General features: G+C 41.5%; 1 protein-coding gene across 3 annotated transcripts; it reads right to left on the reverse strand.

Moving 5' to 3' along the window:
• Window positions 1-20494: 20494 nt before the first annotated feature.
• On the reverse strand, window positions 20495-49767 carry LOC307121667 (NACHT, LRR and PYD domains-containing protein 3-like). 3 transcript variants are annotated; one of them, XM_079809350.1, is made up of 12 exons: window positions 49693-49738; window positions 45852-46053; window positions 41736-41900; window positions 39724-40514; window positions 36475-36639; window positions 31126-32970; window positions 30249-30422; window positions 29073-29246; window positions 24478-24651; window positions 22458-22631; window positions 22322-22368; window positions 20495-21997 (listed from the first exon to the last, which is right to left on the reverse strand). In XM_079809350.1, exons 4-12 carry the CDS (start codon window positions 39750-39752, stop codon window positions 21474-21476), a joined length of 3306 nt encoding a protein of 1101 aa, XP_079665476.1. In that variant the 5' UTR covers window positions 39753-40514; window positions 41736-41900; window positions 45852-46053; window positions 49693-49738; the 3' UTR covers window positions 20495-21473. The 3 variants fall into 3 exon arrangements, with proteins under 3 accessions (XP_079665476.1, XP_079665474.1, XP_079665475.1); XM_079809348.1 differs by lacking the exon at window positions 39724-40514 and having other exon boundaries at window positions 49693-49767; XM_079809349.1 differs by lacking the exons at window positions 39724-40514; window positions 49693-49738 and adding an exon at window positions 42440-42536.
• Between the last annotated feature and the right edge of the window lie 22322 nt (window positions 49768-72089).

Raw genomic sequence — 72089 nt, forward strand, 5'->3', positions numbered from 1 at the left:
CAACCAATGGCATCTATGTTTATGGGAGTCCCGTGGGCCCAGAAGTATGGTGGGTCTGGCTCAGAGTTAAGTTTATCGGACTGGAGAGCGCAAGTTGAATACTTGGCCGGACTGCAAGGGCTCCGCGAAGCCCAGAAGATACAATTCGTATTGAATTCGCTTGAGGGGGAGGCGAAGAGGGAAGTCCGAGCAGCGCCTGAAGCCGTCCGAGCCACCACACAGGCCATATTTGAATTCTTGTCCGGGCAGTATGGTGATTCCACTCCAGTGGCAGTGCTACGAACACAGTTCTTTAACTGTAAGCAGGGACCTGGACAGACCCTACGAGCATTCGCTCTGCGATTACGAGAACAGTTCTCTAGACTGAAGAGTCGAGAGCATCATGGACTGGGTGAGGAAGAGACACTACTCAGAGATCAGTTCCTCTTGGGGTTACGAGAAGGTCCAATACGACAGAGTCTGAGACTGCAGCTTCGAAGGGATGCCGCCTTGACATTCGAAGATTTACGTAAGGAGGCCCTAGCCCTGGAACAGGATCACCACCAGACCGTAGAGACACCGGTGTGTTTGGCTGCAAGTGGAACGAGTGCCTCAACACAGCCCGAACCGACAGACTGGAAGCAAGCCCTACGTGCAGAGCTGATGAAAGACGTCCGAGAAGAGATGGCTGAATTCTCAAAATCCATTCTTGGGGAACTCCGCCGTGGGCGGCCAGAGCCCTTGCCTTTACCTCGGGAACGGTCGTATTCTGACGGAGGGAGGGGTCCGGGAAGACGCACCAGCCGCCCGTCCAGTTCCAGGTTCCAGTGGGATGAACAGGGGCGCCCGATCTGTAACACCTGCAGAGAGTCAGGACATTATAGCCGCCAATGCGGCTCCCGACTAAACTCGCAGGGGGGTTTTTAGAACGACCGGCCACTGTGGGTCAAGTGGTCGGGACCCCCCGGATGGACCCGCTCGTCAATCCAGCTCCACGAGATGGCCTGGTGGGACGTTGCCCCCTCGTGGAGATCAAAATCAATGGTGTTACTGTTCGGTGCCTGGTAGACACAGGATCCCAGGTTACCATGCTTGCTGAGAGTCTGTCCAAAGACCTGTTCGATGCTCACCACTTACCTGAAGCTGAAGTCCCCTGGCTCACCCTGCGAGGAGCAAATGGCCTGAACATCCCCTACATCGGATATCAGGTTACCAACTTCGAGATCCATGGCACCACGATCCCACAAAAGGGAGTCGTGATTGTGCGAGACTCCTGTCTGGGGGAACATCGAGCCCTGTTGGGGATGAATGTGATCATGGACTGTTGGGAAGAGCTGTTTCGGGCTGGTCCTCTCCGCTACACCTCCGCAGCCAAGAAGAACGAGTGGGAGCGTGTTGTGACCGACTGTCGGCGAGTGCAGGTCGCAAGCTCCCAACGAGATCGGGAAGACGTTGGTCGGGTAGCCTGTCGCTATGCTGTCTCTGTCCCTGCCCGGAGCGAGGCTGTGGTCTGGGTTCGGCTTCCAGAGCGGGCCTATGGCCCCGAAGATTGCATCCTTGTTGAGCCCCACTGGGAGTGCCAGACTATTGAAGTCGCTCGGGGGTTAACAGTAGCCCTTCGGGGCCGAATTGCAGTCAAAGTGAGGAACACGAATACTTACCCTGTTCATCTCTACCGGCACCAACGACTGACCCGTATCACGCCAGTAAGTCCCCATCAGGTGAGGGAGGAGCAGGAGGTCCGCTTCTGCCAGGTGAGCGCAACAGTGGTCGAAGTCGGTTTGGCAAGGGAAGAGTCTTGTCCTGCTCCCGCTACACGAGGCATGCCGATCCACCTACTGAGCGAGTCCCTGCAGGGGGAGGGCCTACTAGAGGAACAAACCCGCCGACTTCAGAGTCTACTGACCAAGTGGCAACAAGTCTTTTCCACCCATGATGAGGACTATGGGTGCACCAGTATAGTCAAACACGCTATACCTACCGGAGACGCTCCACCCAGTCGAGAGCGGTACCGTCCGGTACCCCCGACTTTATATACAGAAGTCCGTGCCTTACTAAAAGGAATGTTGGGACGTGGAGTCATTCGAGAGAGCAGCAGTCCATGGGCCGCCCCAATTGTCCTAGTCCGTAAGAAGACGGGCTCTTGGAGATTTTGCGTAGACTATCGCAAACTGAACTTGGTGACGAAGAAGGATGCCTTCCCCCTGCCCCGGATCGAGGATTCCCTTACGGGGCTGACCAACGCCAGCTGGTATTCCACCTTGGACTTGGCGAGTGGCTACTGGCAGGTGAGAGTGGAGGAACAAGACCGCGAGAAGACTGCCTTTACCACCCCCTTCGGCCTGTTTGAATGGGATCGCATGCCCTTCGGCCTCTGCAACGCCCCTGCGACCTTCCAGAGGCTTATGCAGCGATGCCTGGGAGGGCAGCTGATGGACTCCACCCTGGTCTATTTGGACGATGTGATCGTCTATTCCCCCGACTTCGATTCCCACTTGTCACATCTGGAGCAAGTCTTCCGGGCGATGGAGCGGTACGGGCTGAAGCTCCAGCCAGGGAAATGCCAGCTCCTCAAAAGGGAAGTTCAGTTCCTAGGGCACCGAGTGAGTGCTGCAGGGGTGGCCGTCGATCCAGAGAAGGTGTCCGCGGTGCAGGGTTGGGTTCCCCCGAAAACCGTGGGGCAGGTGCGATCCTTTCTGGGATTCGTCGGCTACTACAGGCGCTTCATAAAAGACTTCGCAAAAATTGCAAAACCCCTGAATCAGCTGTTGGCCGGGGCTGGAGTGTCACGGAGCCGGAGTTCCCCCACCATCACCTGGAGTCCGGAGTGCGAGACCGCCTTCCACCGACTTAAGCAGGAGTTGGTACAGGCCCCCATTCTGGCTTATGCCGATTTCACCCAGCCTTTCATCCTCTACACCGACGCTAGCAACAGCGGATTGGGAGCCGTATTAGCCCAACGACAAGATGGAGCGGAAAGGGTCATTGCTTACGCCAGCCGGAGCCTCCACCCTGCTGAACGGAACGATGCTAATTACAGCTCTTTCAAAATCGAGCTGTTGGCCCTGAAGTGGGCTTTATGTGAGAAGTTTAAGGATTACCTGTGGGGAGCCGAATTACTGGTGGTAACCGATAACAGTCCACTGGTGCATCTCCAAACCGCGAAGCTAGGGGCGGTGGAGCAGCGGTGGGTGGCCCAGCTTGCCAACTTCAACTATCGGCTACAATATCGGCCAGGCCGAGAGCACATAAATGCCGATGTCCTGTCCCGATTACCACCAGCTAGAAAAGGGGGAACTCCAGGGCCAGAACCAGAAGAAGGGCTGATGGTGGGAGTAGTGGAAGCACCTGGAACACGAGCGGAGGGAGTACCAGTAAGTTGGGGATGGGACCCCCGTCGATGGAGGGAACGGCAAGAACAGGATGCAGGGTTGGCTACCCTACGTACCTACCTGGAGCGGAACAAACTCCCTGGGGTGGAAGAACGACGGGAACATCCGGGGAGAGTAAGGAAGCTTCTGGGGCAGTGGAAAAGATTGAAGTTCAGAGATGGTGTGATCTGCAGGTCCGTTCTGGACTCCAGGACCCACGAGCTGGTATCCCAAGTGGTGGTGCCCGAAGCCCAAATCCAGCCGTTGCTCCAGGCCTATCATGACCAGCTAGGACATCAGGGCCAAGAACGGACGGTGTCACTACTGCGCCGGCACTTCTTTTGGAGTGGGATGGAAGAGTCGGTGGGGAGGTATGTACAAGGATGCCCCCGTTGTACGCTGTTCAAGTCCCGGCGAGACGTGAGGGCCCCCATGGTCCCAGTGAGACCTAGAGCCCCGTTGCATATGGTGGCTATGGATTTTCTGACCTTAAGTCGCCCTACCGATCGCTACCAGAACATCTTGGTAGTCACCGATTTATTCACCAAATATGCCTGGGCCATACCAACCTTAGACCAGACCGCCACCACCACTGCCAGTGCTCTATGGAGACACGTCTTTCAGCCCTTTGGATGCCCTGAGACGCTCCATTCCGACCAAGGGCCGAACTTTGAGTCCCGTGTCGTCCAGGAGCTATGTAATCTGTACGGATGCCGGAAGACCCGCACCACGCCTTATCACCCACAGGGGAACGGGGGGTGTGAACGTTTTAATCAGACGCTCCTGAGTCTGTTAGGGACATTGGATGCGGACCACCAAGGGTACTGGACGGACAGTCTACCAGCCCTGGTACAGGCCTACAATAACAGCATCCACAGCACAACGGGGTATGCCCCTACTTACCTGATGTTTGGGAGACATGTACGTCTGCCCACGGATCTGCTGTTGGGGACGGCTCCAGCTGAGGCCCCCGCCACTACTACCGAATGGGTACACCGACACCACCGCCAACTCCACTCTGCCTACGACAAGGTATCCAAACATCTCGATGTAGCAGCCAAGAAAAACAAGCGCTTGTACGACCGCACTGCCCGAGAGGCCCCTTTGTTGCCCGGAGAACGGGTGCTGGTCCGGGATAACCGGCGCCAAGGGAAGGGGAAACTTAGCGACCGGTGGGAGACCACCCCCTACGTAGTGGAGCAACAGCAGAGGCCTGACCAGCCCGTGTACACCATCCGTCCCGAGGGTAAGCCCGGCCCTGTGCGAGTCCTGCACCGAAACTTGCTGCACCCCTGTCCCAATTACCCGAGACAAGAGCCAGAGGCCCCTGTGGCCCCTGCGCCACCTTGGGTGGGCTGGGCTATGATCCGTAGAGCCCCCACTCCGGAGCCAAGAGAGGAAGAACCCGCTGCCCCTGCTCGACGCTCCCAGCGGGAGACCCGAGGAGTGCCCCCTGCAAGATACGGAGATTAGGAGTCTGGGCCCCGTTCTCTGGACTAGAACAGATCCGGTGGGGGAGGGTGTCACCGGGTGAAAACCTGGTAAATCCAAAAAGATTCCTCATTGGTTCTAAATCTGGCTCCTTTGAGTGTTGGCCATAACGAGCGCCAGCTGAAGCAAATCAGCTGTGCTTCATTGAAGCATGTGCTCAGGAAAAGGAGCATAAAAAGGCAGTGTTTGCGCAGTGTGGGAGGACGGGTAGGCAGCAGTGTGTGTTCTGACAGCGGCGGTGAAAGAGGAAGGCTGAAGGTTTAATGCCGGATCGGAGTTCTACTAACGAAGCGTAGTAACTGGAACAGCTGGGAGGATCGTTGCTGTGTTCACGCTGATCTTCTGAAAACGTTATTCCTTGAGTCATCCACCCTACAGAGAGAAGAGAAACGAGTCGATTAATCACTGTGGAGATGAAGTGAGTTTGCAGTGTCTGAAAGAGTGAAGTGCACACGTGTGAAGATTTATAAGAGTGATTTATGCACAAGTGTGGTGAGATCAAACGACTGCGTTTCTCTCTGAAACTTTGATGGATGAATATTGACTTATGACTGTGAAGATCCCTTCAAATTGATCTGTCTCAAGCTGTGTCCAGGTTCCCACTTGAGTGTACGGTGTGGAGGGAAAGAGCTCAACGCACCCCGAGGACCACACTCCACGAGCACTGTCTGTCCCTCAGAAGAGGTGAGGAAGCTGCTGTCATTCGATCGGCTGTTCTATGAACACATCCACAAGCCGAGTCTGAGCACCGTCACTGTCTGTCCCTCAGAAGAGGTGAGGAAGCTGCTGTCATTTGATCGGCTGTTCTATGAACACATCCACAAGCCGAGTCTGAGCACCGTCACTGTCTGTCCCTCAGAAGAGGTGAGGAAGCCGCTGTCATTCGATCGGCTGTTCTATGAACACGTCCACAAGCCGAGTCTGAGCACCGCCACTGTCTGTCCCTCAGAAGAGGTGAGGAAGCTGCTGTCATTTGATCGGCTGTTCTATGAACACATCCACAAGCCGAGTCTGAGCACCGTCACTGTCTGTCCCTCAGAAGAGGTGAGGAAGCCGCTGTCATTCGATCGGCTGTTCTATGAACACGTCCACAAGCCGAGTCTGAGCACCGCCACTGTCTGTCCCTCAGAAGAGGTGAGGAAGCTGCTGTCATTCGATCGGCTGTCCTAAGAACACTTTCGCGGGCCAAATACTTACCTGCTCTGTCCGTGGGGAAAGTTGAAGGCGAGAAGAAGCCTCTGTCCGTCCTACAAGCACCTTCTGACGGGTCAAAGAAATTACTGTCCCACCCACGAGTCAGTAGAGAAGAGGAATATCCCCCAGTTCCTCTTCCCAAATCGGATTCCAGCCACGAACATTCTCAGCACTGTTTTTATTGTTTTAAATTAATAAACAAAACTTACCTTTGAAAGTCATTCTGTTGTCCGCTTCTTGGTATCCTCAGGTGTCTGCTCCTCCGGAGTGTGGTAATCGTCCCTCGGCCCTAACATCGGTTACATTAGTTCTTATTGATAATTCCCACTGAGCAAATGTGTACGTTGAAAAGACGTCCACTGAGGAGCCAGAATGACAGTTTTTATGACGTCTGTTTTTGACGTGTTCTGCATGTCCGATATAGACGTTCATGGAATTTCAAGGTTAAAAACTAGTTTGAATGTGCTCATTGTGGACATATTTCCATTTGTAATTGCAAAGCAACTCACAGACAGTGTGTGTTTGTCCAGAAATCATGAAAATAAAAGAAACTTAGCTCACACCTTTGGACACTTTAGACAACTTAGCATCTGTAATTCACACATCTTTGGATCGTGAGAGAATCGTGGGATTCAATCCAGGATCTTCTTGCTGTGAGGAGACAGTGTTTCCCACTGAGACACTGGTGCTGCCCTTAATCACAGACATAAGACACACTTTGACTATTTCTGTCAGACGTCTACAGAAGCTCTTACTGAGAATTAACAGAGCTTTAGATGTTGATATTTATGGTGAATTTGAAGTCACCATTGTGGTGGGAATCGTTTGCTTTAGTTGGGCTCTTGGTCCCTGTACTTGAGTTAGCTTTTCTTTGGATGTTATAACTGTGTGTGTGAAACACAATACTTATGGCTGAGAAAGCAAAGATAATGTGACTTCAGGTGTTGTCAACTCCTTGTTGATGACTAAATTATCAGAAGTCTAGAATCTGATGTTGTGCTTTGGAGTAGGGATGGGAAGCTCGACACCCTGTGTCGATACACATCTCGAGTTTTCGACACACCAGTGCTTCGAAACAGTGTTCCGGAGCATTGCTTTGAAATGAGGCTGTCACGTGACCTGTGGAACTGAAGCTTCGTTACCTCACTGACACGTCACGACGGGCTCAAATGCAAAATGCATCGATTGTGCTGTTCCATACTGCTATTAATTTAATGCGATATTATAATTAATGTTTTTTAACTTTGTGTATATTGTTGTTAATAATACTTGTATTAAAAGTATCTTAATTAAATTGTCTGAATGTAAATTAAAACACCATGCAAGCTCAACCACTGTTCCCAGAAAAATGAATAAAAGTCCTTCCTCAACCACAAACTTGTTTCTTGCTTGTAAAGACTGTCCTCAGTTTTCAACAGCTCACATTGAGTTTAATTTCAATATGGAGAATGCACGCAAGAGACCACGTTCTCAAGTGTGGGAACACTTCAGTCTTGACACTCCTAATAAAGTATCATGCATGATATGTGACCAAACTTTATCTTATTCTAATAATACATCCTCAATGCTTCGGCATCTACGCTCCAAACATCCAAATGGTCTGGCCAACGAGACTCCTACAACAGAGCACCAGTCTGCACCAACAGAAAAAGGTAAAATTAATACTAATAGTGAAATAATTTTTTTTTGGTATAAAAATATATATATATATTTAAAGTGCAAGAAAAGTCACAAGTCACTCTTTTGGAGTTCAAGTTTTCATATTTTATTCCATTTCTTCATGTGGTGGAATATAACACTTTAACAAAGATAAAAACACTTTATAACAAATAATAACAAATCACTAATAGCATAGGCAAAGTTTCGAAGCCATTTGCTAGAATAACCAATTTAGCATATTAATTTGTGGTTGACTTCTTCATATGCTAAATTTGTTTTATATACAGTATATATGGTATACATAGTTGGATTTCAGGCCAACTTCAAACAAACACTTTTGAATTTAAATCTACACTATATTGTAACCATCTGAACTCCAAGGGATGAACACATTTTGTACTGCCAATGCTTATTTAGAAACATTTTAATAAATGCACATTATTTGTAACTTGGTTAAACACTGCATGGCCTTAATTTGCATAACTTACTTTGTAACTTTTAATTATACTGCCAGTATGAATGAATGGTAATTGTACTGGGTATTATTAGGAAAGAAGAAGGAGCTTGATGAGGCCCTTGTCTACATGGTTGTGAAGGACTTGCAGCCTTTCTCCATCGTGGAAGACGAGGGATTTAGATCATTTGTAAAGAAGTTGGACCCCACCTATGTTCTGCCAAGCCGTAAAACTGTTAAGATGATGGTCAGAGAGAAATACAAAGAGGAGAAGCAAAAGGCTAGGGAACCTCTGCAGAACATCCCATCTGTCTGCCTTACAGCTGATATGTGGACCTCCCTCACCATGGAGTCCTATCTGGGGGTCACATGCCACTACACTGACAGCAACACAGAACTTGGCTCAGTGATGCTGGGAGTATCAAAGTTCCCAAAAGCACATACAGCTGACAACATCAAAGAAGCTTTGTCAAATCTAATATCTGATTGGGGGCTCACTGGTTCAGTTGCGGCCATAGTGACAGACAATGCGGCCAACATGGTATCAGGAATTCAGAAGCTGGGACTACGGCATCTCCCTTGCTTTGCGCATACCATCAATCTCATTGTTAAGAGGGCAATTGAAGAACATGAGGTGTTTGCAGACATCCGTACAAGAGCCAGGAGAGTGGTGTCTTTTTTCAGGAGCAGCACTAAGGCCACTGAAAACCTAATCCTTGCCCAAGAAAGGATGGGCAGGCAACCCCTGAAGCTTATCCAGGAAGTGGACACCAGGTGGAACAGCACACATGATATGCTGCAAAGATTCATTGACCTCAGAGAGCCTGTTGGTGCTGCTTTGGCTAGTTTGTCAAGTGACATCATGCCACTTTCAAGTGCTGATTTTGACATAATTTCTGAAAGCCTTGAAGTACTGGCACCCTTCAAGTATGCCACTACAGAGCTCTCTAGTGAGAAAAGTGTGTCAGCTTCAAAGATCATCCCAATCATTAGGATGATTCAGCATAAGGTGGCAGAAAAAACAGCCCATGCAAGAAATGCATCTGCTTCATCCTTAGGAATGGCTCTTCAGCAGTACATCAACAAGCGGTGCAGTAATGTTGAATCCATCCGTGTGCTTGCATTGGCCACATTGCTAGACCCCAGATTTAAGACCCTTGGGTTTGGCAACCTGGATAATGCCCGTGAAGCTGAACGGCTGTTGACAGGTGAATGTGCTTCAATGATTCGGCAAACCAGTGAGCATGCTTCACAAGCAGAGGCATCATCATCTCAGGCAGCTCAGAATCCACCATCCTCAGATGACCTGTGGGAGCTCTTGGATCGCCGGGTCAGTGAGACACAACAGCATCATAGCTTTAATGCTGATGCCACCATAGAGGTCAAGAGATACATCAATGATGCATACCTCCCTCGAAGTGAGGACCCTCTCAAATACTGGCAGGCCCATAAAGTGTACCCCCATCTGTATGCTTTGGCCAGTAAATATCTAGCTATTACAGCCACATCTGTTCCATGTGAACGGATATTTTCTAAAGCTGGGGATGTGATTAGTACAAAAAGGAGCCGCTTAAGCTCCAGCACAGCGGAACAAATAATATTCTTGAATAAAAATATGTAATTGCATTTGTAATTGTGTATTTGTGTTTTTTTTTTAACAATGTGCATGTTTGTGTTGTTTTGTAAGGAACACACAAATAACGGTGCAATGAAAAATCACATAGGCCTAATTTATTGGTGTATTAAACCATCAATTTAGTTTGATGTCAGTAAAAAATGAAAAACAGAAAGTCTTTATTGTCATTCTATTGTGCAAAATACAATAAAAATGATTGAATATACAAATAAGCCTTCCCAATAAACCAAACATCTGAATGAATGACACAGTTGGTGTAGGAATTTTTATTGACCACCAGATGGCAGAGTAGAGCGCTGTGTCAAAAGCTTCGAAGCACCAAAACAGTTTGTCGTAAAAGCCTCACTGCTTCAGAAGCTTCGTTCGGCACATCCCTACTTTGGAGTTTTAGGTTCTTGTTCGGCAAATAATAATTTGTTTATATACTATAACCTTGTGAATCTGCTGTATTGACACCAATAGCAATAAACAAATCACTCATCCTGAAAGATGATAAAACAGCAGGTGCACATTGTTTTGAGAAAATATGTCACATAGTCACACGCAGACATCAAGATTTTGCATATGATTCACAACAACGGTGACAATCAAGCATGAGTTTTGTACTTTGAAGCTATCCATCATGCATTGCAGCATGAAGTTTTTTTTGTTTTGATTGTCACCGTTGTTGTGAATCATATGCAAAATCTTGATGTCTGCGTGTGACTATGTGAAATATTTTCTCAAAACAATGTGCACATGCGGTTTTATCATCTTTCAGGATAAGTGATTATTTTATTGCTATTAGTCCCGATACAGTGGATTCACAAGGTTATAGTATATAAACAAATTATTCTTTGCCAAACAAGAACACAAAACTCAAAAGCATAAAATCAGATTCTAGACTTCTGATGATTTAGTCATCAACAAGGAGCTGACAACACCTAATGTCACTTTATCTTTGCTTTCTCAGCCATAACTATTGTGTTTCACACACACAGTTACAGCAGCCAAAGAAAAGCTAACTTAAGTACAGGGACCAAGAGCCCAACTAAAGCAAACGCTTCCCACCACAATGGTGACTTCAAATGAAACATAAATATCAACATCTAAAGCTTTGTTAATTCTCAGTAAGAGCTTCTGTAGACGTCTGACAGAAATAGTCAAAGTGTGTCTTATGTCTGTGATTAAGGGCAGCACCAGTGTCTCAGTTGGAAACACTGTCTCCTCACAGCAAGAAGATCCTGGATTGAATCCCACGATTCTCTCACGATCCAAAGATGTGTGAATTACAGATTATACGTTTTCTAAAGTGTCTAAAGGTGTGAGCTAAGTTTCTTTTATTTTCATGATTTCTGGACAAACACACACTCTCTGTGAGTTGCTTTGCAATTACAAATGGAAAATATGTCCACAATTTGAACTAGTTTTTAACCCTGAGGTTCCATGAACGTCTATATCGGACGTGCAGAACACGTCAAAAACAGACGTCATAAAAACTTTCATTCTGGCTCCTCAGTGGACGTCTTTTCAAAGTACACATTTGCTCAGTGGGAATTATCAATAAAAACTTAAGATAACAGAAAGTCAATCTAATAGGTAAAAAGGGAAGCTGATAATGCTTTTGTGAAGTTGTGTCTGAAGTCTGTTGTGTTTCTCTGTCCTTCAGTGATTCTGCTTGTTATCATCAGGAGTCTTCAGTAATATTCAGTCATTACTCTATTAATCACTTAATTATCTCATTAACTCCAACTCTGATTCAGTTACATTTAACAGCCTTTAGTGTGCACACTGAGCAGTGTTCAGTTCATCTGGGCTAGCCCATGTGGGGCCTACATGGAAACTGAGGACAAAACTGGCTGGGCCCCAGTTAGACAGCCCAGGTGACGCCCATATGGGCCCCACATGACTGTGCTGGCTGGGAATGTTATTGTGCTATGAAGTATTCATACCATCAAGGAATATATGGGAAAATTATACGGACCGTGCCGTTTATTCAAACAAGGGGCTTCATTTATAAGCATACAGCTGTTCATTCAAAGAAAGGGCTTAATTTATAAAACACAGCGGTTTACTCAAAGAAAGAGCTTTATTGTTAAACACACAACTATGTACAGCGCAGCAGTAATGTCTTGTAATGTAATGTAAAGTTCGTCGAGCTCCAGGCTGCGAGAGGGCGGCGGCCGCACAATCCATCCAGACACACCGTCAATAAAGCCGTCTTCCTCGTCAAACATGAGTTCAATGGTCGCGGACTTCCAAATGTCCACCTCATCCAGCACACTCTCGCTTCCAGCAACTGTAATACAATCCATAAAGACAATAAGTAACCTGAAAAATACTCACATTGACAAAAAACGGATCTAATATAATAAATCTTACCCTTTTTCTTCTTGATCGACTCCGAGCTAAACTTCGCAGTTTCCGCCTGCGATGTAAGTTCAGGTTGTTTGTATCTGAAGCTCCGGCGTGTCGATTCATAATACGTCTTACAGGCAGCTGGAAAACAATTACATGAGACTGGTATTAATAAAAACAGTCACGGTAAAATTAAACAAGGAATGAGAAAAACAGAAGTTATACTTAAGTTACAAACAATGTCGTCTTGATCAGCGGTTAAATCTGGACTCGCGGAAATCGCTCCAAGCAGATAAGAGCTCACGGCTTCGTTATGAGGCGAGGATAGTCTGTGTAAACAAAATGTGCAGTTTTAAGCTCGGATCTATTAACGCATCCATTTCCTTATACAGCTGAATAAAAGCATATTCTTTAAATCGTAACGTTACATTACCCATGCTGTGGTTCATAGCGCCTGCAGTTTGCCTCAGAGTTGTGAAGACGAAGACAGCCTCCTGAAAATGAGTCCAAAAAGTTTGTCGCGTCCATGCAGAGATTGAGTTGAAGACGGTGTCCTGTCATTGTTGATCGCGAAAAAGGAAAGCAGCAAAAAACATAGGAAATGTAAAAAAACAAAAAAGCTCGTCTTCTACGCGTCATGGCCATGACCTCGACCTCGCACGTCATTGGACTAGGGCTCTAATATGGAACGCGCCCGGGGACAAATCTCTTTATACGAAACGCGTGACTTAAGACCGTTTCAACACGCCCTGTTTTCCGCGTCAACGCAGCAATTTTTTACGTGTTTCTTTTGTATGTGTAGACACGCACATTCTGGTCGTGTAACAGGCATACACACACAGTCGACGCACAGTTTTAACATGTTAAGAAGACACATTTGAACGTGTTTCTTAACGCGCACATTCTGTACATGTCAAAGTGTAATTTTTTTTTTTAAAGCAGACTTACCTTTAGATGTAGCCTAGGCTATGTATATTAATATAAGATATTAATTAATTGCTTAACTGACTACTGTGCTAGAGTAAAGTAGCCTAATGTTGCAATGTATATTAAGTAAATGCTTAATATTATACAATTATTATAATTTATCTATATGGGTTATTGTTGGTTTTTTAAAGTTAGGCTATATATAATTTCTAAAAGTATAGGCTAATTTACACAGCACATATTTATAACTGAAAACACACACACACACAACTTTATTCACTTTCACATAATAATGTTTTTGTAATTTGGTGTTTAGTTTGTTGTATAGTTTGTTTATACTGTTCTGCCTCTGTTTTGTTTCCAGGAACATCTGATGAGTGCTATAATAAAATGACTTCATTATATTTAAAATATGTTTTGATATTCATTTTATTTATATTATTAATATTTTATTTACCCATAAACGTGTCTTTAGGAAGCCATAAGTTATAGAGACAAGAATGACTTTTGCCATTTAAATGCCACATTAATTTACTGAGGACCCATACAGCCAATGATCATGTGTGAAAACACTTATACATAAATTGATCACTTAGAAATCAAAACTAAGGTTTGAGAAATAAAGAATATGCATACAACAAAATATATTTTTTCATAGCAGCTTCAGTAACAAGTTCAAAACAAATTCTACTGTAAACCGGCTCTAACAAGCCAATATAATGTCAATATTCAGCTCAAGTGACTTCAGTGTTGATTCAGTTCAGTTGATTTCAGTTCAACTGTAAATTCTTCAGTTGTGCATATTTGTGTGAAGTTAAATATATGCAAAAACAAAATTTTTGGAAGAGTTAAAATAGTTTTGCACAAAGTGTTGCTTTTGCAAGAGATGTCTGATGTTTTGTGTGTTTTGTGTGTAGAGTTACAAGAAATGGAGCAATATTTTCAGAAATTGTGTGTAAGCAATTAGACAAAACTGTAAATGAATCCAGTTTATTTTAGTTCAGGACTCATAGTCCAGGTGTTAGTAATCTGTGCTTAATCTTTGTTCCAGGCAACAATTTTTTAACTCACGATTAACTAGATTAAGGCCTACTCTTGGCATAATTTAAACCCTGTCCAGGAAACCACCTCTTGAAAATCTGCATTGATAATTCATAAAATGTGGTGTGAGCTCAATTTAAATGACAATTACAGAAAAACACAATTTGACTTAACTATAAACACACAAACTTGTACTTTTCACATTTATGATTAATAGCCATTTAAAAAATCATTCACAGTGCAGGGTGGAAAAATTTATTTTGGTATGTAAACTGTATGCTTTACTTGATTTATTTGTGTGCTTTGGTTCATTGTCTTGCTGTCTTCACTGCTGTCCTGTATTATTATTATTTTTTTTACATAACATTGGTTATTGCTAATGACATATAGAGTAATTAATCTACACTGTGAGCCCGGACAAGTTGAATCTACTTAAAAAATTCGAGCAAACTGGTTGCCCTAAAAATTTAGTAATGTGAACTAAAACGAGTACATTTAACTTAAATTTAAGTTAACATTTTAACTTAAACTTTAAACTTGTTTTAGTCAAAAAAATTCAGAACCTAGATAAAACTCCCCCTGCTGCTACTCTGATTTGTATTTGTGTAGCTCACAGCATCTTAATTTACATGATAAAGCCTCCCCTAGAATTAAGGGGAGGGGGGACAACTGCCAAGCAAGGCCCACGTCAATTTACGACAATTTACGGCAGTTTTCGGTGTTGCCTGCAAATTGCTGTGCACAGTCGTAAACCTGAAGTTTCACGGCAATCTACAGTGTCACATACTGACGAAAATCCCACTTTTCATGCAGTGAAAGCACATCAGAGCTGCTGAATTGAGTTCATCCCCTGCTGTCACCCAGTCCTGTGAGCACGAAATACAGAGTTAATGCTGACATCCTCGTCTGTTCCCTGTCTGTGTTGAAGCACATCAGAACTGCTGAATTGAGTCTCCCTCCTCATGAAGTCCAGTCCTGTGAGTACGAAATACAGAGTTAATGTTGACATCCTCGTCTGTTCCCCGTCTGTGCTAAAGCACATCAGAGCTGCTGAATTGAGTTCATCCCCTGCTGTCACCCAGTCCTGTGAGTACGAAATACAGAGTTAATGCTGACATCCTCGTCTGTTCCCTGTCTGTGTTGAAGCACCTCAGAACTGCTGAACTGAGTCTCCCTCCTCATGAAGTCCAGTCCTGTGGATGGGAAGAACAGAGCCGACGTGTGTTGGAGAGACACAGGAAGAAACTGCTTGATTTTAAGAGACATTCCTTTAATAAATAAGTTTCAATTGTGCATCCTGTTGTCCGGCCTCTTCTGTCCCGCGGGGTAGCTCCTCAGGGTGGTGTGGTGGTTCGGGGTGTCGGTGGTCTGGCTCTGCGCCATCAGCCCACCCCGGCCTGTGACATAATGGCATAGGTGTTTGCTTCTGGGAACATCCACGGGTTGCCATTCAGGTCCTGATGAATAAATGTAATTGTAGGATTCTCTACGAATCCAAACGGAGGTATGGCAGATGCCCCAGAAGCAAACACAAGAACATCTACGGTGATTTCACTTTTTTCTCCGCCTTCTACCTCCACTGCTGCATCTCCATCTGTAACATACAAACCAAAGAAACAATCCTAAAAATCAGATTGATTCTAATCATTAACACCTACAGTTGCAACCTGACATTTGACACGCTTACACACATTTTTTATTTCACATCATTTGTGATGTTGTAATGTTATGTTGTATATTATTAGCCTTGAAATCCAGACGCATCCTAGCAGCAGAAAATATAATTTGCAGTCAAGGTCGTCTATCAACTCTCCGTTGGCTTGCGAGCTGGAAAAAACTAACCATAGAGTCGGTGGACGGGCTTAACATAATGACGACAGAGTTTCGGCGGTTCCACGTGCTACTTGAAAACAAAGAAGCTGGTGAAAAGCGGCCTTTCTAATTGGTTTGGGTGTGACTCTGGAAGACTTGGAGTTAAGCTTTTCTTTGAGGAAAGAACAAAGAACGGCACTGAAGTCCTTCTTAAGAAAGGAAGATGTGTTCTGAGTTTTGCCGACCGGATACTGCGAAAGTTCTATCAACCAGCTCCGCTTCACCTTCTTTGTTGCTCTGGTTGGTTGTTGCACTATACTATTGCAGGGGGAATTTGAAAGACAAGCTTTTATCCTTCCCCTCGGATTGAGCCCTGCCAATGGTGTGTTCTCAGACCCAACATCTTGATGTGGGTCTGGTTTGTCAGGCTAGTATATTATGACTATATCAATTGTGTTGTGTAAACAATTGTGCAGTGAACATTACTACAAATGACCACCATGGGCCCTATTTTAACGATCTGAAACGCAAGTGTCAAAGCGCGAAGCGCAAGTAACTTTGTGGGCGGGTCTCGGCGCTGTTGCTATTTTCCCGGCGGGATAAATGGCTCTTGCGCCCGGCGCAAATCTAAAATGGGTTGGTCTGAAGTAGCTTCATTATTCATAGGTGTGGTTTGGGCGTAACGTGAATAAACCAATCAGAGCGTCATCCAACATTCCCTGTAAAAGCAGGTGCGCAAGTTCCATTATGGATTGCTATTATTATGGCGTATTTACCAGGCGCACGCCAGGAGCGGTTCACAGCCGAGGAGACTGATGTGCTTGTAAGAGCAGTGAAAGACAGAGAAGTTGTGTTGTGAAACCCACCCAAAATAGCGTCGGTTAAACAGGCGTGGGAGGAAATAGCCACAATTGTTTCATCAGCTGGCATCCCCAGGACGTCGCACCAGTGCCGCAAGCGCTACAATGACATCAGAAGACGGGGAAAGTCCAAGCTTGCCAGCATCAATCAGGCACGCCGTGTAACGGGAGGTGGATCTGCCTCTACTCAGGACCTGACGCCAGCAGAGGACATCGCTGCGTCCACCCTCACCGATTTTTTTTCCTGGTTCTTGACGGACAAACCAATTTGTTAGATGTCCTTATATACATATATGTCTTGCCAGAAGTTGCCACTATTGGGCAAACAGGTCTCCTTAATTATTAGACTACAATTAGCCTGAATAATTTGTAAGCTAGATTTATGCCTATTTTTTCACATCTTCGTGGCACACCACAATGATTTCCTTCATCTCATGTGTTAATATTTTTTAGTGTAACAATTTATGATTTGCAAAAATAACTGTTGCATCTGTGTAGATTACATGAGCAAATTGTATGTGCGTTGTGCACGCTATACATTATGGTCAAGCATGCGCCCTTAAAATAGCATAATGAACAACGCGCAACGCGCCACTGACTTTAGACTAGGTTTTTTCTGGTCAGTGGCGCAATTGTTTAATGGAACAGCAAAATAGCACCAGGAATTGTTTGCGCCGGAACACGCCTCCTTTTTTGCGCTGAACCGCCCAGGTAGCGCAAATTCATTCACTAGTTTCGCGACGTGCTTCTGTGGAGGGAAAAGCGCGCTTTGCGCGGGTGCAAAATAGGAATGACACATGCGTCGGTGTACAAAGTCAATTGCGCTGGGTGCAAGATAGGGCCCAGAATATTTGTTTTCGATTTGATTTACTTGATATAAAACCTGACATTTTTACGTTTCTTTAGACATATGTCTCATGTTTGTGTGATAAGTTTTCACTAAGCTACAGGTCATTTTCTGAAGAGAATCAGATCAGACATATTTTACAGAGAGGCTGCAGATCGTGCATCATGTTTGTTTTCTTTATTTTGCAAAAAGCACAAAAAGTACATGACTGTACACAAAAAAGAAAATGGAAACATAACAGATCATAATGATGATTTATTTGAGTCTTTTTGACACTGAAAAAAAGCGAGTTGATCGCGCCGGCACGACCGCCCACTCGAGGGGGTTAAGACACACATTATACTGTCTAAACTTTATTTTAACTGGTTGCCTTGAAGACTTTTTTCTGTGTGTGTATGATGATAGTTTTTCTCGAATGAAACGGTACAATGCTCGTGAAATGTAGGGCCCTATGATTTCCGCCATGCAGAAAATGCGGACGGAATAGCGGAATCCAGTCATAAAAATAGAATTGACTGTTTAACGAGGAATGTCACGGAATTTGTCAAATTTTGGATGAATAAATTCAATGCAAGTCAGTAAACTTCAATCAAATCGCGATATGGACTAGTGTATGTGAATATTAAACGGCAAAAATACTATTTAAATATGAATCCTGCATGTTTTGTGTCTCTGTGTGAATGAATTGTGCAGACGAGCACCACAAGCGGCGCGCATGCTTCAGTAGTAGGGGTGTAACGATTCGTTTTAACAACGATTCGATTCGTATCACGATTTGAGGTTGTCGATACGATTCAAGGACGATATTGGTTAATTTAGAACGATACGATCCGAAATGATTCAGTGACTTGAAATCGATTCAGTAACTTTTTAGCCAAAATTGTGTGACTGAAATAAATATCTGGATACTGGTCAGTGCAGGTGAAGTTTCCTAGATTCCTGTTGTTTCTTGTAAGGGAATCAGGTATAAATTAATTATGGATATAAACAAACAAGTAAACAACAATTAATGGCAAATGCATTCAAATTTTATTTGGATAAAGTGCAACCAACAGTTTAGGTTTTATTAACAGGAAGTTAACCTTTTCTGCTCTCATTTTCAATATTCAATACATTTTCAATAAAAGCACAGTGCAACCAACATTTCAACAGTAGGTTAACCTGCTACTTCTGCTTTTGTTTTCCAACATAAAAATATTACAATATTAATATCAAAAATAAAGTGCAACTAACTTCTCTTCAGGTTTAATTAATAGTAGGTTTACCTGCTACTTTTGCTGTTGTGTTTCAACATTAAAATAATATAAATACAATATTAATATCAAATATAAAGTGCAACTAACTTCTCTTCAGGTTTAATTAATAGTAGGTTTACCTGCTACTTTTGCTGTTGTGTTTCAACATTAAAATAATATAAATACAATATTAATATAAAAAATAAAGTGCAACCAACATTGCTTTAGGTTGAATAAACTGGCTGAACCTGCAACTACTCTCAGTTTAATAAACAAACAATATTTAACAAAAGATAAAATGTAATGAGTGCTCAGCATCTGTTAACTGTATGTCTTACTAAAGTGACCCCTGGGGTCATCTATGTCACAGCTATGGGACTCTTTGGGGACTCAGAGAAATGTACCTCTTTGATATACTTTTCTTTCTTACTAAATATAATAAATTCACTTCTGTACTCAATGTAGTATCAGCATGTTTTGGAGAAGTGCTTTGTTGATAGTTAGTTAAGATGTTCCGACCTTGATGGAAACTGCTATTCTGTGGAGCTTTGTGTGTGCGTCTCATGATTCTGTGGAGATCCAGTATTGGAGATGGTCCTTTCGGCAGACGATTCTAGACTTGGAGGCGTCTTTTCCATGACCTCCGAGGTCACTAGGGACTAATCTGGGCCTGGGCGACATCAAGTCTACGCATTTTTAGTGATATATGCTCCTATCTGTCTACGTGTGGAAAGTTGCTTACGTTGCATGTTGTTAGAACCAATCAGAATCATTCCACATGGCAGTAATGACGTGTCTAGACCTTGAAAACAGTATAACTGTTCAGAAAATTGTATGTACGTTAGACGGAGGCGGGGAGACTGTTAGAGGGAGTGCGGCCTACGAACTCCTCTTGAGCTGGCTTCTGCTGATGAAACTGCAAACTATTCTTCAGTAAAATTTTCTTTAATTAATCTGACTCCTGACTCCTGGTCTTCATTTTTTCACTACTGGTCCTGGGTCCTAGGCTGTTACCCCAACACAGTAGTAAACGAAACATTCATTCCATGACATTCCGTTTTGGATTCTGTGATCCTGTACAAGTTTTCTGAATCACATTGGGCCCTACACTTTTTACAAGAAGCACGCTCAACGTGGATGTGCATGCGGTTGTCGTGGTAATGAACACCACAGCATCTGCTTGTGTGTCCGCGCTGAACTCGCATCTCATATATAAAAAGCATTTTAGGGGGCCCTTGGCTTTCGGGGGGCCCCAGGCAGTCATGGTTAAGTCCACCTCTGCCCCTAGTCTCTGTATATATAGTCCTATTTGCCTTGTCTCTTGTTGAGTATTATTGCCTTTACCATTTGTGGTGAGTTCCAAGTCTCTTGTTTAAGTCAAGTTGGATTTTTGTTCACATTTTGGAATTGTTAAATGTGTTCAACTACACTTGTCTCCAGTGGATCTGTTACACAAGGGGTGTGGTCACAGTACAGATAATGAGGTAAGACGTGAAAGATTATATCTGTGTTGGTTTCATATGGATTACATAATTCATAATTCATTTAAAAGTAAACTTTTTCTAAAGATCTCTCTCATGTCTGTGTGGCAAATATTCACTGAGTTTCAGTTAATTATTTTGATGCGTTTCAGATATAACTTCACAGAGACTGAGGCTGTTTGTTTTCTTTATTTTACCAAAACGTTTTGTTGTTATTGTACAAAAATAAAAGTATACAGTTTACAGTTTAGAATGATGCATTACAGATGTATTACAAAAAAATAAAATCAGGAAAAAATGCATGATGACGCCTCTGTCGACCCCAGGGAGTTAACTAAGAGACATAAAGAGTAAATCACATAAATACTGAGACAATGCCATTATACTACATAAATATGACCTCATGACTTCTAAGCAAGCATTGTTGTTTAAAGATACAGATTCCTAAAACATTATTCGAAAGATTAATAATTTGCCTAGACATTTACTGTATTGTATATGCACGCTTGTGTTAAATATTGTTACACCCTGCCAACTCTAGGGTTGGGGAGTAGTAACAAATAAATAAGTAAATGTTATGGCTTTTCCTATTTAGCTCCCATCTCAGCTTTTTTGTAACAACAGGACAAAATAGGCAAAATAAAAAATACCAAGAACAAAAGCAAGTTTTGCTCAACTCACTATATCTTCCTCACAGTTAAAAAAGTCAAACCACAGCTAAGCTTTAAACAATTAGCATAGCAAAGAGAAGTTACGGCTTTGGGCTTCACTACCAGTAAACATTAACTTCAGCCAAGAATTTATAGTCACAACACAATCATACAACATACAGAGCACATGTAAGAACACATCAACTGGGGCATAAGGGAGAAAAGCAGCTCAGAGGAGAAACTAGTTGGAAAAATCACTCTTCCTACACTGCCAGCCAAGCTATTATGCAAGTTTGTTCCTCCAGTGACAAATTAAGACAGCCACCTCTAATTGATTCTATTTGAGGCCAGCTGGTGCCAGTGTTCCTGTGCAAAAAGAATAGGATGAGCATGGAAAAAAGAGTGGATCACATCCAGGAAGACAAAAGGGTGAAACAAAGATATATAAAGTGAGAGTATTTGGGATGTCTCTGTTGTTACTCACTGGCCTTTTTGTTTCTTACTGACACAACGACAATGAATCAAAAACTGTAAATCCAGCATAGAGAGGCTCAGTGAATGTATTGTTGAATGTGTGTAAGTGTGTGAGTTTGTGTGTGTCAGAGACATCGTAGAAAGACAGAATGCCAGCTGACACATCCACATACACGCCAACTCTCCTACAGGAGTGTGAAGGGACACATATGCCAATTGAATTAAGATTGTGCCAGACAGTAAATCTGTCATTAATGCATATCAGACTCCAGGAGTTTTTATTGTATCCAAATTCACAGGTACAACTTCCTCCTTTTCTTCTGATTCCTTTATATGTCACTGCTATAATAGCATTTCCACTCCATTCAGCCTCCCAGTAACAGCGTCCAGACAGACTCCCTCTACACAGAACCTGAGGACACCCATCAAATCTTTCTGGATGATCAGGATATGACTGATACGCATCCACATGTGTCACTTTTCTGTTCTCCTCAGACAGAATGAGACGAGTGTGTGCTGTGTTTGGATCCAGTGTGAGATCACAGGCATCTGAACACAAAAAGAGAGACATAAAATAATCACAAAAGATGTGTGTGTGTGTTCTTATATACATGGTATATGAGGACACACAGGGGTATTACAACATAAAAATGGTTTATGATGACACTTCCAGTGTCCTTCTAAACCAAAAGGCTTAAACATACTAAACAGTTTTTTTTTTTTTTTTGTCATTAAAGAATTTTTGTTTTGTTTTTTGTGATGGGTAGGTTTATGGGTATGGTTAGTTTAGGGGGAAATAATATGCAGTTTGTACAGAATAAAAATCATTATGCATATGTAAACCACATACGATACAAGTATGTGTAGACATACATTTGTGTAGTCCTGCTGTAATCCTCGACTCTCCTCCATGATCCACACTGTAAAACACAAAGTGTAAAACACACTTTCTGCAGATCTGACACAATCAGTAAACACACTCAAAGCATACACAATAGTGTCAACATACTGAAGTTTGTCCAGACTGTATTTTGGATGTTTGAGTTTATCAGTGAGCAGCTTGACTCCAGAATCTCCTGGGTTATTGTAGCTCAGATCCAGCTCTCTGAGGTGTGAGCGGTTTGAACTCAGAGCTGAAGACAGATAACGACAGCCTTCCTCTGTCAGCATGCAGCCAGACAATCTACAGACATACACAACAACAGCCCAATTTGTCAAATAAAGATCCCCATTTATTACACCATGACCTGGGGTGCATTTTCCAAAAGCATCATTAGGCGACTACGGTCAAAAATTCCATTGAACTCTATTGGTAAGGATGGAACTTGCTACTATAGTTGGCTATGGGAAACACACCCCTGTTCAGTTTACACAGGCTATGTCCAACCCCCAGTGGGTTGCAATGGTATTGCAGGGGGGCCACTAATTTTGGTAATATATGTAAAAGTGTCATAATTACAGATAATAACATTTATCATTGTCTGATTATGTATTGAGTTAAGCTTTTACTGTGCATTCACTATTCAAACTTGCTGATTGGTTTGTGTTAAGAATAACCCGACAATTTACCTACCGTACTTTTGCAACATACAGTAACTGTAGGCTACAACATATTTAAACATGGATAATGGATATCAACAGGGTTGTGGAAAAGGACATTACATCTACGATTCCTTATCTACAAGTGAGGATAAATCTTAAGCAATGCCTGACATCGAGCGGATATAGTCACTCCACCAATCATGACAGTTGTCTTGTCATAAGTAACGTTGCCACAATATACTCCATTAATTAAGCCATGTTAGCGTTTTAGAACATCCCCGGGTATTGTGACATTACATACAAAATACGTCCCATTTCACTGGCTAGGTGCCAACCAATAAAATTACTCCTATGTACTACAAGTTTGTGTCTGTCGTTGCATTTTGGTGAATGGCATTTTGCACAATTGTGACTACTTGTCTGCAGCTTCATATTCAGAATACAGGTTTGTGACTATTGCCTGCGAGTGCAAATGTCAAAATTAAACTTTTTATTTTATAGGTTTTCACATTGGAGCTGTGAGTAAAAATTTTTCGCGTAAAAGTATGACATTTACATGTATGCATTTGGCAGACGCTTTTATCCAAAGTGACTTACAGTGCCCTTTTTACAGGGACAATCCCCCTGGAGCAACATGGAGTAAAGTGCCTTGCTCAAGGATACACTGGTGGTGACCGCTGGGATCAGGCAAGACAGTCTAAACAGTCTTGCGTCTATGATGTACATTTTATGATGCAGCATGATTCATATTTAAATGGTCTTTTTGCGGTCCCCCGCTATTATTCTGCGTATCAGTTCCATGGTTTAACCCACTGGACCACCATCTCATATGTATGAAAATGTATTGTATAAGTTCTCAAATTTACATCTATATGCTATTGAATTTTGCTACTCTTTTACCTTCATACAAAAACAGGCAGCCAGGCGCAGTACGCTGGCATCTTACATGTAGGTCTTTTACGTGGTGAGCCCAGCTGATGAGAGTCTACAGACAGCGCGATCATATACAGTATTGCTAGTCAAGGCTAGTCAAACTAAAAAAGGAGTTTATTACATTAATTATTTTTAACACATTAAACAACAAATTTTAGTCACATTATTTTGACAGCCTACTATAAATATCACTTTGTTTACAAAACTAAACTTAGCCATCTGGTTGTAGCACCCTGTTTTTGATGTTGAAGAGATGCAACTCAATATGCATCTAAAATCATCAGTCTCATTATTCAATACATATAAATATATACTGTACTAAAAAAATATTGCTTTCAGTAAAGTTGACCATTAAGGAACTATCTGTACTCAGGGCATACATTTTTTTAAAAACCTTAAACAGATGTTTTCATTGAAAAACTTGAGCAATCAGGAGCAAACTGGAGCAATGTAGCAACCAGGTTCTGCTAAGACAATACCATCACCCAAGAAGTCAAGAGCAGCACAAAACTGACGTTTAGCTTGATAAGAGAAAATCTAAATCTGTTAAATACCTCAGCATGTTTAGTTGAGAGTGTGAACTCTCCAGTCCAGCAGACAACTGCTTCACTCCTAAATCCTGCAGGTCATTGTTACTCAGGTCCAGCTCTCTCAGGTGGGAGTTTGATGATTGTAGAGCTGAAGACAAACTTTCACAGCACTGACCGGTGATATTACAGTTGACCAATCTAAGCAGAACAATAAAGCAGTAAGAAACTCCTGTCACAACAACCAATAAATTACACATTCTGATTGGCATTTGCAGTGATAACTTCTACCCTAAAGAGGACCTATTATGCAAAATTCACTTTTACGTGGTGCTTGAACATAAATGTGTCCGCAGTGTGTGTATCCAGCCAATAATGGAAAAAAAATCCACACACCCTGTTTTTATAATCCCAATAAATTAGAAACAAAGTCTTAAAAAGAGCTGTCCCAGTTTTCTGCCTGTGTTGTCACAGTAGAGCAAGCCCCACCCAATACTCGTGACAATCTCTGCCCTATTAGCATAGATCCCACTCTGAGTGAGCCGCACACAGTCTACCATGTTTATATTCTTGTTAGAGCAGCTAGTGATATAATTTTTCAGCTACCTAAACATTATAACTGTTCTGTTGTTGCCTGTAATAATGAACATAAGAGTCTCCACAAACCCCCGACCTCTACGCCACTGAGGACGCAGTGGATAACTATATTGCCCACTTTTCAGATCAAATCTTGTCTTAAGATAAAGAAAATGCTTTTATTTGAAAATAATTTTCATTTTTTTTTTTTTTTTTTTAACTATGCTAAATACTGGTAATATTTACAAACAATCACACCTATAAAAACTTTATGGCATACCATAAAAAAGCAGAACAAAACTTTCGAATTTACCAAAATGTAAAAATTTTAGGCTTGATGTGGTAGTTGGTGTTACCTGTGTTTGGCCATACACTGATAATATTACTTGCCCACCATTTTGTTTTATTTAAAAACAAATCATTAAGTTCAGTTCGACAATGGATGCTACAAACTGCAATATGAAAAGAGTAAGGAGAAATTACTGACAGGACGATGGCCGCCCATGACTCTGTCGCCAGTTCAGCATGCCACTTAGTTAGTTCATTTGTCAATGACGCTCAAGAACTATCACACACCAAATCCTCCGCCATCGTCCTGTCAGTCATTTCTCCTGACTGACTGAGCCTCCTGACTGTCTCCTGACTGAGCCTTTATCCAAGGCTCATTGATGCATGTGGGGAGCGAAGGTTGGCCCATGTGGTCCGATCAAACAGATAAGCTACTGTAGATAAAATTTCTCAAGAAGTTAATGCTGCACGGAAGAAGGTGGCCTGAGCTGATGAATCACGTTTTCTTTTACATCACATGGATGGCCAGTGCGCGTACGTCACATACCTGGGGAACACATTGCACCAGGTGCACTATGGAAAGAAGGCAAGCCGGCGGAGGCAGTGTGATGCTTTGGGCAATGTTCTGCTGGGAAACCTTGGATCCTGCCATCCATGTGGATGTTACTTTGACACGTACCACCTACCTAAGCATTGTTACAGACCATGTACACCCTTTCATTGAAACGGTATTCCCTGATGACTGTGGTTCTTTCAGCAGATAATGCACCCTGCCACAAAGCAAAAATGGTTCAGGAATGGTTTGAGGAGCTTCAACGCGTTTGAGGTATTGACTTGGCCTACAAAATCCCCATATCTCAATCCAATCGAGCATCTGTGGGATGTGCTGAACAAACAAGTCCAATCCATGGAGGCCCCACATCGCAACTTACAGGACTTAAAGGATCTGCTGTTAACATCTTGGTGCCAGATACCACAGCACACCTTCAGGGGTCTAGTGGAGTCCTTGCCTCGATTGGTCAGGGCTGTTTCGGTAGCAAAAGGAAAGCCAACACAATATTAGCAATCATAACGTTATGCCTGATCGGTGTATGTGGCAATGTAGTCACTTCTCCTGGTGATATAGTGCTGCTCCATAGTGGCAGAACATAATCTTCTTGACAGTTTGTCAGTGGGCAGACATCCCTTGATCAGCAGATTCCTAAGGGACGCCAGATGGCCCAGGCCCTCTAACTTTCCTAATATCCCATTTTGGGACCTTGCACTGGAATTAATCTCAGTGTTGTCACAACTTTTTATTTTGGCATCAATTAGTAACATTACTTTAGATATCACTGGCTTGTACTGTAGCTAACTGCTTTAAATTAGCTGTAAATTAACTGTAGTTTAATTACTTGACATTATGCCTAGTATTTAGCTAGTTGGTGTCCTTGCAGTGAGAAATTGCATAGTGAAGGTAATGGAGTGGCGGAAGGCTTTGGTCTTAATAAAGAGGGTTAGTCTAGCTGTCCTATGGTCCAGTGTATTAGGATTGGTGACTTCCTTCAGCAGTGCTGTACTTATTTGGGCTGCACCATATAGGAGGATTTGCAGCATGCCATTCTAGCCTATCAGTCACAATGGATACCTTTTCTGGGAATTGGGTCCAGTGGCTCAGCCAATCTGGTGTTGTTTAATTTTTTTGTGACAAATTTACCTGATGAAAATATTATTTTGTATAGGGTTCCTGAAATTTGCATTTGAAAACGATTTTTCTCAACCTCAACCCTAACATATTATTTAATGTATGTAATTATCATTAAATTGCACTTCCCAGATATTAGGGGATGAGATGCAGCATCAGTAGCTTAGCCTGACAAGCCAGACCCATATCAAGATGTTTGGTCTGGAAACTCACCATTGACAGGGCTCAATCCGAGGGGCGGGATAAACGGTTGTCTGTCAAATTCCCTCTGCACGCAATTGGATAGCGCCACAACCAACCGAAGCGGAGCTAACGTTAGTTGATAGATTAAACTCCGAATACATCTTCCTTTCTTACGAATGACTTCAGTGCCGTTCTTTGTTCTTTCCTCAAAGAAAAGCTTAACTCCAAGTCTTCCAGAGTAGCGGCCAAAACCGATTTGAAAGACGCTGAACTTCAGCTTCTTTGTTTACCTGTAGCACCAAGAACCTCCACAACTCCGCTCCGTCATTATGTTAAGCCCGCCCACCGACTCTACACATGCTGTGATTGGCCTGACCAGAGTTTGGTTTTCCAGCTCTGAGGTCTACCGAGAGTTGCTAGACTACACTCGCTGCAAAATAAATTTTCTGCCGCTAGGGTTCGTCTAGATTTCTAGGCTATCAGTAGCTGGAGCTATGGGAAAATCTGCCCAGAAGTTACCATCTCTGAAACCTGCATAACAACATGTCAGATCATAATGGGTTAAGACTTTGTTTTTTTGGCATGTTAAATAATGTCGCAAATGCCAGTAAATAGACTACCGCAAACCCCATAGATTGTGTTTGAGACTCCTACCAATGCCTTTGTAATAAGACCACTGTAAAAATGACCGTCCATGCCTTTTCAACGCTAATTTTTCACTGCTTGTCTTTAGTAAATCCTGACTACCATTTTTAAGGCAAGGCAAGTTTATTTACGTATCACATTTCAAACACAATGGTAATTCAAAATGCTTTACTTAGTAAAAGAAATTAAAATATTCACAAAAATATAACCAGAATCACAAAGTTTAGGTACCCCTATTCCTAAAAGAGGGCATGTACTGGTGCAAACTGTTAGTAAACATGACCTTTGAAGACTGTTTTCCCTTCAAATTGCCTTTGTCACGATTCACCAGTGAGAGTGCCCATGATTACCACCTGAGGGCACAACATCCCGGACTATCATTCAATCAAAGACTACATTACCCATAATCCTTTGCCTGGACTCATCATCACTCATTGTTTACACCTGTGTCTCATTACCCCGTTAATCTCACCCTATATAAGCCTGGATTGTCCGTGGATTGTCTCTCCTGTCTTGATTGCCTGTTTGGACTGCTGGCATGTGTATGACCTTTTGCCAGTTTCTTGGCTATGATTGTGGATTATCTTATAATAAAGCTCAGTTTGGATTCTTTGTCTCAGAGCAGTAACATTACAGCCTTATATAGGAATATTTTATTTTTATTTTTGAATGCAGCATATATTCAATATGCAAAAATAACCGAAGAATAGGTGTCCACACATGTTAACAAGCACAGAAGACATGGGGAAACACAGGGAGTGCACTCACCCACTGATCAGCAAAAATGTCCAACATTTTGTGTATTGCTTGTAGTAACTTTTAATTTGAAATGATATAAACCACCATTTTTTTATCCTTGGTATCGAAATTGGTAAAGAGAATTCCAGGGAATCCGCTGATAATTGGTATTGCTAAATTTGGTAGTGCTACAAACTACTGAAATGTTTGGTTGCATTATGACAACACTATTTCAAGCTACTAACAAAAACTAGCTAATTACAATGAAGCTACTTAAAGGGCTTAAGATACTTAATTGGATGTATACGCATCCAATTACATACTTTATTATTTAATCACAGCAGTAGATTTTTTTGCAGAGTGTGATGCAAATTACATGTCATTAATCGCATTTCAGTTTGCTTCCTTCTTCCAATGCTACAAACAAGGGTGGCTGCATTTGGCTTATTTACTCACAAGCTAGTGTTTGTTAAAATCTTGTTTTTAGAATTATATGTGAAAGGCAAACCTCAGTATGTTCAGTTGACAATGTGAACTCTTCAGTCCAATGGAGAGTTGCTTCACTCCTGAATCATGCAGGCAATTGTCACTGAGGTCCAGCTCTCTCAGATGTGAGTTCGATGACTGTAGAGCTGAAGACACACTTTCACAGCACTCACCAGACAATCTACAACCTGTCAATCTGAAGAAAAACATAAAGGATTCAGTAATTAAACCATGTCAGTACACACAATAATTGCCAATTACAACATTTGATACTAATTCTGTATTTACAAATAAATACCACCTTTGGATTGGATATTATTATATACTTTACTGTATAAATGTTTTGTTAAGATAAAGGCTATAGATAACTAACATATATGTACAGTAATTTATAATAGAAATAAAAGATGATACTTATAAGATGTCATTTTCTAACCATCCCATAAAGAGGAAAACCAAACAAATACACTTTAGGATGGCGTGTCAAACTCTGCTCCTAGCGGGCCACTGTCCTGCAGAGTTTAGCTTCAACCTGCTCCAGCACAACTGCCTGGAAGTTTCTAGCACTTCTAAAGACCTTAATTAGCTGGATCAGGTGTGTTTGATTAACTCTGTAGGACAGTGGCCCTCAAGGAATTAGTGATGGGAAGTCGCAGTTCTTTTCTGCAAATTGGCTATTTTGGAGAGTTTCTTTCAATTAACTGGTTTAAAAAAGTTTTCACCTATTCTGTTACATCCTCCAGTATATTCACAATTACATATACTATTATTCACATAATATCATCCCGCGGGCCATGATCTAATCTCTTTACCCAAATTAACATGATGTATTATCTAATAGCCTAGTGACAATAGCAGCATTTTCTATGGAATGCTGTTTACACTAAGTGAAAAAAAGCGATATACAGGGATAAAACCTTACAATATAAATATATATTAAAAACTTTAATATTAGTGTTAAAATTAAATTAAGTGTCAATTAATTTTAATTGATTGACAGTACTAATATATATAAGCTACATTTCAAGGAACAACAAAAAGCAGCTGGAATGAGGTTCGGAGGATTTGATTGAGAACCATAATAATCAAATGCAGCATATGTACGTTTTCAACTTGCTAGTATGACTATCTGGTTTATTAAAAAAACTATTCATTACCATATTTCAACATACTGAATGAATCAATGTAAAACTCAAACCTCAGTATGTTCAGTTGACAGTTTGAACTCTCCAGTCCAACAGAGAGTAGCTTCACTCCTGAATCCTGCAGATTATTGTTATTCAGGTTCAGCTCTGTGAGACGAGAGTTTGATGATCGCAGAGCTGAAGACAAACTTTCACAATGCTGATCAGACAGATGACATCCAACAAGTCTGTAGCAATGAATAACAAGGGAGTGAGGAGGAGATGGGTGGCTTTTATGACAAAAACATTACTATAATTGATTACTCAACTTATATCCTGTGACATGAATCTGTCACATGATATTAGCTTGAGTCTTAATATGAAGGTGAGTCTGAAACAGTGATTGACTCATCTGAAATGCTCTCATGCACCCCATAAATATAAGGCAGTTCTTTTGCACTTTGTATAAATAGTAATTAGATGCTATTTATACTTTATTTTGGCAGATACATACTATTTGCACCTCAGTATTGTTGTACATTAACAGGATGCAATAATAACAGAGTGTAAATGATTATATTTATTAAAATTATTAAATGGATGCCGCCTTAATGGGACAATAAAAGCCCTCCCTACACCGACCCCTAACCCTACCCAGTAAATGCTTTTCCTTAGGCACTTTATTTCCGTAAATGTAAATGCCTTTTCGATGTGATGGTAAAAGGGAGAAGAGCAAGCTTTGCAAAAGGCGGATTTGAACCCGCGTCAAAATCAAGTTCCATGAGCCTTACGCTCTACTCACTGAAGACGTTGAAATGTGCACGTTTTTTAGTCTTGTGTGGCCCAAACAGGCATTGTTGGGCAAAGCTAGTGTGAATAGCCCTTGCCAACAAGGCATGCTATTTGCACTTGGTGTAAATAGACACTCTGTAAATATAAATAAATACTCACAGAGCTTTTCTGCAGTTAACCACAGCTGGTATAAGTCTCTTTCTACCGACATTTGATGTGTTGTATTTCATGAGATCAAACTCATCCAGCACTTCCTCTGACATTTGAAGAATGTAGGTTATTGCTGAGCAGTGACCAGGGGAGAGTTTATTCTCTGAATGTTCACCTGATTTCACAAACTCCTGAATATCTCTGTACAGAGTCTGATCATTTACTTCGAGAAGACAGAGAAACAGACTGATGGATCTGTCCGCTAAAAGACCATAACTTTCCTTAATTTTGTCTTTAATGTGTTGAGTGGTTTCTATGATGGTCTCTGAGCTTTTTTCTGTATGTGTCAGTAGATCCTGTAAGAGTCTCTGATTAGACTCCAGTGAGATACCCAACAGGAACCTCAGAAAGAGATCCAGGTAACCATTTTCACTCTGAAGAGTTTTAGTAACTGCTGATTTTAGAAGCTCACACAAAGGTTTAGACATGTAGCTCTCATTTCTGTTATCCAGAAAGTATTGCAATGGCTCCAAGTTCTTCATCAGATGACAGTTAAACACATAGAATGCAGCGAGAAACTCCTGAAAGCTCCGATGTATGAAGCAGTAGACTTTCCTGTGATGAATCACAGATTCCTCCTTAAAGATCTCAGTGCAAATCCCAGAATACACTGATGCATCAGTGATGGCTATGCCACACTCGCTCAGGTCCTCCTCATAAAACATCACATTGCCTTTCATCAGCTGTTTGAAAGCCAGTTCAGCAAGTTTCACAATAACTTCTCTGTTGGACTGCAGGAGTTTCTCTGGGTCTCTCTCTTCATACTTCACATTCCTCATGTTGATCTGAGTCAGCAGGAAGTGGATGTACATTTCAGTCAGAGTTTGAGGAATTTTATCTTGTTTCGGGAGGTTTTGAAGCACACTGGCTGAGATCCAGCAGAAGACAGGTATGTGGCACATGATGTGAAGGCTTCTTGATCTTCGAATGTGTGAGATGATTCTGCTGGCTTGATGCTCATCACTTATTATCTTATTAAAATATTCTTCCTTCTGAGGGTCACTGAATCCTTGAATTTCTGTCAGACGGTTGATGTATTTGGAGGGGATCTGATTGGCTGCTGCTGGTCTGGAGGTGATCCAGATAAGAGCCAAGGGAAGCAGCTCTCCTCTGATGAGGTTTGACATCAACACACCCACTGATGAAGTCTCAGTCACATCAGAAACTTTCTGAGCATCTGAAAACATCAGTGAAATTCTGCTTTCATCCAGACCATCAAAGATGAACACAACTTTACACTCCTCATAAACCTTTAAGTCCAGATCTTGAAGTTCAGGATGAAAGTCCAGCAGGAGTCTATGAAGACTGTACTGTTGATCTCGGATCAAGTTCAGCTCTCGAAATGAAAGCACAAACATGAAATCTACATCCTGATTGGCATTTCCCTCGGCCCAATCCAGAATGAACTTCTGCACAGAGACGGTTTTTCCGATTCCAGCAATGCCTTTAGTAAGAACAGTCTTGATTTGCTTTTTCTCCTCACATCCTGGTTCAGGTGAGGCTTTAAAGATGTCATTGCAGTAGATTGGAGTGTCTTGTGAGTTTTGTGTTCTGGGAGTTTTCTCCATATGTAAAACCTCATGTTCTTCATTCACCCCTTCACTCTCTCCTTCTATGATGTAAAGCTGTGTGTAGATCTTGTTCAAGAGGGTTTGATTATCTTGTACTTTGATTCCTTCAAATAAGCTCTCATATCTGTTCTTCATGCTTGTTTTGTGTTGGTCTTTGTCTCTATGTAGCTTATAATCTACTGCTTGCTGAGAATTCTGTTGCAGGTCTCCAGTTTGAACATCGCTATCCACACAACAGAAACAAGAACAACACAACAAATTAATGAATGCATGAGCAGCAAGATATTTTAATAAACCACATGTTTTAGTCTCAAAACTGGTTGAGACATAATTAACAGGCCCAGACTATTTTTATGCCATATATGCCCATACTGAGCTATAGCAAGATTTATTATTTACATGTTTGTTAAAATTGAAAACATTGTATATCTATAAAAAAAATATAGTAACCCTCTCCAACCCCCCCCCCCCCCCATCTCTTCTTAAATAAAGATAATGAAACTGTTACAGGGACTACAAAGAACAGAGTTGAGGCCAGAATCTAATAGGAAACATAGATGTATTTTATTTTACATTTCTCAAATCATGTAAAACTTGACATAAACTCTAAACTTGTTAATCAAATCTGATTGACTGGAATGTTGTTACAGGATCAACAAAGATGTTGATCCAGGAACATGTTTTGGTGAAATCATGTTCATCTATGTATCTGTTTAAAGTATATTTAGCAGATGCATAGGTGAAATAAAGTATTTTTACTGTAAACTATAAAATGTCACAGTATTAAGAATCAAGGGTATGTAAACTTTTGAACAGGGTTATTTTTATAAATTCAGCTATTTTTTATCTTGTGAACTATATGAAATCTTTTTTATGTAAAATATTTTATTCCCAGCCTGTTTCCCTGTCTTGTGAGGACTTTTGTTATTTCCTGTCTTATGTCATGTTTTGTAGTTTGTAGTTTTTCATGTTGATTAGTAGGTGTTTAGAGGAAGAATTGTGCGCACATCCAATTAAACTTTTACAGGTGCCATATTCAATAAAGAATAAATCAAAGTAAACAAAAATCTGCACACTGTTAATACTGCTCCAAAAGATTTATTAAAACATGCAACGTTTCAACCCAAAAGGGTCTTCGTCAGTGAAGACCTAAGACCCTTTTGGGTTGAAACGTTGCATGTTTTAATAAATCTTTGGGAGCGGTATTATCAGTGTGCAGATTTTTGTTTACTTTGATTAGTAGGTGTTTCCCATTTAGCCACTCCCTCTTCTTATCTTGTTAATCTTGTTTCCCTTTGTGTATATATACCCCAGTGCTTCAGTTGTTTTTTGTCGGTCATTGCTCCTGTATGTGTCCTGCCTTTTTGCCTTCTCGGATTTTCTTTGCTTACGTCTTTAACAAATGTTCAAGCTGCATTTGGATTCTCATTGTGCCCTGCTCACACGTGACATCAGGACAGCACTAAATAAAATATAACATGCCATTTTTATGATCCCTCTTATTTTGTTAAAATTATTAACTAGGGCTGTCAAAAGATTAATCGCGATTAATTGCATCCAAAATAAAAGTTTGTGTTTACATAATATATGTGTGTGTACTCTGTTAATTATTATTTATATATAAATACACACACATTCATGTATATATTTAAGAAATATTTGCATGTATATACTGTATATACATTTATATAATCTATAATATATATAAATGTAATGTTTTATATATACTTTTTTTTTCTTAAATATATACATGCTTTTGTGTGTATTTATATATAAATAATAATTAACAGAGTACACACACATTATATTATCCTTGTGCACTGTGTGACATATGACAGTGCTGCCCTCAAGGATCCTACAAATCAACAGCTGATTTTTATCAGTTATTTTGTCTTTGGGCCGTTATATTTCTCACAGATTTCTGCTCATTCTAAATCATATACAAATTAAGTAGCAGAGTAAATATTACATAAATATGAATGCATTAGTGAGAGACCTATTGCAAGTGAAGTAATTCTACCTGGCAGCGTCTCTACTAATAGTTAAAGCTGCTGTCCATAACTTTTTTCGTGTTTCGTGATTTACAAAAATTATATAATGAGAATGTACAACATAAATCCATTTTCCAAACCATGTTTTTGTCTTACCCTGAATCCAGTGTTAATTTTGACAGCATATTTTGATTTAGTTTTAGTCATAGTCTTTTGATTAAAATGCCATTTAGTTTTAGTCATATTTTAGTCACCTGAATTGTTTTTAGTTTTAGTCTAGTTTTAGTCTCCTAAAATCTAAAGAGTTTAGTTAAATTATATATTTTTTTTAATGGTTTTAGTGAACTATCATAACCCTGATACTTTATTTAATATGTGTCAAATACTGGTCTTTCCTCCTGACTATGAATTAAAGGGGAATTAAATTAAATACAGTTTATTGTGTAAGCAAAAATGAATAAATAATGCGTGACTTTTAATTATAAACCAGCTGGAAATACACCGGGACTCTTATTTTGAAATCTCGCCTTCAACAGCTCATTCAAGTTCAGATGAGGAGATAAAATATGCATTGTTACAACTGTCTAAAACACATTACTATATAAATATTGTAAAGTAAACATTATCATTATTCATCAGCATTAGTTCATAAACAATTGCCTGGCATTAATGTGTGTTATTCATTGATTGTGAGCCACTCTGGAGCGCTGGATTGGGGATGCGTGAGTGAGCCTGTAGAACGTGCAACAGCGCCGTGTTCTCCAGTGGTTAGATCAGCACATTCAAATCAAATGTGCACATCTGTTACACAGGATATCAGTTCTAACTGGATCTCTTCCCTAATCGTCCCTCCCTAACATTTTCGTCTCATTTTTATTTGTTGACGAAAATGACAGTTGATTTTCGTTATAGTTTTTGTCATCCAACACTAGTTTTTATTTAGTTATCGTCTCGTTTTCGTCATTGAAAAAAGGTTGTTGACGAAAATTATAACGAAAATTATTCATCAACGAAATTAACACTGCCTGAATCATTATGGTACACTTATTATAAGTGTTTATATTGAGACTATTTCAGACCAGGTGGTAGGAACCGCTGCGGAGGAGCACAGTCCCTGCATGACTCGCCATAAACATAGAGAAGAGAGAAGTAGCTCCAGCTGCAATGTTCTTCCACAAGACGCATGCAGATCTGTTTATTAACCACTAGAGCGCAAAAAGTTATGGACTGCAGCTTTAAGCTGAGGATATTAGTTACTAAGAAATATATGCTAGAACTTTTGGATTTGCTTCTGATTTCTCTCAACATGTGGATAAGAGGGGTCAGACAATAAAAGGGAAAATAATCAAATACATTTTCAAATATATTAAATATATAAGATATTATATTGTAAATGTAAAAGTAATGTAATGTGATTTATTAGATATAAAAAGTACATAACGTAGCCCCAACACTGCTCACATGACACGAGCAGTGTGTGTGTTCAGAAAGTCTTATGTCAGAAGTTTATACCAACAAGGTTTTAAAACATATGCAAACAATAAACTTTAATGATGAAAAAGAACTGCAATGTCATGTGAGCATGACTGTGATAGAGATGATATTCAGAAACAGACATATGATTGGTTTATTGTTACTGGTATATCTAAAGCATGAGTTGTAAAGGCACAGCTCTTTTCTGGGAATGTCAAATTAATATTTCTGTTTCTTATCTCCAGTACTGGTTATTATCTCACCTGGGGTTGAAGATCTCTTTTCCATCACTGAATGTAGCGGGGAGTCTCATGGATGCATTACTCTTCACAGACACACAGCTGGGCTCTGGAGATGTTGCTCTCTGGTTTTGAACATCGCCCTCCCCTCTCTCCTCACAGAGACTCATTTTAACAAGCGGTGTTCTCCTATGAATTAATCATGATTTTCAGCCCTTTGGAAACACTGAGAACTTAAACGATACATAAGAGGAAAAAAACTAATTCTAATAAACAATATCATTCTTTAACACAGGGTTGCTGAATCTCACACAATTAACAATAATACATTTTCCAAGCTTTATAATTGTTTGGCTGCATTAACTAGGTCAGCCGGAAACAGGAGCACTTCCTATAACACCTGATGTACTTGTTTACATCATAAGAAGAATGGCATCTACGCAAATATTAGTCTCTCTGTTTATCCCGAGGTTTACCTTAGTCAGCCGGATCTGGGCCGTATCCAGATCAGATGGTGGACCTGCACCTAGACACAACCACTACGCATCCCTGAATTGTCTGCAGAGACAATGTCAACTAGACTCTCCCCTGTGAAAGCCTCATCGACACGACATCCAGTGACACTGATCCTCAACAAACCTGTCTCTGAATCATAATCATACTCTTTTCGTTTGTTGGCCAGAGGAAAACTGGCACCCCGACTGAGCCTGGGAAAACCAGGTTGCTGCTGGAAGAGGTGTTGGTGAGGCCAGCAGGGGGTGCTCAACCTGTGGTCTGTGTGGGTCCTAATGCCCCAGTATAGTTATGGGAACCCTATACTGTAACAAGCACTATTCTTTGGATGAGATGTTAAACCAAGGTCCTGACTCTCTGTGGTCATTAAAATCCCATGACACTTCTCATAAAGAGTAGGGGTATAATCCCGGTGTCCTAGCCAAATTCCCTCCATTGGCCCTTACCAATCATGGCCTCCTAATAATCCCCATCCATTAAATTGGCTCTATCACTCTCTCTCTTCTACACCTATAGCAGGTGTGTGGTGAGCTCACTGGCGTCACTGGATTGTGGATTCAGTCGCATTAGCCAAGTGGATGCTGCACACTGGTGGTGGTTGAGGAGAGACCCCTGACATGGTTGTAAAGCGCTTTGGGTGTACAGTAGTACATATGAAAGTGCTACATATATATGCCTCATTCATTCATTCATTTAACTATATTATTGATCTGCCAACATTGACACTATATGATAATTTAACTGAGCTGGACGATGACCACTGTTTTCTGCAGAGCGACTGTACAGCCAAATCAAATTCTGTTGAATTATTTTCCTGTTAACACTGTGAAGCTGCTTTGAAACAATCTGCCTTGTAAAACGCACTAAATACATAAATGGGACCTGACCTGACTTGACTTAACTATAACTTAACTAATGGGAATGAAATAGTATGGAAGCTCATTGGTAGAAATGTTTCTTTTCAATTGGTTTGGGCTTCTCTCCTGCCTTTATGAATGACATGTACTTTCTGGGGGGTGGTGCCTGCACTTTGTTATGGCTAAAGCCCAATTTATACTTCTGCGTTGCGTGTACGCCATACGTGGTAGGCTGTGTTGCATGCGTAGCCTACGACGTACCCTGACGTGCACCTCTCCAAAAATGTAAAAACGCGTAAATTCTACGCGGACAGCAACCGCTGTGATTGGTCTGCTCAGGTCAAAAAAATTATCTGCGATAGGAGTGTGTGTGTGTGTGTGTGTCCAGAAATGGGATGATAGTTTAATCCTTACATCTGCTATATAACACAATATTTAGATATATACAATATAATTCTTTATGTTAGTGAATAAATACATAGATCCGCTATGAGTGCGTGTGAGCTCTTGATGGTCTAGTGGTAGAATCTTTGTTAAGCGTGCTAGAGGTGAGTTCTAATCCACCATTGTATAGTTTATTTATTTATTTTCTCATTAAAACCAAAGATGTTAATCAGTGATTGTATATCAAGAACAGGGACACATTTGGGTGCATTTCGTTTTGTGATTTCAACGGAACGAATAGTCTCCGCAACAGCAATCAATTGAAGCACTTGTCAGTGCACGAGCCACCGATACTTAAAACCACGAGCACTCTGCATGATTTCAAAAACGCATTCCAGCACCAGATCGCCTCCTGTTTGACTCTACTAATCAACTAGAGATGCTTAATTTGTATTAGATACAACAACTCAAGCTACAAGAAAAGTCACTGCTGCTGCTCCGACAATGTACACAAGTTGCTTCTTCTTCGGCTTTTGCCTTGATACTGTGGGTTACACCATCAACATGCCCGTGGACACTGTCTACTAGCGGTCTGCATGTGTAATAGCACATTGACGTGGACAACAACGCAGAAGTATAAATGAAAACCCACACGTTACTTGCGGCATTGAGGATACGCCGTAGGTCCGACGCAGAAGTATAAATCAGCCTTAAAGGGTAACTTCAGTGATTTAGCATTAGGCTTTGTATCAGTAGAAACCCGGTAGTATATTCAAATTATGGTACTTTCCCCCCTCATATCCCCCTGAGACGAGAGAATTATGCATTTTATTTCTGGAAAAATTCCTCCGATGACGCAAATATCGTCATTTTGCGTCATCGAAGGATTTTTGGGCCAGAGGCTAAAACTACAGCCACTAGATGGAGCTGTTCCGCATGTTATCAACCGGCCCATAGGGGAGAGATCTCACACACAGAATGTAAGACACAGACGGCCACACGGACAATCATCATAACGCAGCGTGGTGCAGAGTAAAGTGAGTGTTTCAACTTTTCAATGAATTCCTGTGATAGTTTAGCTTCCATATGCGATCTGAAAACGTGCCAAACTGGCGCTTAACGTTACCTCAGCTCTTCGTGATGAAGGAAATCTGACACTGCTGTGTCTGTGACGTGACCTTTGTTCGGCTCAATCACACTTTATTGAAAAGACACGTTCAGTTTTTAAGGGTAGTGTTTATTCTCTAACTGAACGAAATGATTGTATTACTATGAAGATCAAAACGAAGGTGTACAGAGTGGCCTCGTAGGGCAGCGAAGCAAGTGCATTCTGGGAGTTGTTGTCTTTCATCCACATGAGACAAAAATACATTTTGTCTTTTCTCAGTCTAGAAGGCACCAAATTCAAAAATAATTTCACATTTCTACTGCATAAATGTCCCAGTTTAAATACAAAGCTTAATGCTAAATAACTGAAGTTACCCTTTAAGGAGACACTCTCGGCCACTACCTTCAGTACCTGGTTGTGTCGCCAGCGGTATCGACCATCCACCAGGGCCTTTGGGCAGCTGCTCAGGAGTTCCTCTCCCAGAGCAGAGAGGGCAGGATGGTGTGTCAGCCATGCCCCAGAGTTGGAGGTTTGCCGGGCTGGGAAAGGTATCATACACGGCTTGGAATTTTATGTGCTGGGGCTCTGCTCACCAGATGTCAGTTTAGGTAAACTTTCGCTCCATTGCACTCTCTCATCTCATCCAAGCCCCCTACTGTCTCATGCCTGCCATTCTGCTTGTTCTCATTTCTCCCACAGCTGCCCTCACCTCCTCCTGAACAAGCCACCTTCTCTCCTTGCCCTGGGCCTTGCTGTACTTAGGTGATGGAAAGCTCTCGAAGCCTGCTCTTCCCTTCGCCACTATCTCCACCACTGCCTTGTTCCTCAGCCTTGCTTCTGCCGCCTCCAGCTCCCTAATGGCACTCCTTTTCCTGCCAGTGCGGATTTCAACGCCGGCCGCTGAGACTTGTGGGTCTTTTGAGTCTCTGTACTGCAGTGACTCTCTAGTGTGGGAGATCTTGAACTCTTCCATGATGCTTTTGAATGGAAGCTGCAGAATGTTGTCCCTTCCGTACAGAACTGTGTGCTGATGCTGCGTGGCAATCCGAGCCAAATGCAAAGATATTCACTGATCTTACTCTCCATTGCCTCTACTGATGTGACTGGTACATAATAAACTATCAGAGGCCAGAGAAAGCAGGGCAGGAGGCTGTGTTGGTAAATCCAGGACTAGTTTTCCTGGCAGTCCTGACTCGTCTACTCTGTTGAGCAATAATTTCATAACGCATCAATGCATAACCGACACGCTGCATAATAAAAGAATAGACAGATTAGCTTACACCTCATTATTTAAAAAACATTTAGCCCAATTAAACAAGGAATTATAGGCCTATATTTAAAATGATTATCAGTCTATAATATGTCAGAACACTGCGATAATATCAGTCGCAATGAAAAGTAAGAGCAGCTTTATTTCAAAAACAACTTGTTTAACACGAAATAGGCATACTTTCCAGAATTAAATAAAAAAAAAATCACAATATGGGCCACAAGAGAAATATTAAGAGTATAAATTAAGACAGTTATAGACTACGTTATCAGCATATGTTAAAGTAGATTTATCTCTCGTTGTCTTTGTGAGAATATACGAAGAAAGCTTGTCAGATTTTACTTTCACTTTCTGTGGTGAATAATTGAGTGGGTTTGAGACTTCACCGACTCTCGCGCACATTGCATTTGCACATTTGAGTTTGCACATTGTGTGATATCCACTGACTCGTCTTCATGTTTTAAAACGGGGGGATCAATATTGCGACGTGACATTTGATGTCAAATGATGGACAACGGTTCACATTTCCCATGATAATAAAGTTAAGTAAATATTAAATAATATAAAATAAAAGTAAATAAATAAATAAAGTGTGAAAGTAAAACAAGTAAATTAATGATCAAGTAGCTAAATGAACAGAAGAGGCGCTGATTGGCTACTACACAGTGGTTTGGAAGACTTTTTATAACACAAACTGGAGGCGCAACAGTTTGCTAAATTTCTGCTATTTGAAAGCTGCCTGCAGAACTTAAAGATCTCCCTCTTTTTGTTTCCTTTCTTGCTGCATTAAAGATAAAATTGTTAAATTTCTGCTTTGGAACAGGCGCAGTGAGTGGAAAATAGGGCAATAAGTTCATAGCTCTGCTTTAGTTGTGCGATAACCACACGAGGGGCGACCAGAATTACTAACATGCCAGAAATTCATCCGACCATCCGACTGCCGATCAGGAGAGGTTTGTCGTCTCTCATTTCCCTCTGTACACTGCACGAACACCTCACAACACAACGCACAATAAAGCTGAAAATCGGGCTGACCCAAAAAAGAGTAATGATGCTTTATGATACTAATAAAACATCAGATGATCTCACTTTGTCACTGATGTTTAATGAATAATTCTCTGTTTCTTGTCTCCAGTACTGGTTATTGTCTCACCTGGGGCTGAAGATCTCTTTTCCATCACTGAATGTAGCGGGGAGTCTCATGGATTCATTACTCTTCATAGACACACAGCTGGGCTCTGGAGTTGTTGCTCTCTGGTTTTGAACATCGCCCTCCTCTCTCTCCTCACAGAGACTCATTTTAATAAGTGGTGTTCTCCTATGAATTAATCAGGATTTTCAGCCCTTTAGAAACACTAAGAACATTAAAAAAAACACACTTCTAATAAACAATATAATTCCATAATGCATGGTTGCCGAATCTCACACACTCAACAAGAAAATATTTGTTTTCCAAGCTTTATAATGGTGCATCCAAAAAGTGCATCCATTCATCATAAAAGTAAACCATATGGCTCCAGGGGCCTTCTAATAAAGGCCTTCTGAAGCGAAGCGATGCGTATTTGTAAGAAAAATATCCATATTTATAACTTTGTAAACTATAATCACTAGGCTACTCCTACAACCTACGTCAGGTGTATGTAATATAAAACTATGTAAAACCATTTACATAGTTTTATATTAAATTTACATTATATTTGTGTCAAATCATGGTTAACAGACCGACTTCACCTTCTGCTGCAAGATACGTTTACGTTCATAGTTTAACAGCTTGAATAAAGTCCAAACATATAGGGAAAAAATTTTGTTTCTAATTTTTTTATCTTGCATTGTTGTGCATTTTTTTCACACACTAACCTCATTGTGAATGCATAACTTTTGCCTGATGTGATTATATTCACTGTTTTGTGCTGCCCCCTAATGGATGTACCAGGTCACAACACACTTCAGTTGACTTCAATGGTGTGGAGTAGCATAACAATAACAGAAAGACAACAAAAAACTCAATGAAGTTGGGAAATACAGTGAATTATATGCCACAAACCACAGATTCATTAAAGGCAAAATACGGAAATAAACTGTGTTATCGGTTATTCAGAATCTCAATTAATTCAGTTAACGTATGCCCTGAGGTAAAATGTTCAATGACTAAGCTTAGCAACAATTGTATTTAATTGTACTGTAGAAACATAACACAACTTACAGTATAGCAACATAATGGTATAATAACAGACACAAAAGGACTCCATTGGGTTCAGGGTCCATTGGCCGTTTGGGGTGGCAGTGGCTCAGTGGTTCATGTAGGTTGTCTACAAACTGGAAACCGGGGTTCAATCCCCGGTTCCACCTGACCAAGTCAGTGTATGAATGGGTGAATGTGAGGCAAGATGTAAAGCGCTTTGGATGGCCATGGGTCTGTTGAAAGCGCTATATAAATGCAGTCCATTTGAATAAGTCCTATGACTGTAAAAACTCTGCAACACGCAGGTGTAGCTGTTGGTGTCGTGCACTGACAGACAGTGGCCTAATGATAACCATTTTCATGGTCTTCCCATTGTTATTATGAAAAATGCCATTGTATTGGAAGGATATTTGAAGGAAACGATATTCACTTTTAATTTTTTTAATATTTTGTCAGTGACACGCTCAGTCAGAATTTTTTTTTACACTGCATTAAACTAGGCCTATCAGTTTACATTAAAGTCCCTGTAAAGGGAATTCTGAGATTTGTTTCTAAACACATTATAAATGTTAGAAATGTATTGCTGAAAACACGTTACAAAGACTTGAACGGTGTAGTACTGAATTGAAGTGACGTGTGGAAAGTATGGTGACCCAAACTTGGAATTTGTGCTCTGCATTTAACCTATCCAAGAACACACACACAGTAGTGAACACACACCCGGAGCAGTGGGCAGCCATATTGCTGTTAGGGGTTCGGTGCCTTGCTCAAGTCTCACCTCAGTCGTGGTATTGAGGGTGGAGGAGAGCGCTGGTATTCACTCCCCCCACCGACAATTCCTGCCGGACCTGAGACTCAAGCCCGGAACCTTCCGGTTACAAGTCCGACTCTCTAACCATTAGACCACGACTGCCCATGGAGTTAGACCGTTAATTGTGGAGTTAGACCGTTAAAGGTAGGGTAGGTAAGATTTGGTTAAAAAATGTTTTTTCCAAATTTGTTTAAACTTTCTTTATATATCAATACATAATTGAAATGTAAGTACTCTGAAAAAAAAGTATAAAAATTGAGTGTTTGTTGACCTCTCACGACTGTTTTAAAGACAGCTCATTATTTCCATTCACTCCACCTTCTCCCTTCTGGGCTCTTTTCAAAGCCACGCCCCCAAAACACATGAACGCGCTACGCCGACCGCTCAGTCTATTTACCTGAGACTAGCGGAGAAGAGGGAGCGGAGTGCATGTAGTGACATTATGTCAGAATCACATGTAATAAAAAAATCTAACTGTATCATTATGAATATAAACAAATAAGATGTCTTTTAGTTCTCACTATCAAGCTGGAATACCGATACTGGTAAAGTTTAAAATACACACACAACACAGTGTCTACAACACACACAGATACAAGATTAAAACATCAGTAAACATTGGTAGAGAATATAAAAACAAACCGCGGAAAAAGGGCGGAAATAAACGTGCAGGTAAAGTTCCCGGTGAACATGGTAAAAGAGTTTAGACAGAGGGTAGTAGCTAAAGCTAACTTAGTTCTAAAAAAAGTTCCTGGATGCGGTGTACTAGATTTTACACATGCATTTTGTTATCTAAAGTTACATTTTGCGAAATTCAACACGACAGCGATCAACTTGAGCTAAGCATATTTAGTATTTATCATCTTTAATGGCTCGCTAAGTGTATAACATTGTAACTTTATGCTAGGTAATGTTATGTTAGCTATATTAGGCAGCTACGTTTGATAGTGATACATGCTTCATGAAAACATAAACCAAAAAAATGTATAATCAAAATGAAAGACTACCTGTCCAGCAGAAATACAGCCTCTTGAACTCCTCAAATCAAACGGGTGCGTGGCTGCGCGCATGTGGGCAGACCCTGTTGCAAAAGCGGTGGTAGCCATGGTAGTGAGAGAGAGTGACAGTCGCCCAAGCCAATCACTTTTTTCGTCCCGGTCAAAAATAATGAGCGGTGTTTATTGCAGATTAAAAAGTCTAGAGTCACTTGATTTTTATACTCTCTTTTTCAGAGTACTTACATTTTAATTATGTATTGACATATAAAGAAAGTTTAAACAAATTTGGACAAAAGTGTTTTAGATCATTCTTACCTACCCTACCTTTAAACAGTTTTTCACCATTTCTGTGTTCAGGATTTTTTGGGCAGGGCTAAAACGGTGGCTTGAATGGTGCGTTCAAATCATGTCATAAAGATCATATTTAAGAGTTGAACGCACATGAACGGCACCATCATTTTGGTATGCTCTGGATTTTCTTTAAGCCCCGATCTTTGCTAGTTGGGGGAATGTCTTTGGGAAAAATGGCGCAATACCACAATACTGGAAGGTATTTAGCAGTGACATTGTCAGGTTTTTCTATTTACATATGATAACTATGATAGCATCATAATATAACAATATAATATGTAACGATAAAGTTTACAGTGGCTTCATAAATTAATTAAAAACATAAAAAAGCTACAAAGCTAACACACCTGATGCACATTACTTGTTCTTCATTTTCTGGAAGTAGATTTTAAGAACATTACTGTATACCTTACTTAATTTGTGTAATTAATTAAGAAAAAGTACTCCGCTATCTTACTCTGACGAAAGTGACTTGAACACACATGACATCGTAAACACGACTTCCTACCTCGTAAATACCAACTGCCCAGGAGGACTTGAACGCACCAGATGACGCACTGGAGCCACTGATAATTCACTGATAATCCACTACAGAATGGGGCCGAACCGACTATCTCCCACCCGCCAACATCTAGAGCCATTGACGGCAGTACGTGCCCACCAGCTTTCCCGCAAGGAAATATGCATGGAGATGATATGCAGATGTTGTGTATAGTAAAATGAGGTGCTGTAAGCTCCATATATGGTGATTTCGTGGAAGAGATGGAGTGGAATTGCACGTGCGCTCAATCTTCTTCTGGCTGGGTTAAATAAAGGGAAGTTTGCACAGGTTCTGGCATACGCATGGTTTTATAAATCGTACGCACACTTCTTCGGATGAAATCTACGGAAAGTTTTATAATCTATGGCCTCTGGTTATTGTCTCACCTGGTGTTGAAGATCTCTTTTCCATCACTGAATGTAGCGGGGAGTCTCATGGATTCATTACTCTTCACAGACACACAGCTGGGCTCTGGAGATGTTGCTCTCTGGTTTTGAATATCTCCCCCCTCTCTCTCCTCACAGAGACTCATTTTAACAAGCGGTGTTCTCCGATGATTTAATCAGGATTTTCAGCCCTTTAGAAACACTGAGAACATAAATGATACATAATATAATTTTTTAAATAAAGAATACAATTCTATAATGCAGGGTTGCAGATTCTCACTCGATCAACAAGAAAGCAAAAAATAAATAAATCATGAAATCTGCTTATAGGATTTTCACACTTAAGTGTATATCATCTCCTTATAGCATGCACTGAATGCTTGTTGCATTAATCAGAGCATAAAGGGCCACAAACTGCCAGCTTATTCCCATCATGCAAATGAGTCGGCTTCCAAACAAAGGAATGTTCCATTCTCATTGGTCAAGCTAAACTTGGGGAAACTGATCTCCAGACAGAGTTAAAAGGCACTGTCAGAGTGACTGCCCTCTCTGTTCCCTCAGAATCAAACTAACTGCACAGGTTCATCATCATTTCTTAGAATTAATAAATAATCAATATTGAGTGTTTGCTGGACGAACTGATTAATTAGTAATATTAATTTAGCTACATAAAGTTAATCCGATTAACTGGTCCAAATATTCATAATTAATAATAACAAGTTATTATTAACCCTTAAACAGGCAACGTGTACAACAGGATACATCTTTAGTCTCGTGTAGGAGGCACGAGAAATAATTTTTCATCCAGTACTGTTGTCAATATCATAGTTGAGTCTGTTTGGTTGTCCTTTAATCGAGTATCTGTATGCTATGCCAGTGGTTTTCAAACTTTTTTAAGAGCTTTTTTTAGTTCTTTTTTGTTGTCACGACCCATATAGCCTACTATAGGCCTACAACCATTTACATTCAAACAAGTCAAGCCAAGCATAAGATTTCTTGTACAATGGGCCATTTGACTGTATTCTCCATTAAACCACTAGATGGCACAAAAATTCAGCTCAGCACTTTTCCACACAATCGCTTTTTATTAATAATGCATTCGCAACAATAATGATAGCTAGGCCTATATATGGGACACTAATTAACAGGTTAACCGTTAACCAACAAGAATTTTAACCAATTAATCGTTTGATTGAAAAACAAACAAACATTTAAGTTTGCATTTGATTGCATTCAGAAATGTATATATAATGTACTATAAACATTATAAACTCTACAAACATAGCTATAGGTTATTTTAATTCCCCTCACTGCACAACAAATTTTAAGGAGTAGGAATATGGTGTGGCCCTTTAAGAGCAGCGCGTGCGAACTGCGCCTCGAGCACTCCCATGTATGCGGGTTATTTTATGTTGCTCAAATCAAGTTGTTTTGGTTATTCAGTAACGCTGTGGACGGTATAGCGTTTGTGATGGACTGCTACGCGAGTTTCACAGGGAATAAAGTGTGAGCTGTGAAAACGTGAAGCCAAAGTATAAAGTTCATAAAAATAAAGTTAAAGCTGCACTATGTAAAACAATTTCAGTAAAATATCCAAAAACCACCAGTGTTATATGTTTTGTTTAGTTGAGAACTTACAATATTCCAACTATTTGTAAATCGTGAGATGCTATTTTACCCGAGGAACCGGGAGGTGTGAGGGCGTCGCCTGTCGATGACATCATATCCATGTTCCCCTCGGTTTGCAGTTTTATTCTGCAGAAGCGCTTTACTCTCACTGCAGTGTGAACAAGTGTCATAGCAGCGGCAAGAGAACGCACAGAGTAACGTCATCACATCATCAACACACTCAGATGTGTCTAATATGATCAACAGAGCTGCGTTACCTCACACTCATGAGCGGAGGAGCGGAAGTGGCGCCGGCGACTGTGGCATAATAAAAGTCCCGCTGCTCGCGAGGCGTGTGTTGTGTTCATTTTATTAACAATTGCTCCAGCGGTTCCTCAGCTCCACAACACTCGGTCCTGCTCTGCTTCAGACTACAGTAACATTAATAATCACATCAACATGATTTCTGCCCGAGTCCTATCCCGATTCTTGAAGACCACATGTCCCAAGATTCTGCGCTCAAACGTGGCGTCATCAAACTACGCCTTTGTTTAGAACAGGCGACTTCTAGTGGACGGAAAAGTCACATAGTGCAGCTTTAATAAGTTCAATTATTGTTGTTGTTATTATTATTAAGTTAAAAGTGAATCTAGTATTATTATTGCTGGTGCCTTGCCATGAACCCTGCCCTCACAGCAAACAGAACCGAACCCTGTCTCCAAAACCGTGATGCGAACCATGGCATTGGTGTATCATTACACCCCTACCCTCTTCTCTTATATCGAAATCCTCCGCCATTTCTCTTGAAAAATCGTTGTTTTAGACTCTAATTCATGACCAGTGTTTTGTTTTGCTCTATCCTCTGCATTCATCAATGGGCAGGCGTCAAGGGTTCAAGGGTCAAGGGTTACTCTTTCACCGTAAGTTGATGCGTATGGTCTAGGACATTTATTATAATGGGTTTATGTGATTGTTTTAAGATCACTTAAATTAAATGTTTTGATTATTTTAAAGCCTAATAAAAGTTGAAATAGCTTTCAAGTATACTGTAATGTTGAATGCCTGTCATTAACATTTTTTTAAAATGTATTCATAGAGACATCAGATGGGTGGACTTGTTGTTCTTGATAAGCTGGCGCCTGCTCCAGATCTGCAGGTCACTACGTGCCTAACTCCGGGGTGAAAGCGTCAACAAGTGATATATGGACACGTGAATCTGATTAACAGACAATGTGTGGAAATTTACCAAGACTGTTCATTTTCTCTGAGCCACTCAGAATCATCTAATGAAAACAACTGTTGAGAGATGGTATGTACGATAGGCTGGTAGAGAGGGAGCGCGGCCTATGAACTCCTTGTGAGACTTGAAGCTTCTTCTGATGAAACTGCACACTATTCTTCAGTAAGTTTTTATTTAATTAATTGCACTCCTGACTCTTGGTCTTCATTTTTCACTACTGGTTCTGGGTCCTAAACTGTTACCCCAACACATTATATTAACATTATAGTAGTTTAATGTTCTGTGTCGGAAAACTGAGAAATTAGCAATTTTCTGCATGCATTTTTTACGATCTCTCTTATTTTGTTAAAATAATAGTAATTCAGATGAACAAACTTTCAGAATTGGTTTCAGAATGGGTTTAGATAGTGTTCAGGGGGTCAACTCTCTCAACTCAGAGTTTGACGCAGAGTTCATGACCTAAAAGTGGTCAACAACATAGCTGGGTAGCCACTAGAACTGACTTTTAAAAAAATACAAATTCCCATAGAATATAATGCAATTCATTTCTGGGGTGCTAAAAAGAACCTAGAAGTGCCATCATTGAGCATTTGTTTGTAAGCAGTAACATTATCTATTGTACTATGCACTACGAAGCAGCTGAGAAAATGTGATGGTGTATTGGTAACAGAGAAAACAATGAAAGAACCGGATTTGAAGCTAGAAAAAACAGTATCTATGCACGTTTCCTCGAAAGGCCCAACTCAACCCGTGGCTACAACACGGGAAATACAAAATATGACAAATGTTGACCTCGATGTGAATATTGAGAAAAACCTTATTAAAACCTGGACTGATGCATATTTTGCAAAAATGTATGTAATACGTTATATGATAAACTTTATCTTTTGCTTGACGCTTTGAGTAGCCTATACATCTTGATACATATATCATAAATATAAATACCACACACACACTTCATGGAAGTTATGAGAAGGACATTACTGGACTTACCAATAAATATGATAGAACTCATAGTCTTTGGTTCAGCATTCTGAAATGGCGTCTTACCAAATGCAGGATTCAAACTTTTGGTTTCGATTTCTGTTACTGTGAAGGAAGGATCAAATAACAAGTGCATCTCGACTGTGACTGGTCTATCCTGATAGCAGAGGGCTGTGATTGGTCAATGAGTGTGCCACTCATCCTTCTCACGTCACCTATTTTTTTTTAAACAGAGTTAAACTGATGAACTATCCAAGCATTCTTACAGTTAAACACGTTTACATAAATGCCAGTCAGACACTGGGCTCAAGTTTTATTGTGTGGAGAGTTATAAAAAGTCATGAAAAGTTTTATTAGCTTGCATTAGAATCTGGAATCAAAGAGAAAGCATTACCACTGAGTAATCAATATGGGTTCAATTACTTACTTATCCATAAACTACAAATGTGCAGGAATCTGTCAAAAATGTTTACTGAGATAAAGTATCCTTGACATTTGTCAGACGTTCAGCTTTAAAATAATTAAAAACATTTTTTTTAAGAAATCAAGAACAATTTAGCATATGGCAAAATTACAGGTTTTGTCTAAATTGTTTTAAAATGTAAAGGAGAACACTGTGTGTAGTGTATGCCTAAATGTTTTAATCTACCTCTGTGTATCGCAACCCATTTTATAATGTAATGATGCAGGATAGGTGTCAGGAGTAATGGTTACACATCCAAATAACACTCCTATCTGCCAAAAACACTAGAAATGCAAGATATTGAAGACAATAATAGTAATAATAATATTAAGAATATTTTGTTGGGGGAAAACATCATGAAATTACACATGACATTTAATCCAAAATGTATGTCCTGTTACTAAATCCTAAAGGAACTGCTTTGGTCTGCTTTGGCAAGAGAAATGCTACTGAGATTAAAACAATTTTATGCATAGTTTTCCATTTCAACTTCAAAGTATGGGTCTTGTTACCGGTTCCTGGAATAACTTTTTATGTGTGTTTTATTGTTAAAGTGCCCCTATTGTACTATTTTAAAGTTTCCTAATTTAGTTTTGGAGGTCTCCTACAACAAGTTTACATGCATCAAAGGTCAAAAAACACACACTACACAACACTACAGTTAGAAGAACCAAGGCAAAGCATTAAAAAAAAAAATAAAAAAAAAATAATAATATATATATATATATATATATATATATATATATATATATATATATATATATATATATATATATATATATATACACGATAAGATATTCACGTATGTATTTGTGGCTATGCCTTTATCCAGGCCCAAAAATATAGCAGGTACTCACACACGGAAACTTTGCAACACAGCCCAAAACCTTTCTTTCAAAATTCTTCTTCTTCTTGATTTTTATGAAGGTTGGCATACAACTTCAAGGTGCATTACCACCACCTGCTGGTTAGGAGTCTGGATCAAGATTGCAACATACCTTTTCCAAATGCCTCCTTTATACCTATATTATTTTATCTAGATCAGTCCTTTTCAGATATAGCATTAAAAAAATCTTTATCATACAATTTCTTTTGCAATATGTTTGCCAAGTCCAACTTCATCTTAATTCTTTTCAAATTAAAAACAATTCCCTCCTATCATTTTTGTACACTGTAAAAAAAAAACCTAATTTTACGGAAAATAACTCTAAATTGTTTACAGTATTTTCCTGTAATTTTGAATTATGTTTAAAACTATGTAAAATTACAAACAATATCTGTAAATAAACAACTTGACTGTTATTTTAAGGATTATATCATTAATGACAAATTACAGTAATTCTCATTTTTATAAAGGAAAATTACTGTATTATTTATACAGTATTTTTCTGTTTTCATAAATTACATACAAATTCATGTAAAATTACAAAAAATATCTGTAAATTAACAACTTGACCATTATTTTATCATTAATGACAAATCACAGTCATTCTCATTTTTTTTACAGGGAAATTACTGTATTATTTATACAGTATTTTTCTGTTCCCTTTCGTTCAGTCACTACGACGTACGTTAGTGACTAACGAATGGGGGTTTTGCTTAGAAGCCAATCATCTTCATCGTGTTCAACAGCGCCCAATGGCAGTGCCAATGCCATGGGCATGCGGAATTTGCATGCGTAACTCCGCCCCACCTCGTGGGTATATAAGGAAGTACGCTGCGAACATCGCATTATGTTTCTGCTTTGGAGCCAAGAGGATCTCTTCACTCCTACAAGCCTGATCTGAGTCATCGACAGCTTTCGAGACGAGCAGCTTTCCAGAGGCGTTGGTGTTACGGCGCGTTCCAGTGATCATCATACTGCCTGCCTGCTGATCTGCGCAGTGGTCCGCTAGACAGCTGGTGTGTGGTCCCTGGGCGCTTCGGCGTTCTCTGCGAGGCTTTCCTCTCATAAAAGAGCTTACACGTGACGCGTCCTTTTCAGGATGTCTCGTCCGTGTACTTCTGGGTGTGGTCGGTTGCTTTCCTCCTCTGATGGGCACGAACACTGTCTGGTATGTTTGGGCTTTCAGCATGCTCAGACAGCGTTCGCGGATGAGTCATGTTCTCACTGCGGGAACATGACCATCGCAATGTTGCGGTCAAGACTCCATGACCTTCGTTCTGAAGTGAGAGTCCCCTCTACCACACCCCGATCTACTGAGTCCCAGAGGCCCAGTACTTCGGCTGGTGGTCAGGGTGACTTGACGGTTACGGTGTGGAACAAAGCCCCGACGCTCATGCCTCGGGCCACACCCCCGTCTTGCACATTGCAACCCGCGAGCGTTCAGATGCAGATCGCGGGGCCGGCTCCGGCCCCCCCGCGCATGTCATTTGGCGCTCCGGAGGAGGATGCGATGTCGATCACCGCATCACAAGGTGGGCTCGAGTCCTCTGGAGATGACGACTCGGCTGTGCTGCCGCCCTCGGGCGTGCCAGCATTGCCCGAGTCAGATCCAGAGCTGACAGCCATGTTGTCTCGGGCAGCCGCGAGTTTAGGGATCGAGTGGAACCCTCCACCCTGTCCCGAACGCTCAAGGCTCGATGATTGGTTTTTGGGGGCTCGCGCTGACACCCGTCAGTCCTTGCCCTCAATACCTTTCTTTCCCGAGCTGCATGAGGAACTCACGCGGTCCTGGAAGTCCCCGTTGTCTTCCCGTGACCGTTCACTGACTTCCTCCGCCTTCTCCGTCCTCGATGGGGCGGCAGCTAAAGGGTACACTGGGGTCCCTCCAGTTGAACGTTCTGTTGCGATGCAACTGTGTCCTCAGAGCGCTTCAACCTGGCGTGGTGATCCTAAGCACCCCTCCAAAGCCTGTCGATTCACATCAACCTTGGTGTCGAAATCGCACAGAGCCGCGGGGCAGGCTGCCGCTTCGCTGCATGCCATGGCGATCCTCCAGGTCTACCAGGCCAGGATCCTCAAGGACATGCACGAGGGTGGAGTTGATCCGGGGCTCTTAAATGAGCTGCGTGCCGCCACCGACCTCGCTCTCCGGGCGACGAAGGTGACCGCACGCTCCCTGGGTCAAGTGATGTCCACAAATGTGGTCCAGGAGCGTCACCTGTGGCTGAACCTGGCCGATATGCGGGACACCGAGCGAACCCGGTTCCTCGATGCCCCCATATCCCAGGCCGGCCTCTTCGGCGGGGCGGTTGAGGACTTTGCCCAACAGTTCTCAATCGCCCAGAAGCAGACTGAGGCTATCAAGCACGTACTGCCCCGGCGGCCAGCTGCTGCCTCCACCCCGCCGCCGGCACAGTCAACTCAGTCTGCTCCACGCCGAGGACGCCCTCCTAAGGCTCCCGCCCCTCCCACCCGGTCCAAGCAGCAGCCTTCACCCGGGCCGGGTCGCGGAGGAAGCCGTAGGAAGGCGTCCAAGTCCCCTCAGGCCGCCCCGCGCCCCGCTAAACGCCAGGCCAAGCGGCGCTCCTGAGACGGACGGCTCAGGGATGGGAAATTCTTTCGAGGAGATGGTAGCAGGACCACTCCTTCCCCCGGTGGAGGGCCGGGGGAGAATCCTTTGTTCAGCTGCTGGCCCCCGGGTCAGAAGCACCCTATGTTGGTCAAAGAAAGAATTAACACTCCCATCCCTGAGCCCACAGAGTCCGGTGATGACGGTGCGCGCCACCCACGGGTCCCGCCACTCGCATCCCACTCTGTCGCCAGCCTGACCGTTCCTACGGTTTGCTTTCGAGGGGCGGGCATATCAGTACGCAGTTCTACCATTCGGGCTATCTCTGTCCCCTCGCGTCTTTACGAAGATTGCCGAGGCAGCCCTTGCGCCCCTTCGGCAGCACGGGGTCCGCATCCTGAACTACCTCGACGACTGGCTCATACTGGGTCCCTCTCGAGAGCAGGTTTGCGGACACAGAGATCTGGTGCTCCATCACCTAGCCCGTCTGGGCCTTCGGGTCAACTGGGAGAAGAGCAAACTTTGCCCCGCGCAGAGGATCTCTTTTCTCGGTATGGATATCGACTCGGTCGCCATGTGCGCGCAGCTTTCGAGCGAGCGCGCGCAGTCTCTGCTGACTTCCCTTCGACAACTCGAGGGCAAGAGTGCGGTTCCACTGAAACACTTTCAGAGGCTCCTGGGGCATATGGCATCTGCAGCCGCGGTAACGCCGCTCGGATTGCTTCATATGAGACCGCTTCAGCACTGGCTACGCGATCGAGTCCCGAGATGGGCATGGCGGTCTGGCACGCTCCGGGTCCCAGTGACCCGGGCCTGCTTACAGACACTCACCCCGTGGTCGAACCTCAAGTTTCTACGGACCGGAGTGTCCTTAGAACGAGCTTCCCGGCATGTTGTTGTGACAACAGATGCATCATCCACGGGCTGGGGTGCCATGTGCAAGGGACAAGCAGCCGCGGGCTCCTGGACAGGACCCCAGCGCCTTCTGCATGTCAATTGCCTCGAGTTACTGGCTGTACGGTTCGCCCTGCACCGCTTCCGAGCGTTGCTGAAGGGTCAACATGTGCTAGTCAGGACAGACAACACGGCCGTAGTAGCGTACATCAACCACCAGGGCGGTCTACGCTCCCACCGTATGTCTCAACTCGCCCGCCATCTCGTTTTGTGGAGTCAGAAGCGCCTGAGGTCCCTTCGTGCTGTCCACATCCCTGGAGACCTGAACTGTGCAGCCGACGAGCTGTCACGGTTTCAGCCTCTCCCCGGAGAGTGGAGACTCCACCCCCAGACGATCCAGCTGATATGGGAACGGTTCGGCGACGCACAGGTAGATCTGTTTGCCTCCCAGGACTCTTCCCATTGCTCCCTGTATTATTCCCTGACCGAGGGCACCCTCGGCACGGATGCACTGGCGCACAGCTGGCCGTCCGGGCTACGCAAGTATGCGTTTCCCCCAGTGAGCCTTCTTGCACGGGTACTGTGCAAGATCAGGGAGGACAAGGAGCAGGTCGTCTTGGTCGCCCCGCTTTGGCACGGCCAGACCTGGTTCCCAGAACTCTTACTCCTTGCGACAGCCCCTCCCTGGCCTATCCCTCTGAGACCAGACCTCCTGACTCAGAGACGGGGCACCTTTTGGCACCCGCGTCCAGCGTTCTGGAAGCTCCACGTGTGGCTTCTGGACGGGACACGGCAGGTTTGAGTAGCCTCCCACCTGCGGTGGTCGCTACCATCACTTCCGCTAGAGCTGAGTCTACACGACGTCTCTACGCGTTGAAGTGGAACCTCTTCGTCACATGGTGCTCTTCCCGCCAAGAAGACCCCTGGAAATGCCCGATCGGGTCCGTGCTATCGTTTCTCCAGGAGGGGGTGGAGCGAAGGCTGTCTCCCTCCACCCTGAAAGTGTACGTGGCCGCAATATCTGCCTACCACGATCTCCTGGGAGACAAAAAGGTAAGTCAGCACGACCTGATCATCAGGTTCCTGAGGGGGGCGAGGAGACTGAATCCTCCTCGCTCTCCTCTCGTTCCCTCGTGGGACCTCTCAGTAGTCTTAAGTGCTCTGCAGAGGCCTCCCTTTGAGCCTTTGCGGTCGGCCGAGATTAAGTTCTTGTCTATGAAGACGGCTCTGCTGACCGCATTGGCCTCGCTTAAGAGGGTCGGGGACCTGCAAGCATTTTCGGTTGACGAAGCGTGCCTTGAGTTCGGGCCGGCTAACTCTCACGTGATCCTGAGACCCCGGCCCGGATATGTGCCCAAGGTTCCTACCACTCCGTTCCGAGATCAGGTGGTGAACCTGCAAGCGCTGCCTTTGGAGGAGGCAGACCCAGCCTTGGCATTGCTCTGTCCAGTACGCGCTCTCCGCGCCTACGTAGACATGACGCAGTGTTTCAGGACCTCAGACCAGCTCTTTGTCTGTTATGGTGGAGAGCGGAAGGGAAGCGCTCTCTCAAAGCAGAGGCTGTCTCACTGGATAGTGGACACCATTGTTTTGGCATACCAGCAGCAAGGCCGACCATGTCCCCTTGGTGTGAGGGCACACTCCACCCGGAGTGTGGCCTCCTCTTGGGCTCTAGCGCATGGCGCCTCGCTAACAGACATCTGCAGAGCTGCAGGCTGGGCGACACCCAACACATTCGCCAGATTCTACAATCTCCGAGTGGAGCCAGTGTCCGATTATGTACTCGCCCCTACGGGTGGCCGGTAATGGGCCAGGCTCAGGTGTCTTCGCTTGCTCGCCATTCCACTCCCATGACTGGATACGTGCGATATTTTCCTCAGGTGAGCTCCCCGAGAGCCCTGAGCTCCTCCAGCACTGTCGACGCCGACATCAGTTCAGTCTGCCCTTTCGAGCCCAGACCCTCATGTCCGGCCAGGTGCTCCGTGTGCATGGTTCCCCTCCGGCGACCCCCACACGAGTATTCCCACCGTAAGCCTCCTCAGTGAGCAGGTGTCTTTCCCTTGGCAAGTCCCTGCCACCCCTAGGGTTAAAAATCCACCTTCGGCTGGTACCCTAGAGATCTTCCATATGCAACCCTCAGCGGGTCATATGTGTATTCTCTAAGTCCTCCCTACGGTAGGCATCTTGGCATTCCCTCACTGGGATATGCTTCCCAGTGTACCTTGGTAATCCTGTGATAAGTGGGAGTCCTAGGGCCTTAAGTGGCGGGATCTCACACTTACGCAGGGCACTGGATGACAGCTGAGTGGCGTTGTTGAATAGGATCCCCCATTCGTTAGTCACTAACGTACGTCGTAGTGACTGAACGAAAGGGAACGTCTCGGTTACGTATGTAACCCTCGTTCCCTGAGGAGGGAACGGAGACGTACGTTTCCTTAGCCACGTCAGCTGTGCTGCCTGGAACGCGAGGAGTTCAGTCTTGGCTCCTGCAGCAGTAACATAATGCGATGTTCGCAGCGTACTTCCTTATATACCCACGAGGTGGGGCGGAGTTACGCATGCAAATTCCGCATGCCCATGGCATTGGCACTGCCATTGGGCGCTGTTGAACACGATGAAGATGATTGGCTTCTAAGCGAAACCCCCATTCGTTAGTCACTAACGTACATCTCCGTTCCCTCCTCAGGGAACGAGGGTTACATACGTAACCGAGACGTTTTCTTAAATTACATACAAATGTACGTAAAATTACAGAACTAATCTGTAATAAAATATTTAGCTCATTATATTAAAGGTTTATGTCCATACTAACAATTTAACCCTTTAAGACCTAAGGGTATTTTTACAATTAATTTTCCGCCTGGTGTTATTTACTAAAAAAGCTTGTAAAACATCAACCCTGTGCACAGACAATTGACACACCTCTTTTTTTTCAAGACAAGTTGCACTGTCAGTATATTTGTGTTGCATTGATGTAACCTGAATGTAAAATAAGTTATGGGACCATAAAGACAAATGAAAACATAAAACGGAAATTGAATCACTCAAATATTTATTGAAAACACACACAAATAAATAAAAGCTAAGCATATTTCCTCTGGAAAACAGTTTGTTCAAGTCTTTGGAGTCCTGGAACTCAGGAATAAACATGATAACTTATACAGAACCAAAACTATTTACATTTTTCCAAAAAAAGTCCAGGCGCTTTTGGCCTCTTTGGATTTTGGATATTTACTGGTGCCAAGCCTCAAAACAGTTCCTATCAGGAACTTCTCCTCAAACTTTCTCAACAAAACTGCAGCGCGTCTCTCTCTCTATCTCCTCAACACTAGCCGTGCGTCTCTCTCTCTATCCACAATAACAGAGCTGTGGTTCATGCGTAATGACGCACACCAACGTGGATGACGGATCAACCTGTCATTGGTCAAACCCTCATCCAAAATGGCAGCTAGCATCGCGCTAGCGGCAAAAATGACGGAAAATTTATAAATTATGGACATCAAGTGGATATATCTTGGATGTAAGCGTTTTGATTTATTGCTGAACAACTCCAAAAAGATGCACATGTTCCAGGCTGGATAGAAAACCTTCTGTAAAGGCTACAAAGACACCAAAGACACCCCCGTGATGGCTAGATCGTTAGCTTTCTGCTGGAAAAAACGGTAAGAAAATCGATAAAAGTTTCATGAAATAATATAGATATTTATCGGAGGTGCCGTGTGACGTCGTGGGCGATGCCGTCGGGCTCTGAGGGTTAACATTATTCTTTGTAATTTTAAAGTAAATCTTATTAGTTTCACTAATTTTTTAGCGTAAAAAAAATGGTAAATGCCTGGCAGCTACGGCTGCCAAACAAAAACTGTAAAATTAAAGTAAAATATCTTAATTCAAATAAAGTTCAAAAACTTTACGTAAATTTACATTAAAAGTTTGAGAGAAAACTGTTATTTTACAGATTTTTCCTTATTTAAATTAAGATAATTTACGTTAATTTTATGTTTTTGTTTGGCAGCCGTTGCTGCCAGTTTTTTTTTTTTTTTTTTTTTTTACAGTGTAGGTGTATTTTTACATTCAAACTGTAATTCTGGATACAAATATAATTAAAGCTGCTAGCAGCGATGAAAGGGCCCTCGCACATGCACCGCCACCCGGTGGCCTCTGGAAAACAGTGAATAGTGGGCGACATGCATTTAAGCGGGTCAATATAGGAAAAAAATGGCAAACTCACTTCAATGTGCCACACTTCCTTCTGCCAGCAGGTGGCACTTCTACTATAACTGAATATTGCCATGTAGAGTCTTCAGGTCAGGACTATTATCAAACGTGAAGTTTGAGGCAGATCGGACATTGTATGCTTGAGTTACAACAACTTCCTGTTTAATGGCGTAAATCACATACAGTAGCACGTATCCACGTGTTGCAAGATTTATTGTGTTTCTAGCATTTTTGGGATTTCATGGCATATTTAAAAGTGTTTCTGGGAGTGAATTATAGTATAAGGCATGCCATTTCCTGTTGCCAGCAGGTGGCGCTATGACTAACTGAATATTGGCATGTATATGGGTTTAGGTCAGGACTCTTATCAAACATGTGAAGTTTGGGGCAGTTCGGACATTGTATGCCTGACTTACAACAGCTTCCTGTGTCATGGCGAAACATCAGACTTTGTCAGGTCGCCACGGACACGCCCTTCAGGGAAAACTCAAGATCTTCACAATATAACATCACCAAGGCCTTTAGATTAGACTGACCAAATATGATGTTGATCTGATTAAATCTCAATGAGGAGTTAATCACAGCGTAAAACATGCCATTTCCTGTTGCCCACAGATGGCGCTATGACTGTCACTGAATATTGGCATGTTGATGTCTTAGGCAAGGACTCTAATAAAACATGTGAAGTTCGGGGCAGATCAGACATTGTATGTCCGAGTTACAACAATGTCCTGTTTCATGGCGAAACAACAAAATTTCTGAGGCTGCCACGGACACGCCCTTCAGTGAAAACTCAAGATCGTCGCAATTTAACGTTGCAAAGGCCTTTAAACTAGACTGACCAAATATGATGTTGATCTGATTAAATCTCTATGCGGAGTTGATTAAAGTACAACATCTGGAAATGGGAAAATTTGCAACTATTTAGTAAAGAAAAATCAATATATCTCACTTCCTGTTGGTTTTCAGATTTCGTACCAGGAGACTTTTTTGTAGGTATTGGGCTGTTACATGTGTGTACCGAATTTCATACCTGTACGTGAAACGTAGCGGGAGGGGCACTTAGTTGAAATCTTGTAGATGGCGCAATGGAGCCATTTTGCCACGCCTACTTCTGAAACTCATATGTAGATGTCTTCAGGCCAGGACTCTTATCAAACATATGAAGTTTGTGGCAGGTTGGACATTGTATGGCTGACTTACAACAGCTTCCTGTGTCATGGCGAAACATCAGATTTTGTCAGGCCACCACGGACACGCCCTTCAGGGAAAACTCAAGATCTTCACAATATAACATTACCAAGGCCTTTAGATTGGACTGACCAAATATGATGTTGATCTGGTTACATCTCAATGAGGAGTTAATCACAGCGTAAAACATGCAATTTCCTGTTGCCCACAGGTGGCGCTATGACTGTCACTGAATATTGGCATGTTGATGTCTTCAGGCAAGGACTCTAATAAAACATGTGAAGTTTGGGGCAGATCAGACATTGTATGTCCGAGTTACAACAACTTCCTGTTTCATGGCGAAACATCAGATTTTGCAAGGCCGCCACAGACACACCCTTCAGGGAAAACTCAAGATCTTCGCAATTTAACGTCGCAAAGGCCTTTAGATTAGACTGACCAAATATGATGTTGATCTGATTAAATCTCTAGGAGGAATTCGTTAAAGTACAACGTCTGGAAATGGCACATTTTGCAACAAAAAATTAAAAATATCTGACTTCCTGTTGGTTTTCAGATTTTGCACGTAGAGACTTTTTTGTAGGTATTGGGCTGTTACATGTGTATACCAAATTTCATAGCTGTACGTGAAACGTAGCGGGAGGGGCACTACGTTAGGTGGCGCTGTTGAGCCATTTTGCCACGCCTAATTATGAATACCATAACAGACGTAAATTTTCGCCAATCTGGACGCGTGTGGAAAGTTTTGTGAGTTTTCGAGCGTGTTTAGGCCCCCAAAAAAGCGATTCATTGGGGAGAATAATAATAATAATAATAATTAAAGCTGCGAGCAGCGATGACGGGCCCAAGCCGGTGGCACCGCCACGCCGGTGGCATCAGCTTAACTGTGCACAGCAGGCAATAGGCATTTAAAATTGGAAAAACTAAAAGGACTATGTCAAAGTCATCTGAATTCACCACATTAACTGCAGCAGTTGGTGCTGCTATGACAACGAACCACAACAGCCACATCTATGAGATCAATTAAATTTAAATTAATTTCATGTCAGATGATGTCAAAGGTCAAATTGGAATGAGTTCACAATACCATTCAAATGCTGATGTTGTATTATCCTAACATTTCTCTTCATGTGTTTTTGACCTACCTTAGCTACCGTTTGTGCACCAATCTTATGCACCATAAAGCGTGCTTTCATTTCAATATGGGTGGTCCAATAAATTAAAAAAAAAAAAAAAATTTATAAATTGAGCCAAATCACAGTAAAATGCAAAGATGATTTTAATATCAGTGTCAGGTAAGAGTAAGATGCGTGTCTACTTCCTGCTTCGCTACTGTTCGGACGCTCTTGCTTACTGCTCCGCGCTTTGCTCTATCGCTTCTATATTTTACAACTTCAGCAAATCAGCACATTGACAAAGCTTGACTCCAATGATAAAATTAGAAACTCTGGTGACTGAATTCCTAAACAAAAAGCGGAATATTTCAACCGACCAGCCTCCCACTGCCTTCAGCTTACATTCCGGAGAAGGGAAAACACAGCTGCCTACATTCAAAAGGATAAGAAAATGCCTCTTCTAGAATCTACTTGCTGCACAAACTGCCACAGACTTTTACAAAGGATTGCAGTTCTTGAAACAAAGTTATTTGCGGAACCATCCAACCAGACGAATCACACAGCAGAGCTTCATCATGATCGCCCTCTGCACACTGCCGGTGAGTCCCATAAATGTAGTGCTACTCAACATGTAGAGAAACAAGTAACTGATCAACACACTAATCAATGGAACAAACAGGGAGCAAGACCCAAAGGCACTCGAGACATCAGATTGTCACGAGCATCACATATTGCCGCAGTAGCATGCTCTACCCCAGACACAAGGATTGCAAACACTAGTTTTCTACCACCAAATATACATCTTGAAAACAGATTTGAAGTGCTAATGAATGTGGGTGAGGAATCCCCAAATGTGATGAATATGACCGAACACAGATTGAATCAGCCCGCAGCTAACACTGCTAACAGGCGCTCAAGGTCAAGCAGACAGCGGCCCTCAGCTCAGAGCGCAGCCGAGCCCAGGACTCTCATAGTGGGGGACTCAACAATCAGAAACATTAGCAGCAGGGATACAACTACATGCTGCCTTCCACAAGCAACAGTCTCTGATGTAAACAGGGAACTTAAGAACATTCTGATGAAACATAAGACTGCAAATCGACTTATCATTCATGTGGGAAAGAACGATATTCAGAGAGAGGAGTCAGAACTTCTAAAGATGGATTTTAATGAACTTTTTGAAACACTTAGAAAACTGAAAGTTCAGCCGTTCATCAGTGGACCACTTCCAGCAAGAGGAACAAATAGGTTCTCACGGCTACTTGGGCTTAATACATGGCTGCAAAAAACCTGCAACATGAAGGGAGTGAACTTTATCGACAACTTTAATCTCTTCTGGAGTCAGAGACAACTGTTTACATCAAATGGCCTCCACCCAAACAAACTCGGTGCAAGAGTGCTAAAGGACAATATTTATTTTTCCCTTCATCCTCCTTCAGCTGTGTGTGCTAACCCACTCAACCTGGATAGCACACACACACCAGTAAAGTACGATCACAGGACTTCATTTCAGCATCTGAATGGACATGCGGTTGATACACCCCACAAGGACAATGATAACACCACGCAGCCACAACAACCACTTCTCATGGACACACTCCCAGCTGAACCCCGCCCTCAGAGCTCACCACAGATAGACTGTGATGGATTAGAACAGCTCGAAGTGACACAGATTGAGCCACTAAACAGTAACATCTCAGCCCATACTGTGGAGTCTGTGGAGGCACTGGTAAAAATGGGGACCATCAGGAGTGACACTGGTGAACTTTTAAAACTTATATGTAATATAAGCAATAGGCTGGAAGAAATGTCACTCCTTGAACCGGACGATAACATATTGCAGTTTCCGGTAACACCAGAGAAACAGCCCCCCTCACCAGACATGTTATCCCGCTCTACAGCATCCCCGCCTCTGAGCTTCACAGAGAAAATGGATTTTGTTTATACTGGAAACAGACAATCATACTCGATCACTGCGAGCCCCCAGATATCAACCAAAGAGCGTCGAGCCCCACAACCACCAAAGACTGTGGGCCCAGCTCGCTCTGCCCCTCCTCCTGTGAGATTTCTTCGGTCACAACGCCAGGGCACACACCCTCCTCCATCTGCACCAAAAACAACTGATACCAGCTCTCAGTGACGTGTTCTGGGTCCTCGCAACGTCAACAGCAATCTTATCAAATGTTTGCAAAACATGCGTGAATCCAGTGTGCCTCTATCTTTCTCTATTTCTGTTCTGTTACGTGATAGAAAGTCCAAGGCTTTCTCAGGCCGTATGGCAAACCCATCTAATCTGCTGCCTGTTAATTGTCAAACTAAGATTACTATGGGGGAAAAAATTAAAATTAATACTGTAAAGTTAGCACTCTTAAACATCCGTTCACTTAAAAACAAATCATTTCTAGTCAACGACTTAATATCCACAAACAACCTAGATTTTTTGCTGCTAAATGAAACGTGGCTAGAAGACAGCTGCAGTGCAACAGTCCTCAATGAAACAGCCCCTCCTAACTTTACTTTTATGAGTGTCTGCAGACCAGTCAGAAGGGGCGGGGGGGTCGCAGCACTATTTAAAGATGTCTATCAATGTAAGCAAGTATCGTTTGGTGACTATTTGTCTCTAGAATATCTGGGCATTGTGCTAAAAGGTGCTCCACGCATCCTGCTTATCATTATTTATAGGCCTCCGAAATATTCTCCGGCCTTTATTGATGACTTTACAGAGCTGTTATCAGCAATCTCATCTGAGTATGACTGTTTTGCTATTGCTGGGGATTTTAACATTCACATTGACAATGCTGAATCCAGTACAACAAAAGATCTCATGACTGTTCTTAACACTTTTGATTTGACACAACATGTTCACGGACCCACACATGATCGTGGACACACTCTAGATTTACTTATCAGTAAGGGGCTAAACATTTCATCAATAGTTATTAAGGATGTGGCAATGTCTGATCATTTCTGTATTTTCTTTGATATATCAATCTCTCCTGCCATTGAAACCAGATCTGTCTCTATCAAAAAGAGATGCTTAAATGAGAACACTAGTGTGCTGTTTATGAAGGCTATATCTCTAACACCAAGCATATCTGCAGACTCTGTTGATTTTCTCCTTGACTCTTTTAACTCAAAAGTTAAGGGAGTAATTGATGATATTGCTCCTGTAAAAGCCAGGAAAAAGAGTGGCAAACAAAAAGCACCTTGGAGAAACTCAACAGAAGTGCAATTAATGAAAAGACAATGCAGGAAATCGGAACGCATGTGGCGAAAGACAAAACTTGTAGTCCATTATAAGATCTATAAAGACAGTCTTCGTGCTTTCAATGTGGAACTAGGCAAAGCTAGACAGACCTTCTTTTCAAATATTATAAACAGAAACATAAACAACACGCGCACTCTTTTTGCTACTGTAGAGAGACTAACAAACCCCCCGAGTCACATTCCCAGTGTAATGCTCTCAGACAGCAAATGCAGTGAGTTTGCTTCCTTCTTCGCCGAGAAAATCATTAATATCAGAAATGCGATCAGCACATCGTTCAGTTGCTCTGAGGTGAATCAGATCAGACCACAGCCTCAGAAAGTTACTATGACTGATTTCGAAGCAATTGATGGTAAAATTTTAGAAGAAACAGTACAGCACCTTAAAACATCAACCTGCACCCTTGACACACTCCCCACTTCTTTTTTCAAAAGTGTGTTTAACTGTTTAGAAGCAGATCTCCTAGAAGTGGTAAACGCCTCACTTCTTTCTGGGACTTTTCCAAACTCCCTTAAAACCGCAGTAGTTAAGCCTCTCCTGAAAAAGAGAAATCTGGATAACTCCATATTGAGCAACTACAGACCAATCTCAAATCTCCCCTTCATAGGCAAGATCATTGAAAAAGTTGTTTTCAGTCAGCTGAACAAATTCTTAAGCTCAAACGGATACTTTGACAATTTTCAATCTGGTTTCCGACCGCATCACAGCACAGAGACGGCCCTCATTAAGATAATAAATGATATTCGCCTCAATACAGATACAGGCAAAACATCAATTCTGGTACTACTGGACCTCAGTGCTGCATTCGACACTGTTGACCACAAAATACTTCTTGACAGGCTAGAAAATTGGGTTGGGCTTTCTGGAATGGTCCTCAAATGGTTCAGGTCATACTTAGAAGGGAGAGGTTATTATGTGAGTATAGGTGACCATAAGTCTGAGTGGACATCCATGACATGCGGAGTCCCACAAGGGTCAATTCTTGCACCACTCCTATTCAACCTGTACATGCTGCCACTCAGCCAAATAATGAAAAATAACAAAATGGCTTACCACAGCTATGCTGACGACACCCAGATCTACTTAGCCCTATCACCGAATGACTACAGCCCCATTGACTCTCTATGTAAATGCATTGATGAAGTTAACAGTTGGATGTGCCAAAACTTTCTTCAGTTAAACAAAGACAAAACTGAAATTACTACATTTGGAAACAAAGATGAAATTCTGAAGGTGAATGCATATCTTGAGGCTAAAGGCCTGAAATCAAAAAATCAAGTCAGGAATCTTGGTGTGATTTTGGAGTCAGACCTGAGTTTCAATAGCCATGTCAAAGCAATAACTAAATCCGCTTACTATCATCTCAAAAATATATCAAGAATTAGATGCTTTGTTTCCAGGCAAGACTTAGAGAAACTCGTTCATGCTTTTATTACCAGTAGGGTGGACTATTGTAATGGTCTTCTCACCGGCCTTCCCAAAAAGACCATTAGACAGCTGCAGCTCATACAGAACGCTGCTGCCAGGATCCTGAGCCGAACCAGAAAATATGACCATATCACACCAGTCCTCAGATCTTTACACTGGCTTCCAGTTACATTTAGGATCGATTTTAAAGTGCTATTACTTGTATATAAATCACTCAATGACCTAGGACCTCAATATATTGCAGATATGCTGATTAAATACAAACCCAACAGATCACTCAGATCATCAGGATCAAGTCAATTAGAAATACCAAGGGTTCACTCAAAGCAAGGAGAGTCTGCTTTTAGCTATTATGCCAGCCGTAGCTGGAACCAGCTTCCTGAACAGCTCAGATGTGCTCCAACAGTAGCCACTTTCAAATCCAGACTCAAAACACATCTTTTTAGCTGTGCATTTACTGAATGAGCACTGTGCCACTGTACGTGCTTTGTCCGAACTGCTTGCATTTTAATTTATATGCTTAAATTTAACCCTGTTTTTATTTTTATTTTTAATTATACTCTTTATTTTTATCTTTCAATATTTTCTTTATTTTTTATTTCTTTAAATTCCTATTATAACTGTAATATTTTTATTTCATTTCTGTGTAAAGCACTTTGAATTGCCACTGTGTATGAAATGTGCTATACAAATAAACTTGCCTTGCCTTGCCTTGCCTTACATTTTATGGAAGTTTATTATAAACAGCCACTTTTAGAAAACCATGTGAAATTTACTTTTAATACATTTAAATTATATCAGTAAATTATTCATTAAAAGACATCTGCATCATATGTGATCTTGGCAAACACAGCACATGACGTTTTTATTTCAAGTGATAGTTATTTGTGAAAGCCTAAGAGAGAGTGGCAGAAAGAAAGACATGGAATGTTTTTTATATCCTGTTTCAAAACTAACACAATGCTGCCATCTTTTGTTCATTGAGGGAAGGGCAGCACACACAGGCACAATAGATTATTCAAAGAAATATTTATAATATATATATTAGTGCTGGGCATCGTTAACAAAAAAATTAACTAATTAATCACATTTTTTCTGTAATTAATCGCAAGTTTTTAATATTTTAAGTTTTTAATATTTTGATATTGTAATAATTTCAGTTACTCTCCAAATTAATTTAGAAACAATTTAAAGACAGCATATTGTAAATATGTGTTGTGTTGTCATTTTTTATGAATGAAGGCCAGTATCACTGATACTAAAGTCTCTATGAAACATTAATGACGTTACATTACAGTATAACTGAAAGCTCCCAATTTCAACATTTATTAGGCTTTAAAAAACAACTTTTAATTTAAGTGAACTTAAAACAATCTTTACATAAACCCAAAATAATAAATGTTATATTTACCCATGGCCTTACCTGTTATACAGAAATGTAATAGTTATCAAACCTTCCTTAACTGCATAAATAATACATCAAATATAGATGAATCATCATTAAAGCTACAATTTTCTCTGTTCCCGTTGTTCTTTGATGAACATTAATGACAGGCATCATCAGTGCTACTGTCACTTTAAGAACAGCCGCGGGTCTCACGCGCTGTCCCGCGCATCTCATTTCCTCACAACTCTTTAAGTTCATTTAAGACGTTATTTAACTAATTTAAGACTCTAATATGAGAATACTCAAAATCCTCTGTGTTATTGGTTGTTCAAGAGCAAAAGAGAACTCGATGTGAGCAGGAAACTAACGCGTGTCTATCTATGCGTCGAGTGTGTGTGTGTGTGTGTGTGTGTGTGTGTGTGTGTGTGTCAGTGTCCCTTGATTAGCTGACATGAGACGCATCCACACAGACAGGACACTGACACACACACACACACACACACACACACACACACACACACACACACACACAGACAGGACACTGACACACACACAGACAGGACACTGGCACACACACACACACACACAGAGAGGACACTGACACACACACACACACACACACACACACACACAGACAGGACATTGGCATACAGCGCGCTCTCTTGTGTCTTGTCGCGCTTGGAAGCATTTACCCAGCAAACACAGCAACGTTGTAAAAACGTTTTTTTCACGTTGTGAAAAGGTCGTGATAACGTTTTTATCCTACGTATTTAATACGACAAGATGTCGGGTTTTTTTCACGTTATAAAAACGTTTTTTCACAAAGTTGCAGAAACGTATTTATAACGTTTTTATCACGTTACCACGTCTCCTTTCAACGTTGCAGAAACGTATTTATCACGTTACCACGTCTCCTTTCAACGTTGCAGAAACGTATTTATCACGTCCAAACTGTTCTTCACTTCACACATGTAATCAAAATGTTTTTACTGTTATCTTTGACAAATGACTTTAATATAAAACAATATAACTACAGTAAGAGAAATAGATTAAGTGGTATTTATAGATCTCTTTATAATTCGTCATAGGCTAGTCACAGGTTACGATATTTACATCTGAATATTCAGCTCATTACTAACACTTTTTACATTTCACCTTACCTGTAGGGCGGACCTCTGGTTGTTGCCCATTTTATAAAACTACATTAACATATGTAGTACTAATAATTTATACTATACACAAATGTAGTCACTCATTGTATTTATTCACACAATATAAGAAATATGATTAGGTCGTTCACAAAAAAGAAAAATCTGTCATTTACTCATCCCTGCGTAAATCCAATGTAAACCTGTATGACTTTCTTTCCACTGTTGAACAAATGGAGGTGTTAATGTTAACCTTAGTCAGGAGATAAGCATAATGTTCCTTATTCACCATTCACTTTTTTTGAACCAAAGAAAGTGAATGGTGAATAAGGTCAGAAACATTAACTTTAAGGTCTAACAAAGTCACACAAGTTTGGAACAACAACAAAAGTGTTAAATGATAACACCTTTGTCATTGTTTGTAGAGATAATGTATAATTAAATTCCAGTACTTTCAAGGACCTTGAGATTTTTTTCAAAGACTACAATTAGCGCCCTCATTAATAATAACAGAAAATTCTTAACAGATAAATAAAACTACGCCAATAAAACAAAATGGTACAAATAAAGTACAGCAAATTTAAATAAGAACATTAACAAATAGAAAAATCCAAGAAATGTCAGTGCACAGATGTTATAACAGAAAAAAACTCATCTGTAAAATGTACATTTTCTCTAACTAGTTACAAATTATTTTATTGCAATTGTTATAATAATTAAAATACAATTTATAACTTATCAATTAATATACATTACATATGTAAAGTTTATAATGGCTATTATTGTTCAATAAATAATATTTTATAATATTTGCATACTTGATTTTGAGAAACAGTCTGTGTTTTAGTTGTTTTTCAGCGCTTCCGTAGCAGGTTACATTGTTATGCCAGTAGGTGGCAGCAAGGGGCTGTCTTAATGAGTGAGTTAGTAAGTAAACCATTCATTCAATGCAGATTCATTCTGTTATAGTGCTGAATTCTGTGACCCTAGTTATAAGGTTAGGATTAGGGATGGGTTTAGTTGTAACAGTCAACTAGGGTCACATAATTTGGTAGGTCAGATTTCGGCACAACACCAGAAATCTGACGCTTCATTTCATAGAGATCATTGCATTTACTAACGTTGACGCCCGTCATGTAAAATCCCCTTAACCACTGAAAGAATACTATGACAAAGATATAGATATACAGCAAATGTGGGGGGAAGTATGTTTCACACTGGTGCACTAAATAGATGTATTATAGCAAACAAAGTTTAGTCATGTTCCTGAGTAATATCTGCATGCACCTAATTCTGCAGAGAACATATATGACAGCAGACAGCAATCCATATGAGAGAGAAATCTGGTGTGGAAGGTGGATCTGGAACCGACTTCTGTCCAGGTTGTCACAACATCTCTTGTTTATCTGTCTTCACAAACTGCCCTGAAATACAATTCAAATATCAACAAGGATTGTTATAAATATAATGTGAGGTTCTTACATTCAAAATGCTCATTTGGCCTCTGTGTTAAAGTGTGCAGAGAATTCTGCCGGACTGAAATTTAGTCTTTTAGTCATTCATACCCTTCTTATACTAATGGTAACAAATTTATAACACAACAATAAATAACTCTCAAAACTAAATCTCTTTAATACTGCAAATACCACGTAGAGTCATATGATTTCCGTGATGCAAAAACATGCATGAAACCACAGAATCCAGTCACAATTTACTGTATAAAGCGGAACGCCACAGAATTTGGCAATTTTTGAATTAATAAATTAAAAGTAGGGCGGTACAATGAATCAGATACCGATACAGACTAGTGTCTGTGAATATTAAAGCTAAAAAAACTGCTAATGAAATCTGAAGTCTTTATGTTCTGCCATGTCTGTGTGAATGAGCGCTGCAGTTTCGACTACTACGCAAACTAAAGCGTGTGTGACGCTTGCAATGATTTCAGTGTCTGCTGTCTCTCTATACATTAACTTTATCTGCAGAGCTGCTCTCAGAGTCACTTCATGAACATTTTACCATTTAATTTACAAGAACTATCAACATTTGTTGTATCATATACACACAGGAATGTTTGAGGTTTTACTTACAAGTCAGATGGTTCATAGTACCTTAGAGATGTTCTCTGCACATCCATCAGAATCTAGAAACATAAACAATTTGTCACAGAGCCAACAATATGTGGTATACAATGTCAGGTTTATTAGAAATAAATAAACTAGAGCACGTGGTTAAAATGCTGAAAAAAGTAAGAATATACAGGATATACAATATATAATATCTTTAGATATCAGAATTTATGTTTTGAGGTTTTACAGATGCATGGAGATATATACGTAATAATAATAATTGATGGAAAACCATGTAAGATAAAAGAAAAAAGGTGTTTGAAATAGTTTCAGCTCATTGTCACGCTCCATGTGAGTGACGTCACCGATTAACTTTACAGTGCAAACTTTTAGGTTAAATAATTAGATTAACGTTACTTCCATTCATCCATTGACAAATTGCCAGCAAAACGTTAACAAAACTATCAAAGCCCTCTTATCTTCACATAATATGTGATTAAAACCCCAAACTTTCATAAACAAGAGCTCAAGGCTAGTTACGTTAGCCTAAGTTAACGTTACCTTTCATAAAGTTAGCCTAACGGCTAACGGATTTTTTCCGAAGACACTAACGTTAAACCATTTCTATAAATTAAATATTCAACATAACAACGGAACAGTTGTATGTATTATATGTGTAGTTTAACATTATATGTGTAATTTTAGGGATTAAACTTACCTGAAATCAGTGAAAACAACAGTGACAGGACACAGGCGGAGTCTTGCTGTTTCACTGTGTCGCCCCGTTTCCATGGTAACTCTATTTTTAGATATTTTCCTATCATATGAAAACCGTCACTGCCAGCGTTCACTCGCATTGAGTACACAGCGCAAACAAAGACACAACAGCGCAGTAATCGAATGTAATCCAGTTTATTGTGGGGCTAGCTGCCTAGCCCGGATATGCTCACGCTTACCCCCCTTCTGCTTAATCTCGCGCCGCGAATGGTGCCTCCGCTGTGGGCCAGATGCAGTACTGGGGGTCGGGGATGTTGAAGGCCGGGCCAGTGCAGCCCGAGCTTCGGCAAGTGTGAGGTTTATCTCTAAGGATGTAACTCTGCTAATGTTGAGCAGAAACGACTATATGCACATTTAAGAACAGATAGACTCAACGAGGACGTACAAAAACACTGACTCACAAGATAGAAAACACTGTTCTGTCGGGAGAGAGAAGCCGCAGTGTGTGCATGAATAATAAATAATTAGCTACACATAAGAAATCACTGATCACAGATCAGAAGGAACTGAAAAAAGACTTAGGTTTTCATTTGTTAATCCAAACACTGAGAAACTGCCAGCATTCACTCGTTCACAAGCCATGAGCGTTTGCATGGGCGTGCCAGATTCTCTGGGTGGAGGAAAGGGAGGTAACCGTTCCTGCTTGGACGTCAAACCAGGAGACTTCAGGATTGGCTCGTCTGGCCTGTCATTTTCTCAAAGGCAGAGAAAGACAGCCAGAACTCGGTTTTACACTGATCAATATTTCTATCCACTTGGGGACAATATTCAGGCTAGGGGAACTCATATTAATGTTGAAAAACCTCATAAAATGAAAATTTCATGCCAGGGGACCTTTAAAACATGACGAGCTCGCGTCGCGTGCGTCCACCGTTTAAACGCAAGAGGATCTCCAGATATAGAGCTGAATATCAAAAAGATATCAATGGGTCTGTCCAGTAACTCGTGATGAACCTCAGGCCAACTGCACACTTTATGAGAAGCATTTCAGTTGCTCAGACT

This window comes from Gobio gobio (assembly GCF_949357685.1).
Source record: "Gobio gobio genome assembly, chromosome: 25".
Taxonomy (NCBI): domain Eukaryota; kingdom Metazoa; phylum Chordata; class Actinopteri; order Cypriniformes; family Gobionidae; genus Gobio; species Gobio gobio.

Bases quoted from the DNA above. Each gene is read 5' to 3' on its own strand.
- LOC307121667 (XM_079809348.1), bottom strand. From the start codon at position 45,997: ATGAGTCTCTGTGAGGAGAGAGAGGGGGGAGATATTCAAAACCAGAGA. The intron at 41,901-45,851 runs GTGAGACAATAA...ATTAATTCATAG, and splicing joins AAAGAGATCTTCAACACCAG to GAGAACACCACTTATTAAAA. The intron at 36,640-41,735 runs GTGAGACAATAA...ATTAATTCATAG, and splicing joins AAAGAGATCTTCAGCCCCAG to GAGAACACCGCTTGTTAAAA.